Below are 71,765 nucleotides of genomic sequence, written 5' to 3' on the forward strand. Positions count from 1 at the left end.
GCCAAAAGGCAGAAGAAGAAGGAGGCGGCATTTGGATTTATACCCCACTTTTCTCAATCATAAGAAGTTTAAAGCAGCTTATGGTCACCTTCCCTTCCCCTCAACAAACACTTTGTGAGGTAGGTGGGGCTGAGAGACTTCTGAGAGAACTGTGACTGGCTCAAGGTCACCCAACAGGCTTCATATACAGGAGTGGAGAAACAAACCCAGTTCACCAGATTAGAGTTTGCTGTTCATGTGGAGAGTGGGGAATCAAACCCAGTCCTCCAGCTTATCATCCACCATGCTTAACCACTACACCAAACTGGTTCCCAATATCCAAGCAGCAATCTTACCCCACAAACTTTCAGCAGAGAAAAATCAGTATTAGGGAGGATCTCAGTACATTTGTTCCCACAACAATCTATTCTCCAAATTGGAAAGATTACAATCTGTGTATTTTGTGTCAAGGGCTTTTCCCTCTCTGCACAGTGGCCAGGCATCTTGATCTACCTGGTGTTGCCAGGGGATGACTTCTCAGTGGGAGGAAGTTATATTCACGCGATGAAATTTAGGGGTCTCCCCTTTTAGTAATTAAGACATGGATGAATTAATGTCAGGCCCAGATTTTTAAAAAATATTTGCAATCAATAAAGCACAGCGTTATGATAGGAAACATCTCTTGAGAGAACACTGTAGGGACATTAATTACAACAAAAAACTCCTAGCATGATCATAAACAAACTACTTGTCCCTGGATAGTTGATAGAGTATGACATGGCAGATGTAAGGCTTCTTCTAAAATTTATACCCATCCTGCTTGTATAAGGTGACCAGATGGTCACCTTTGTGAACTGGAACGGGCGGGTAGGTGCGCGCGCGCAGGAGTGACAGGGTGGGAAACGGGAGCACCCCCAGAAGGCCGTGCGCTCCTGCGATAACGTCTTGTGAGGAAGGCTGTCGCACTGCAACTAGCGCCCCAGAGGCAGCAGTCACGGCAACCTTTCCAAGCTCAGGACACTTGAAGAAAAAACCTGCGGGACGCGGGACAAATTGTTTTAAGGCGGGACTGTCCCGCCAAAAGCGGGACGTCTGGTCAGCCTATGCTTGTAGCAACTACTGCCTATATGCTATGGGAAGTAGAAGGCAACAATTGGCACTAAAAGCTCAACTACATTTTCCATTTAGCAAGTACTGCCCATGTTATTTTCAGTTTTTGTTAGGTACACAGCCCATCTCTTCAGAGGCATGTGACTGTGACAACATACACAGATACCACGTGGTACACACAGAATATTATTAATGCAATTGTTGATTTATTTGATTTACATCTCACCTTGCCGCAATGCCTTTCAGTGGGACAACACTGGGCCCTATTTTATGATCAAACCATAAAACCTCACCTTGGCTGGTAAACCCTTCCTTCCGTCCAACCACCTGAATAAAACTCCCTCCCTCTTGCAAAAACGTTGCATTAAAAATTAGTTTAAAAACTGATATGCAGTTATACCAGGAATCCCCAGTGTGGTGGCCACGACTGCAATGGTACCTGCAAATACTTTTCCTAGTGCCCATCAAGGGTTTTTAGACTGGAGATGGGGACAGAAGGGGGCACCTGCCCAGGCAGTAGGGTTGGATCTAGTGGGGCCAAAGGGGTGCCTGTCCCGGGCAGCACGCAGAGGGAGGCAGCAGCAGTAGATTATATAAAGAAAAAAATGTATATAAAATATAGGGGTGTCAAGAGATAGACATCCTCATAAGAATCAATCTAAATAGAACAAAGTTTACACAAGCGTTTGGAAAAATCATAAAACTTAATAAACATCCTGACAAATGTGAGGAGGAGAGCCTCAATGGACTTCAAAGCCTGGGAGATCCCTTTGCAGAACAAAAAGATCTTGGACCAAATCGCAAGGGGTCGGGGGAGTCCATTTCTATAAGACAAGCAAAGTGAACAAAGGAGGCGACTCTCTCATGCACACACAACATATGCTGAAGCCATGGAATCGCCTGTGATTTTATTTATGCTTATCTTCTTGTATGTGAATATTATGAGTTAGATTTTGTTTTGTTTACTGCACCAACTTACTTGAATACTGCTTGTCCCTGAACCTTTTATCTTATACTGAAATACAGTTTAAAGCTTTTACAAGTGTGATTTTGTTGTTTGCATGAATCAAAGGCTCATTCCGCATGGGCCAAAAACAGAGGTGTGAAAACAGTGTGAAAATGGTGTAAAAGGGTTTAAAACTGTGGCTCATTCCGCACATGCAGAATAATGCACTTTCAAACTGCTTTCAGTGCTCTTTGAAGCTGTGCGGAATGGCAAAATCCCACTTGCAAACAGTTGTGAAAGTGGTTTGAAAACGCATCATTTTGCGTGTGCGGAAGGGGCCTGAGTTAATGGGTTTATACCATTTTCACACCATTTTCACACCACTGGTTTTGGCCCATGCGGAATCAGCCAAACACAGACATGGTCACAGCTACCTTAAAAGGAAGATTGAGTTGCAGGGTCCAGATACAGGACTGGGGAATTAAAATCACCCAGGCTGGTGAGGTACTACCAGCAAGGTTCTGACAGGGGATTGGGGGGAAGGGGAGGATGCCAATTTGCACTTTTGCCCCCCTTCAAGAAAAATGTAGATTGGGTCCTGTGCAGGGCTTCTGATTTGCTGTGTAGATGTTTTGAAAACTTGCTTCAGCAGCAGCTACCACCACAGCACAAGGATCTTCACTTCATGATTGAAAGTTGCATGCATGCAAGAACATTTTAACCAATATATTCATTTTAAATTAAACAGAGCTTCTCCTGGAAGTGCTGAAGTTACTATTAGAATTATGTGTGATCTTACCCTCTGACATCTACACTGTGTGACTGAAAGTAAGCTAAAGCAGCCTTTTGCAGCTGGCTCCACCTCCTGGGACAGCCATTTTGTGGCAGCCATATTGGCAGCAGTAAGAGGGGTCTTTATAGAACGGGGGCTGGATTCCTGGCCCAGTCTTGAATAGTCATTTCAGAGTTGGACAGGAATTTGGGAGATTCCCTCACAGGACAGTTGCAAAGCCACCTGGAGGAGGAGAAGATCATGTATCCTGCCCTGAGCTCTTTGAAAGGGAATGAAGATGTGAAAAAGTCCTCTCTGTCCCTCATATTAGGTTTCTGAAGGGGCGCAGGGGCATTAAGCCTACTTGTGACCACAATCCAATCTGTGTCTCCTTCTCCACCCTTGTAGATTTGTTGGATTAAGAATGGAGGGAAAATATCAGCATTCCATTCACAGTCTCAGATAAGATGCAAAAAACAATACAATCTCCAATGAAGGTTTTTATTACAAAATGGCAGGTGCCGGTGTATGTGCAAACAGCTGTTACAGCTTTATCAATTTAGTTAGTGTAACTTTTGAAGAGGGGATTAGAATAAAAATGAATGTATAATGGTCCACTGTTCACTAACATTATTGATTAAGCTTCGTTTTAACTGATATCTTTTCCCACCCTTACTTTTGATCATCTATTTTCCATTCTTTGCCCAAGGAATACTGGTATAGCAGGATCTGGAATCCCCAGGTTCAATTCCCCACTCTGCCATGAAAGCTTGGTGGCTACCTTGGGGCCAGTCTCTCTCAGCATTACCTACTTTACAGTCTTGCTGTTAGGATAAATGGAAGAAGGGAGAATGTTGTAAGCTGCTTTGGATCCCTACTGGGCACAAAAATGGAGTATAAAGATTTAAATTGTATTTTTTTAAAAAAATTGCCACCTGAGGTGAGGAGAATGAGCTCAAGGGTGCAGAAAGACAACACAGACAACCACCCTGTGTGGAATAAAATTTGGCCACAGCCTGTTTATTGGTATGCTGGCTGAAAGAAGCAGAGGCGCAGCATAGGGGATACATCCAGCACTGGGCAGCTGTCAACACGTCTGCTGTCCCCCAGTTATAACCTTCCCCCACCAGGGGTCTGCAACCTGTGGCTCTCCAGATTTTCATGGACTACAAATCCCATCAGCCCCTGCCAGAATGGCCAATGGGCCATGATGGCAGGGGCTGATGGGAATTGTAGTCCATGAACATCTGGAGAGCCATACGTTGCGGACCCCTTCCCCAGCCCAATGATTGGGGGGAAAACCAACACTCAGAGCAGCAAGATAGCAGGAGCCATCTGGGCGCTGGCCTCTGGATGAACTCCCCTTGCTGCCAGGGCCCCAAGCTCCCACAGCCCCTGCCTGGGCATGCGATACATGTGCTCACTACCACCCCCCAGCCTCTTATGGAGGCCTCCACCAAAAGGGGAGGCCCGGCACGCTGGCCCTTCCGTCCCTGAATGGATCAGTCCCCCTGTGCAACCCGCCAGGTAGCAATGGTGGCCAAGGTGACCAACAAGCAGTAGATGGACAGGGCACAACAGCAATAGTCATCCCAGAAGCTGTATTTAACAGGTGGACTGCCTCTACAAATGGAGTATGCTGGCTGAAGGAAGTTGCACTGGTGGAAGAAAGTCTCTTAGTTGCGCTGGTGAATTTGAACATAATAGGTATTGAAGGGCAAGTGTGGTGTTAAGGGCATCTGGTGGTTAAGAGCATCTGGTGAACGAGGTTTGATTCCCCCTCCTCGACATGAACGGCAGACTCTCCCTGTTCCTACACATGAAGCCTGCTGGGTGACCTTGGGCTAGGCACACTTCCCTGAGAACTCTCTCAGCCCCCCCCCCCCCCATCTCACAAGGTGTCTCTTGCAGGGAGAGGAAGAGAAGAAATGTGTAAGCCGCCTGGAGACTCCTTAGGGTTGAGAAAGTGGGGTATAAATACAAACTCTTCTCGCCAGACTGAGCGGCCAAAGGTCATTATGTCCCACGTAGGTCTCTGCGCTCGGCAGAGGCCAATTTACTGGAGATCCCCGCCCCCTCTATGATGCGGCTGGCCTCCACCTGGCCCCTGCCTGGTGGAATGCTCTCCCTCCAACTGTCCGGGCCCTGCGGGACCTACATGAGTTCTGCAGGGCCTGTAAGACTGAGTTATTCCGCCGGGCCTTTGGGGAGGCCGGCTGCTGATAGGTGCCCATTAACAACTAAGATCCGCTGTTCCCCTCTCAGGGGAGTTGAGGAGTTAATGGCCGAAAGCCATCTGTTTTAACTGGTTATGAATTAGGAGCGCTGCTTTTAACTGATATGAATTTTTAGTATTTTATTCTGTTATCCGCTTTTTATTGTGATGTAAACCGCCCTGAGCCCTTTGGGGGAGGGCGGTATAAAAGTGGAACTAATAAATAAAATAAATAAAATAAATTATGTCTGTACCCCAAGAAGCCGCCCAGCGATGCTCCGGAGCACCTCCCGAGTGCGGCACGAAGGCCCCACTGGCTCGTTGGCCGCCTCCAGTCTCTGGTGCACCTGAGCGGCTCCTGCCCTTGCGAACCCCCCTCTCAATGGCCAACAACGCGAAGCCGGCCCGCGAGAGAAGCAGCGCCGCCACCCGCCCGAGGGAGAGAGAGAGGCGTGCCTTCCCCAGACCCGCCTCCTTCCGCAGCGCCGGCCGCTATATCTCTCGCCTGGGCTACAAGCCCCAAAACCGGCGTGGCTCCGTCTGACCCGCAGGGGCGCGCCCGGGGACGTGGTGGAGAGGCCAGAAAGGGCAAGTCCGAGCGCGCCAACTCGCGCCCCGCCCGAGGCGCCGGAGGACGCGCGCCTAACGCGTCCCACGCAGGAGCCTTTCCCCGCTGCAGAGCCGGCGGTGAGAGGTGCCCTGTGGCCCAGACCGTCTGGGGGACTCTTGCGTCGCCTGGGGCCATTGGTGTGCCGCGCCAAGACGCGCCGGCGTCGGATTCCGGAGTGGCGGCGGCGGTGGCTCTTGCAGGGCTTCTGTGGCGCTGCCAAAGCCCCGGCGGCGGAGCCATGGGGGTGCCGGTGGGGGGCGAGGGCGGCCCTCTGTGCGCGCTCTGGAAGCGGCTGAGCTGCCTCGTGGCCGGAGAGGGCTGCAGGCGGAGGCGGCGCGGCTTGGACGAGATGCACCTGCTGCAGCAGAAAAGGTAAGCGCGTCTCTCCGGCCGCTTCGCCCTGGGACGCGCGGCGGGCCGGCCGGGAAGCCGGGCGAAGGTTTTCCGCTTGGGCTCCGCCTCGCCACCACCCCGGCGTCAGGCCCGGGATCCCCAAGCGGATCTGCAACCTTTCCATCAATCCCGGTTGAAACGGTCGCTTTTCTCCCAGCGCCCGTCGAGAGGAGGCATTTTAGGTGTCGGGAGCGGAGATTGTTTCTTAGCGGGGGTGGGACGCTTCCAGGACCTGCCCGTGAGCTGTGCAATCCTGGGACAGTTACTCCGGTCCAAACGCGCTGAATTCAGCAGACATACTTTCACACGTGCTGGATAATGCCCTTTCAATCCGTTTTCCGTGCACTTTTCAGGTGGGTTTTACTGTAGGAAAAGGCAAAGTCCATCTGCAAACAGGTGTTTAAGTACATCTGCAAACAATCGTTAAAGTGGATTGAAAGTGCATTATTCAGCGTGTTTGAAAATGACTATAGACAGGAGTCAGCCTGCATAAGTTTGTTAGATGGTGACTACGATGAACATAAGCCTTTTGGCTCCTTAAAGGAGAACCTGAGCTTATTGGTGCACAGATGAACCCTTTGACAGATCTGGACAAGTGGGCTGCAATGCACAAAATAAAATGCTTGCTAATCTTGAAAGTTCTGCAGGATTCTCTTTTTGCACTTGTTGAAACCTGCTAATGCTGATGTATGTGGACTTAACTCTTCCCCTTTCCTTTATTTTTAAATCAAAGGGATTTGTGCCTTTGACCTGTGCTTTCGCTAGTTTCATTCTCTATACTACTTAGAAATGTATGGAACTAGCAAGTTGGGCATGAATAGTGATGCTTTTCAGTTGTAAACACATGTGGTTTGAAACACTTTATCCTCTTCTGAATGGCATTCTGTTTCCAGGAGGGCTCCCGAGGATGCCAACTTTATACAGAACTTTATTCCAAAATTACATTTGTCATGACCCATTATCATGTTCAAATTCTTTTCTTAACCAGCCGGGGATAATCAAACATTTATTTGAGTGAGGCAGGAAATCCAACACACACACACACACACACCACCTCCAAACCCTGCAATGTAAGGTGCTCCCTGTCAAAACTGGCGTGGAACACACAAATGCACATTTCGCCCTGAGTCTGTCATCCATCATCTTCAGAAAGCAATCCGGTATTCCCCGCTCCATCTGTATGCTTTACAAAATACGATGTAAAGGCAAAGCCAGGCTGGTTTTTCCAAAACATTTTTTGCAAAAGATAACTCAAGAACAAAACAAATTGCTGACAAATGGATGCTTTTTAACAGTGTTTCAAATTACTGTCTCACCTTTCTCAGTCAGCCATGGGCAGAAGGACAGCAACAAACCGTGATTTCTCTCTGCCATCCAAAATCCATTTTGCTGTGTTCCTGTTGACCATAGTGATGCAGAATGGGACTGCTGAGCTTGGCCAAAGCTGCACACAGGAAGACATTCAGAATTTAGCTTGGAGTAATGCTGGGCACTCTGTCAGGATGCCCAAAGATTGTCTATGAAGGGTGATGACTGTTCAAGATGCAGTTTGGATTTGAGAATGTTTTGGCTTGTATCACAGTGATATTTTAGGAAGGTTGGTCACTGATTTAAAGAAATGCTTGGGGAAGAAAGTTTAGCTAAGTGATCAGATGTGTTTAATCAGCTGGGTGGATACATTCATAAACTTGCCTTTGATGTTGGAGTTAGTGTCAGACTGGAATCCAAGTTCAGATTCCCACTCTGTCATAAAACTTGAGTGACGGAGTTGAGTGACGGTGAGCCAGTCACTCTCTCTCTCAGCCTAATCTACCTTACAGGGTTCTTGTGAAGATAAACTGGGAAGGGGAGACTGATATACACAGCTTGGAGCCCTTCAGAGGAAGGGAGGAATATACTAAATATGATAAGTATACTAAATATGATCAGTATAGTGTTTCTGACAGGAGTATACTAAATATAAGTATAGTGTTTCTGAAAGGAAAAGGACATTATTTATGTCTAGATGATGCCCCGAAATATTTCAGCAGACTGTAGTTCAGCATAGAACATTTTCAGAGATGCTCATGAAAATGGTTTGCACAGACTAAAAGGGACTTTGCCAAGAGGCAGAACTGGGCATCTTCCTTAGAGATGGCAGGTTTTGAACATCTCTGAGAGCAGGAGGGAGAGAGATCAGAACTGCTGTTTGAATGTTTCTCCTTTGAGCTCATCCTATCTACAGGAGTTGCCAAAGAATGTCATTGAGCCTCACTTTTGTGCAATGTGTGAATGTTGACAATGTAGGAAAGAGCTGTTTTAAAATCAAATATTCCATGTAACCAGCTTTGGTTTTATGCACTTAAAATAAACCCCGCAGTCCATGCAATACCTTTTAGAAGGATGGCCTACAATGACACACAAAAAAATGCTTTTCCAATAAAAAAGCAGATAGGGAAAAAAGGATATTCCAGGCTGTGATTTTAAAAGCCTTCTGTCACTGAATGTCAGGGCAAGGAAGTAAACAGCTCTGAGCAAGAGAGGGGGGTGGAATTGGAATTGCAACGCCCCCTAGACTTCCTTGGATCCCAAATGATGCCAAATGAAATTGGATCCAAATGATGCCAAATGAGGCAGACAACGGTTCCCACAGCTTAACTTCAGTAACTGTACAAATCATGCTGTGGTGGCAACTATAGTCAAACAATGGCTTTAAAAATCGGCGCCATCAATCAGAAGGCTTTCTGGACAAAAGCTGTACCTGACCCTGCCTGCTTCCTAAAAATACTTTGGCCCCTTCTGCACATGCAGAATAATGCACTTTCAATCCACTTTCAGTGCACTTTGCAGCTGGATTTTACTGTGTGGAATAGCAAAATCCACTTTCAAACAATTGTGAAAGTGGATTGAAAGTGCATTATTCTGCATGTGCGGAAGGGGCCTAAGTGGGTGCAAGAAAAAGCATCAGTGGGTGCTGTGGAGTTTTGGCATCTTGTTGGGGACCCCTGCCTTAGGTTAAACTTGCAAGAATATGAGTTAGATAGAATGGATCGCTTACTACAGGGACGTTACTTCTGAACGTTTTCTACCCCAGGAAAACAATTCCTTGTATATAGGAAACTGAAGTTTGGGGAGAGAGGTTCTTTCCTAGCCTTTTGCTTGCCGGGCTAGCTTATTGTTTGCAGGGAAGATTTAGCAAGGTTTTCCACCTGTAGTCTGCAGCATGTTCTACTGCCTACATTGTCGTCTCTCATTCTGTTGCATTAGCAGACTAAGGCTAAGGCACGAGACTCTTAAAGAACAGTCCACTGTACAAAGTGGAATCCAAATTCTGAGTTTGGGATAACTTGTCTAGCTCAAAGCCAAGAGCTGTGCAGTTAATTCTGCACTCTAAACAATAAAATCATTACACTCTTAAAGTTTTATGGCTGGTTGCGTATCTTGTTAATGGCAAGTACTTACATAAGTTTACTAAGACTTATTGCTGGGGTGCCTCTCTGAATTCCCCCACATTTGAAGTGGTTACATAGTAACTAAAGTAACAAATCTTTGTGATTCCTGTATATGCAAAGTAAAAATATTTGATACTTTAGAAGTGGAACAGCTGTGGTCTGTGGGGGATGGTTTTCAGAGAAACAGGGAAATCTTTTCACTTCTACACCAAAGGATTCAGTTTGTCCACTATTGAGCATGGTTGGAAGAGTTTTTTAAAAATGTGATAATTAGATTCAGCATTAAAGTTTATGAGGCCTGGTATTTATTTATTTTTTTATTTATTTGGAGTATTTTATTTATTTGGAGCATTTATTTCCTGTCCCCACTCCTGCCCTTCACCACAGTCTCAGGGTGGGTTACAATAAAAACCATGTAGAATCTAACAAAAACCATAAAAAACCCACACACATTACTGGTATGAGTTTGTATTGGGACATCCCCTATATGCAAAATCTTGTGGGACAAAAGAACTCTGCTTAGTGGACCTGGGCTCATTCCGCACATGCAGAATAATGCACTTTCAAACTGCTTTCAGTGCTCTTTGAAGCTGTGTGGAATAGCAAAATCCACTTGCAAACAGTTGTGAAAGTGGTTTGAAAATGCATTATTTTGCGTTTGCTGAAGGGGCCTTGGATATACAGCAAGAAACTATCTCTGCACCTCAGGGGAAAATCAGATGATATGCCGTAAGAACACTGATCTGCCAACAGTTTGTGTGTCTTATCCCATTTTCTTCCTCACCCCATCCAATTTAATACAATACATAACAATGTGATTCTCCTGTGTCTTGGCAAGCCCCTATATTGCTCGTGGCAGCCAATGATATGTTATGTGCAGTTCAGTGTACAATACAGTGATGCCATATATGGCATAGAATTAGACATCAGGGAGAAGAAGGGGAAAGAGCTCCAAGTTTTTGTAATTACCCCCTCAGTTTTCTGCCTGTAAAATGGGAATAATAGCCTGTGTGATTTGTGGAGAACAAGATATATGGCATAAGCCGGCATGGCATAATAAACAGTGTTAGGCTACAATCTTTAAGGACAGGCTCAGATCCCCAGTCTGCTACAGGAGCTCACCAAGTGACTTTGAGTCAGTTGCATACTCTCAACTAAACCTGCCCTATGGGGCAGTTGGTTTAAGGATAAAATGTTAGCTGATTTGGGGCCTTCTTGGGGAAGAAAGCAGGGCATAAGTATTGAAATAAATGTCACATCCAAAATGTGAAACAGACATTGGAGTAGTACTCATGGTGTTTTAAAGCCTTGTTAGCGTCCCTTCTTACTCCAGAGATACCAGAATGATATAAATGGCTGTTTTTCCATACCATATTCTTTGCAACTGTGTGAGTGAGGTTAGAATGAGAGTGGTCTTGCTCTAGGTCATCCACAGTGCTGTCCTAACCAGAGTTACACCCTTCTAAGTCCCTTGTTTTCAATCGACTTAGGTTGTAACTGCTAATGAAGGCTTTGGCGAGATGCAACTAGACAATATGGCCTCCCCAGAGTTACCACAACCATTTTACTTCAGGCAAAATGTCCTGCTTTAAAAATGTTTTTGGGCCTTAATACTGGTTAGGACCATGGTGCGGTGGGATCAAAAGTCCCTCTAAGTGTTTCATGGTGCTGTGAGGAACTTAAAAAATGCTACATGGAACTGAGCCCCCCGGGAGAGCTTCCTTTGCTGGGGGGCTCCTTATTTATGCAACACCATCGTGGCAGCATACCCACATACTCTACAAGGAATGTTAGGTGGGAGGATGGACTTGCTCCTCACTCCTTGCCCGATGGTCTCAAGTAGGATTGTACCTCTGTGGTGTTTTAAAAGCAGGACAGTTCTTGAGGCGAAATGGCTGAGTGTCCTTGGGGATGCTCTATTGTACAGTTACTGAGCTTCATATTGGAGCAGGAATTAAATCTGGATCTCTTTTGTCCACTGTGCTATGAGGTGATTTCAATTTTTTTTCACTTCAATCTACTTTCTTCTTTTTTAAAATGTAATATCTTCTGTGGCCCATCACTGTGCACTTGCAAAACAAGAGTGAAATGGCAGGACCCTTCAACAGAAATCCTTTTAACATTTATCCTATCTTAAATACACAAGTAGGATTACTGAATATGCATGCTTGCTCATGAAGCTAAACACTTTGAGTGGTCACACCAAAGTACATCTTATCCAGTATTCTTTCCAGGAATTCCAGCATTCAGAAGATAACAGTTGGATTGGCCAGACGTTGCCAGCGGCCCACCCATTTATTGTTTTATTGCTCCACTAACTGTCACACATGGTCCCTTCCAGGACTTGGTAGCGCAGTTTTGCTTCTAAGCATTCAGAACTGGGGAGCAACCATATTGTGATCCCTGGAAACGGATCTGCAGAAATGTTCTTTCTCACAAATAGTAGTGAGTGCTGTAGTTTTAAGTTTATTGTTTTCTTTTTTTTCTTATGGAACTGAAGCAGCAGGTTGATTTATGGTGCTACTCTAAGCAGAGTTACACCTTTCTAAATTCATAGAAGATGGCAGTCTTTGAAGGGTATAACTCTACTTAGGGCCGACACTGTTAGAAGTTATTCAATTGGTACAACCAAATTAACATCAAGAATGTTATACGCCTGACGTCTTGTGGTGTATAAAGAGGCCTCTTTGTCCTTTCACCTACTGTCTCTTAGTTTGTGTGAAGCATGTGTTGTCCAGAGATGTTTTAGAGAACTTTATTTCTACAATAAGGCAGAGTCCCATGGTATCAGAGACGCTGTGCAGTTGCCAAAGATGGCTGCCACCAAGTTTTCTTGATTGGTTGTTTAATTTATCTAAATTCTAAAACATTGGTCAGCTGATCTTTTGCGGCCTAGATGGATAAAAATAGAAGTGGGACAAAATTATAATTCTACAAAGAGCAAAATTTAAGGCATCCACAAAACAGTAATCCCGAGGAACCAAATGTTTTTCTAAAGTGATTTGTTTTACACACCCTCCAATATAGCAAGAGAGATATAGGTCATCTTTCGCAGTCTCTGCAATATATAACCTGATGATGTATTATGAAACTGCTTATTTATGTGTTCTTGAAAAGAATGTGATTACAGCAAATAGTACGTAAGAGCTATTATGCATTTCAGCAAAGTTGACACAGGGATGCCATTTTCAGTGACATCCCTTTGTTTCTGGTAAGGTATAGTTCTCCCCTAAACGAAGCATTTCAGAGGCAGTGTTACCCCTACTCCCAGAACGGTTTGCATCATTTTACTTGACACAGTGGTGGCTTACTTTTATGGGGGGGTTTTCTGAAGAAGTTCACAGGGAAGTTAGTTTTGAGGCATAACTAGTCGACTTCAGTCTGGATATAAAAACCAGTGGTTTCTTGATTCTAGCTGGGGACTGTCCCTAGGTTTAGAGAGGAGGGATTTTTGTATGCAGGCTAAGTGTTTAAATAGGCCATCTATTGGGAATCTGTGTCAGTTTCTGTAATTAGTAACTCATCAGTACAATTACTTTTATTTCAGGTTTTATGGCTGTGCTGACCATTGACCTGTTCACTTTCACAGGTACTGTTCAAAAGCCTGAAAGACAATAACCTCTGGTGCCACCCAAAATGCTTCATAAATGGGGAATTCATAGGTGCTAAGAGCTGTGATAAAGGTCTGCCTCTGGGTCAAAGGATACTTATGGCTGACCAGGCTGCCAGCTGTGGTAGAAAATGTGACTCGCAGAGTCAGACGAAGGGCCTTTCCCCACTTACCTTCTGCTGCACGCTACTCGGGCCAAGTAGCGCTGGGTCCCGCGGTACTCCCCACTACAGGGGCGGCGACAACGCAGCCGCCCCGACGCTGCCGCTCTCGCGCCCCCTCAGCGCGCGTCATTCCTGGCGCTCCTCAAAACGGCGCCTTTTGATGACCCCGCGCAGAGTGTGGGGTCGTGGGGAAGCCCGGGCACGGGCCAGAAATGACATGTGCAGTGAGTAGCACACAGTGAAGGTGGTAGAAGGAAAAGTGGGGAAAGGCCCATGGTTAATATTTGGATTTTTACTGATTGATTCCGACCACCCATCCCAAACCAATAAAATTCTTTTGATTGATCTGTGTTTTGGAAAATGTTTACCACTTCAAATTCCAGTCAAGGGATTTTGTTCTTGAGTGTTTCTCTTTGCAAAATATCACTGCATATAGAAAATTAGCACATGTTTGTAGAAGCGAAAGGAGAGCAAGGTTCTGATACTGCTTTCCATGTACCTCCTGTTTTAGATTTCTGTGCACACAGGGTTTGTTTTAAGCATATGTTCAAACCTGTAGAGCTATGCTAGCAGTTTACGAAGACACCTTCCGGCAAAAACTATGAAACGTGACTCTTCTACTACCTGATCCTGTGCTTGTTTACTCAGAAACACAACCACACGGATTCTTATTTGGGGAAGGGAAGCTATGCATGTCTTAAAAAACCCAAAATATGTATCCTGTCTGCCCCATCCTCTTTCTGCTGCTTCACCAATACTAGCCTGAAAATAATTATCTTGTCCCTGATGAAAATTAGCTCTTTTAAAAAATAAATCCTTGTTCTACGATAAGTCTTTAAGATTCTAGCCTAAGAATTGCATTTGCTGTCATAGATGAGAATTCTCATCCCTCTAAAATAGAAAGAGTATGTATTGTCGAAGGATTTCACTGCTGGAATCACTGGGGTGCTGTGTGGTTTCCAGGCTGTATGGCCGTGTTCTAGCATCATTCTCTCCTGACGTTTCGCCTGCATCTGTGGCTGGCATCTTCAGAGAAGAGTATGGTTTACTCTAAGTAGAAAGAGTATGGTTTACTCTAAGTAGCCATTTGCAATAAGTGCTTTCCAAAAGACCTGTTATCTGGGCTCATGCCAAAGGTTTTCGGCTACAGTCTCCACTTTAACTTCATTAATCTCAGGATCTCTAGAAATCCTAGGATTAGAAGCCATAATCATGACCAGCGGTGGGGGTGGGGGCTGTTTATCACAGGGCCCTCTCTCCAGCTCAAATGTCTGAACTTTTTTCCCTGTTCTGTGCCATTCCTCTGGGAGGAAACAAATGAGAGACGGTCACAAAGACAGAAAACTTGGGAGAAAGAAGTTAATAATCACGCAGCGGAGATCGATTAGAAGCAGAAGCCTGATGGTTCTTTAGCAAATTGTCACAAGTCATTTCCTTCTCCAGAAAGCTCTGCCCTCTAAAGTCTCAGGGCTTGAGCCATAGGGCATCTGGCAACCTTACTTTTGGTGGTTCCAAGTCAATTCAAGGTGTTTTGTCCAAGTAAAGTATGACCATTCCCCCTGGCTGAGTCTTGAACCTACAGGTTGGATTGGATCCTCCCAGGGATGCCAACCCGGTAACTGAATTGTCAGTCACATCTCGTGCTGCTGTTGTTTACAAATGAACTGAGAACCCCTGTGCAGTATTGACTGCTGTCATAATTGTACCATATTGTGTGGTTGCTTCAGTGTGGGTTAACTAACTGGCCCTACATTTTCTTTTCCACATCACACACAATGGACTGAGAAGTGTATAGGTTTCCATTGAGACATGAACTATCCACCTGAATCAGTCCCTAAGGCCCTTTCCGCACGGGCTATAAATAGCGCCCTGGGGACGGCAAAAATGCCGTCCCCAGGGAGCTGTTCGCATGGGGGGCGCCGCTGCATCACAGCCGCGCCATCCTCGCGCCTCCCCAGCGGCGCGAAGCCGCTGTTTCCCGACCTCGCTTCCCCAGCGAGGTTTTTGGGAAACAGCAGCTAGAAGCCATGCGAACAGCAGTGGCTGGAAGGCGCCATTCCCCCTCCCCTTTCCCAAACGCCTCACCGTGGCCTCCGGCCTCCGGCGCGTCGCACAGGTCAGGAGACACGTCCCCCCCTGCCCTGCAACTTCCGAGCTGTCGTGCAGAAGAGGGGGGCGTGTCCCCTGGCCTGTGCAACGCGCCGGAGGCCGGAGGACACGGTGAGGCATTTGGGGGACGGCACAGCCTGTGCGGATGCTGCGCTGTTCTCTCCGTCGCAACCAGGACTGTTCATGCGAACGGTCCCTGGGGGGTTGGGTCTGCATTATGTACGCCGACCCAACCCCCATCGTGGCTGTGCGGAAACGGCCTAAGTGAGCGGGTGGGCTGTAGATGTGAGATAGTGACTTTAGGCGTGCATATTATGGTTCATTGGTTGTTTTTTTCTTTTTGAATTGGTTTGTCCAGCTTCTGGCATTTAAACAGCAGTGGTTTTAATAGCTCTGGGAAGAGTGTTAGATTGCATAATAAAATCAGGGTTTATAGTTATTTATATGGCACTTCCAAATGGTTCCTCTGGTTGGGTGCCAGGAAATTTCTGCCAAGTGAGCGACTGATGTTGTTATTCATGCGGAGTACTTTTTAAACATGCTTGCAGCGATGAATATTCTTCTGTTCATATGGGGCTCCTATTTGGACCTCACCCCGCGGCTGTTTTAGACCCTCAAAAGCAAGGGTTTAAATTAAATAACAAATTAATATTTTTTTTCTGTAGTTAGGCTGTTAAGTAGTAAAAGGACTAGATTTCGTAATAGTATTTCTGTCTTGAGTAACTGTGAGGATTAACAGATTATCTGTGTTGTGTTTTAAGATCTTTCTGGCATGCTCAAACCAGAGGCTGCATTCAGGTGTCAAAAATAACTACAATTTCATCACAGCAAAAATGAGCCAGAGAATCTTGAAACTTGTCTGTTCCTTTTCTATCCTCTCTCTATTCACATAGCATTAAACTGTGGTTAAAATTCGTGGTCAGTAGCATAAGACCAAACCAGAGTTTATTGTTTCATCCAACTCAAATGTCACAATGAGCTACAGTTTCTTACAAACCCTCAAATCTTCAATCTTGGCTCCTCGCGCTATAGTAAGAGGGAAGGGGAAGGGAGTGTCTAAATAAGATGGATGACTTCCAGGCATCTCCTCATTAACAGACAGTTTGTTTGTGATGCCTGAATACAACCATCTATATTTTCTATAATTAGGTGGACCAGAAATTTCCTGTTCCCACCTAGGATACCTGCGAGCCTGCAAGGTGTAGTGGTTAAAAGCAGCAGACTCTACTCTGGAGAATCGTGTTTGATTCCCCACTCTTCCACCTGTAGCCTGCTGAGTGACCTTAAGCCAGTCACAGTTATCTCAGAACTCTCAGCCTGTCATCCCATTGAGATGTAATTACATTGTAAATCAGCACCATCACGCCCTGGGAGAGGGGATTCTCAGTTTTATCCCTCACATGATTTTTCTCACAGCGCCTCAATTTGTTCCCTGTAATAGTGAAGTAGGCTGCCTGTCAGTGGGACAGCATTATGGGGCCACCAACAGATAAGGTATGGGTTTCTGTGTACTTGTGGGGTTGTGCCAGAAAATATTTTTTGTAGGAAATGTCCTGATGAAGGCTGAGCACGTTTGTTGCCTCCCAGGAGGTATCGAATGTTGAGGGCAGTTGAGTAGCCATTAAAGATGAGCAATGGAAAGGAAAAGAGGATGAGGAGGAAAATGGGGTGAAATGTTTTCACAGATGTTACCGCTTGTCTTAATTATCTTTAACAAGAGTTTACAAACCCTGATCCACTCATTGTAATAGCCGGATACCTGTCCCTGTGTGGGTAGGCAAATATGCAGAGCTGGTGCCCTCAACAGAAAATAATAAGCATGCTTATTGCTTCTAATGCTGATTTTTGTCTAACAGACCATTGGCATGGCAGTCAGCTAAGCCCGGACGTGTTTCACTGTCGTGATTTCTTTGTCCAGGAAGCAGAAGGACCATTAACTATTAACCCTCAGGATTTCCCAAATGTCCTCAGGAAACTGAATTCCTCTTTTTTGTACAGGGAGAAAGCTCTGGTTTGACAAATCCTCTTCAAACTCCCTGCCCCTTGGTATAGCCTGTGGGGTTAAAGGTTTCTGTCTTGTTGACTTTCCTTGACCCAGTTCTGCTAAAGTGCCTAAGGCTAGTTAGAGCCAGTTACCTGTTACCGGCAATCTCAGGGCTTCCAGAACTGGATAGAATGGGCTTCCTGGGGAAATGTGCGTGTGTGTGTGTGGGGGGGGGGGGGGGACTGGTCAAAGCCATGGAATGATATAGTCCCCCAAACCCTGAATCAGAAGACAGAGGCAGAAAAATCCTTGTATGGTAGCAGAGCTGTTTCAGTGCCATTTTCATGCTTGACTTTTTCAGAACTAAAGAATGTGAAAGTTGCTATTTGTATTTCATAATTCATATTGCTAGTGTGCTGTAGGGATTAGAGGGTCAGGGATTTGGGAAACCCAGGTTCGAGTCGCCACGCTGCAGTGGAAACTTGCTGGGTGACCTGGGCCAGTCTCTCAGCCTAACCCACCTCACAGGGGTGTTGTGAGGATAAAATGAAGAAGGGGAGAACATGCTGTAAGCTGCTTTGGGTCCCCCATTGGGAGAAAGCAGGATATTAATACCTAAAGAAATAAAGTGAATGAGAGAGGAGGGTATTTGTAACAGTGAGTGGCTATTCCCCTTTTAGTGTACGACACACCTTACAAACATCTTGTTGTGCATCTTCCTTAGAACACTGCTTTGTTGCCAGAATAAGAGGGAGACAGAGAGAATGCTGTGAGCCACTTTGGGTATCCCCAGGGAGGGTGTTTTTGTTTTGCTTTTGCCATCAAGGCAAAAGATGGAGGTGGTTTGCGAGTGGGGATTTGACCTTGGATAACTTATGAGGTGTGACCGCCAGTCTGCTGGTAATAGTACTTGAAATGAAAAGGTCTTCATGCCTATAGCTCATCTTATTTGCTTTCAGACGCAATGTAGGATCTTGTGGCATCTTTTCAGAGGGGAACCCTGTTCAGTTTATAGCAGTTTACAACTTTCTTACTTGTCCCTGTACTGCCTCCTAGTGGTCTCCTGAAAACATTGCAACCACAGATAGTTCAAGTGGGATTGGTGGGATTTCTTCTTTGCTCTTCTTTTGCAAGTATCTGGGATCATTCTTGTCATGACTTTCCTTTGTCTGACACTGAAAGATTATTTGCTGTTGGCACAACCAAGTGGAAGCTGACAGGCTGAGTCCTTGCTGGAGCATCACTATGTGAATTCTTGTGTTTTCCTGCATGCAGGATCTGGGAGTCTCCACTTCTGTTGGCTGCTAAAGAAAATAACGTTCAGGTCATCAGGAAACTAGCCATGGATGGGTCCTGTGATGTCTATCAAAGAGGTACTTCCATTTTCCTACTAATGAAAGGTTTCTGCATTATCCCTACAAATATTTCTCACCTAACCTTGAATTGGCACAAATAGTATAAAGATATAGCGGGTGCCTTTGCTCCCCTCGGCTTCTATTTTTCCCAGTGGAGTTGGTGCAAGAGCTCGTGTTTTTACGATTTTCAATGGCACTTTCTAGCTATCCCTCTTTCTGGGGATTCCCATATTTCGTAATAAAGACCAAGCTCAAGGGGACAGGTATTTGTCCCATTCACATATTGAATCAAATCAAATTCCTCTTTAATGACATATTATTAAATACAATAAAAGTAATATACAGTTACTAATGCAGTTCTGCAGGACCTGTAAGACAGAGCTGTTCCACCAAGCTTATAGTTGAGGCAGCTATGGTTAACATTCTAGACCTTCTCCCATTAATTAATCAATCTCCCATTAATGTTACCAACAATAACTAAGATCCCCTCGGTGTGGTCTTGTTGTTGTAAAGGGACCAGAATATAAACAACATCTTTGTAATTGGTATGTTTTTAACTAGATGTTTATTTATTTTAGTTTATTGTATGCATTGTGGATGTTGTACGCCACCCATGAGGGGAGGGGCAGCATAATTAGTCTAATAAATAAATAATAATATATTAAAAATAGAATTAGGAATCACAGTCAATATCATAAAAAGAACACTTACAATAATATCAGGATGGTTTTTCTAATTAAAAATCTCCATCAGCAATTTTGCCACCAAGACAGTAATTTCCATTTACTCATGAAACAGGGATTGGCGGTGTTAATTTTTTCAGTGTAAGAATCATAGAGTTGGAAGGGGCCATTTAGTACAATCCCCTGCTCAATGCAGGATTAGTCTATCGCAGGAGTGTCCATGGACTGTGATTCCCATCAACCCCTTCCAGTCCATGAACATCTGGAGGGCCAGAGTTGGACACCCCTGGTCTACTCTACAGCACCTCAGACAAGTGTTGGTCCAGCCCCTGCTTAAAGACTGCCATTGAGGGTGTGGGTAAAGGGAGAAAAAAACCTTGCTCAGGTTTAAGCCGGATCACCGGCTCCGGGTCTCTCTTCTTCCAGGCTGGTTCCAGTCCCAGAAGGGATCCACTTTGAGAGAAAAGGGCTAGAAGCCATGAGCACAGGGGCAAGATGCAAGGTTTTAACTCCCACCTCTGCCTTGGTGTTGTAAAACTTAGACCTGCTGACCTTCAACTTTATAGGAGCACGGGGAAATCACGAGAATAAACAATCCGGCCTGTCCTTGCTGCCTCAAATAAGGCTCTTACGTGCAGCATTATCCTTAGGTGACCCTTGTGCTTTCCTTTAACCACTCAGGAATCATGGGTGAGACGGCTCTTCACGTAGCCGCCCTCTATGATAATACGGAAGCTGCAGAGGCTCTTATGGAGGTGGCTCCAGACATCGTCAACGAGAGGATGACTTCTGAACTCTATGAAGGTGATTGCTGTTAAATGTAAAGCTTGCCACACTTCCCTAAGGTCCCTTCCGCACTTGCAGAATAATGCACTTTCAATCCACTTTCAATGCACTTTGCAGCTTTGCGGAATTGCAAGATCCATTTGCAAAGAATTGTTTCAACAAGTGGATTGGATGTTCGTTATTCTGCATGTGCAGAAGGGGCCTAAGAGAGGTTCCAGAGGCTAGTGCAAACCTCCTTTTGGAGGAGAGCACTGGAAAGTAGTGATGTTTTTCTACTTCATTTACAAATGTGCAGATGGAGCAAAGGTCCAAGGGGGCTTTCCTGCAGGGCAGCTGATCCAGCATCTGATGCCCAGAAGGAGAGATCCAGGGTTGCCAACCCTGACCTGACAAATCGTGGAAGATTTGGTGGGATGGTGGTGCTTGGGGAGGGTACAGTTTTAGGGAATGCGACATCACATCTTCTTTGGCATTCCGGGGACTTCCCCTTTCAAAACCAATTTTCAACAACCTACTAGTTTTCCATCTTCCTTATTTTTTTTTAACTTACACAATTCAGTCATAATAGCTCAATCAAATCATTTGTTTTCCTGGTGGTAATCTTACTTTCTCTCCCAATGTTTAACATAAATTATTTCCCCTGGGCAGCTATTTATTCTGTTCATTGATGGCACTGGCTGTTTCTCTGGTGTATCACAGGAAGTGAAGCTTGAATTTATCTCAATAATTTCTTAAAAACCTTCCTGATATTCTTGTCTATTTGTGTAAGAGTAATCATAAATAATGCCCTGATGTTGCTGGGAAGTTCCGAGCATTAAAATGTGTGGTCTTACTCTTTTTTTCTTTTGTCATTTACTACGGTTTTTGTAACAGTAGAATGACTGGGAAGATTTTCATCCTTCTGTCTTCAGTGAGGGCTGTTTACCATTACAAAAGATGCAGATAGAATTGTCCTTTGGTTACAAAATTTGGATACCTTTTCTTTTCCCTATCAAGAGATGGTGGAAAGATTGTGTTTTCAACTGCCCCCTTTAATGTGTAAGCCTCCATTTTCCTATTTGAATACTCCCCAAAAGACAACTGATGGGACTGTCCTTTTGTGGGAAAGGTTATATTAAAAACTGTTTTCTCATAACCACCACCAGCTGTTTCTCAGTCCTGTTTCAGCTCATTTTTCTATATAGGTTGCCAAGCTCCTGGTGGTAGCTAGAGATGTCCCATTCTTACAGCTGAACTTCAGATGGCAAAGATCTGCCCCACTGACTTTGGAAGGTGGACTTTATGGCGTTATGTGTCATTGAAGTCCCTTCTCTCCCCAAATCCCATCCTCCTTCAACTCCACCACCAACATCTCCAGATATTTCCCAGCTTGGAGCTTGCAATCCTAAAAGCACAGTTGCCTGTCCTGTCAGAAAACAAGAGTACATTTGGTCTCCCTTCTTTGCAAAGGGAAAGGCTGCCGGTTGCGTGAGACCAAATTTGGTCAATAGGCAGAGGTAAGTCCATTGACCATTGGACTTAGACGAGTGTGATTTTGCTTAGGTTTGTGCTGCAGGTTTGCATCAGGTTAGAATATTTCCCCCCTGCCTTTAATGAAACATTTTTAGATTTTTCAACACATGATCCTTTCCTTTCCTCGTCATGGACAGCAGATGTCATTAGTAAACGCCTACTAACTTTAACCTTCCAGAATGCAGCACTCACAAAAATTGGGTATAGAGAATTACTCTGCAAACATGCCTCAGAACGCAAGTCCACATGGATATGTTGTGTTTGTGTGTTTCCAGGACAAACAGCTCTGCACATTGCAGCCGTCAATCAGAATGTCAACCTGGTGAAATCTCTGCTCAGGAAAGGGGCTAACATCTCCACTCCCCGGGCTACAGGGCTCTTCTTCAGACGCAGCCCCCAAAGTCTCTTCTATTTTGGTATGATTGCATCTGCAATTTCAACTGAGGGGGGTTGCTTTTTGAGTATCAGGAGCAGTCAGCATGGCACCAAGTTTAGGAAATGCTGTCGTATGTGGAGCAATAACTGTCTAAGGATGTGCAAGAATATAAAATTGTTTCCCCGATACTTCCATTAAAATAAATAGAACACGAGTAAGAGTAACACAACATTCATTTTAGTCATGATATACTTTTTTCACGCCCCTCAGCTTTGCGTAGGCGAAGCTTTGCCCTGTTACAGCTCTGACCATGCAAGATGCATGGTCACCAAGAAGGACACCATGAAGATCCTGCTGTTGGTGTTCCCAACATCATCACCAGATGAGACATGTTTCTGTTCAAAAACAAATTACCTTGGCAATTCAGTGCCTATGTAACAAACAGTCCAATTACTTCAGTGCCTCTATCCTTCACATTTACATTTGTTGTCTTTATAAATAATTGGTTATGGGTTCGAACATCTGACAACGAACTCTTAGCCAATTATTGTGCAGGATGCACAGGGAACCAAAGCCCTGTGCATCCTGCATTCCTATTGGCCATTGCTACCTGCTGAGCAGGTGCTCTGCGGCCTGGCAAAGGCTCCCAACTGTGCAGGGCCACCCCGGCCGTGCCCTCTCCCATCCCCAAGCTCTGTGGACTACAAAAGGCCCTAAAAAAGCACCCCAGCCCCCCCAACCTCGCTGGGCCGCGGAGCTTCCTTCCTTCCTTGCCCCGCCCCTCAACCTCGCTGGGCTGTGGTGAGCACAGCAAGAGCTTCCCGCCACATCCCCGACCCCCCTCAACCTTGTTGGGCACCAAGAGCCATGTTCTGTGACCCATGGCAGCTGGCATTTGAGCAGTCTGAGGGGCTTGTGATTGAAGCAAAAAAAGCAGAATTCCAGTGGTATCTTAAAAGATTTATCAACATTTATTCCACTTATGAGCTTTTGTATGTCAGAGCTCGCTTCCTTAATTACATTTGCCTTGTTATGTCACGGAATGTTACAGAAGATGGGGAAAGGAAGGACTTGAGCAAAGAGAGGCTGCTGTCATAGATCAAACATGATTCTCTAAAACCTGAAGCTGAACCTCTTTATTTCTATCATATCTGAGGAAGTCACTGTTGATGACTGATACACAGAAGCTCGTAGTGGACTAAACATTGCGTCTTAAAGGGGACTTCTATTTTGCTATGCTATAAGATGACTAACACAGCTACCCTGCTGGAATCTTGATTGAAAAGCAAGGATTGTGTGACACAGAGATAGTTTCCCCTTTTCCTTGGCAAGGGTTCAGAATTCTGGTTCTGTGGATTACCTTTTTCAAAAAATGATAGATGTGACTAAATGTTTGCTAGCTTACCTCAAATTGCTAAGCTTCAGAGGACACCCCCCACCAAAATTTTAAAAATCAAATATCAAGTGGCCTAGGTATATTATTTTGCTTGTATACACATTAACCTTCATGATAGTGTAATTTAAATAATATTTTTTCAGTGGTCAGGCCCGGTTTTAATCCTGCGCTGCTGTTTGTCTTCTTCCTCAGGGGAGCACGTTTTGTCTTTTGCAGCCTGTGTGGGAAATGAGGAGATTGTTCGGTTACTGATTGAAAATGGAGCTGATATCAGGGCTCAGGATTCTCTAGGTAAGAGTTTGGTAGGCAGCAGGTGGATCCTTTTGGGGCCAAACAGGACTTCTCTTTAATTATGTGAGGCGGCTATTCTAAGCAGCCTTTTCTGCAGTAGGAAGGCAATATGGCAACAGTGGCATTTTTGAGGTGAAATAGATATATAAAAGCTTTTTTATCTACGATCCTAGCTATAAGCCAGAAGAAAATTCTTTTTACACCATCCCCTGTCTGTTAATCATCCAATTAAAGAAAGTTTAGCATGACAAAGTGGTTGGGCTATTAAACTGAGATACATTCGCATGTTGCTGACCTATCAATATAAGTGCGTTATTGAAAGAAGTGAGAACTAACTTGCAATTTAATAAACAAAAGCTACCCCTCCTTGTTAGAAAGGAAGGCTCTCTTCCCTATTTTTTTTGTTAATCTTGTCATAAAATAACGTACCAGAAACAAATCAGACTCTAAAATAAGGCTCATATTTTCAGTCTCACTAATTAAAAATTATCCCCCTTTCTAAAAAGTTCAGTGATTTCATCAACAGAAACCTCAGGCAGTTAATAGAAAATTAAGTCTAGCAGGGCTAGTCTAGATATAGCCTCCAAAGGCTATTTTGGTCTTAGAAGGCTATAAATCTTTTAGGATTGCTCTGTAAATAAAACTTCAGTATATTAAACAAACTCGGTGTGTCCATGTAAAGCACCATCTAATTGCAGCCAACTCATAGCAAGAACCCCATTGGGTTTTCAAGGCAAGAGACAGAGGTGGTTTGCTTTTCCTTCTCTGCAGCATCCCTAGACTTTCTTGGTGGTCTCCTCTCCAAGTACTAAGCAGGGCCAACCCTACTTAGCAGCCAAGATTTGACCAGATCGTGCTAGCCCAGACCATCCAAGTAAAGGCAAACAAACTCAATAGGAACTATTAAATTGGCACCATTTCATTCTTCATTTCACTATGTTGATTTCTGTGTTGGATTCATCCACAGGTAACACGATACTTCACATTATGGTTCTTCAACCCAACCGGACTTTTGCCTGCCAAATGTACAACCTGCTACTCTCCTTTGATAAGCGAGTGGGAGGTTTGGCACCCTTGGACTCAATCCCAAACAACAAAGGCCTTACTCCGTTTAAACTGGCTGGTGTTGAGGGCAACTCTGTGGTGAGTGTATGACTCAGTTGAGGAGGAGAAAACTTGTCCGCAGGAAACTTCAGCAAATGGGGGTCAGCACAAGAGATTCTCTGAAGCAGCAGAAAATGGCAGGCGGCAGAGAAACAAAAGTGAGAGTTAAAATCAGATGGGAAAAATAATATGTTTCCTGATCTCCTTTTAGCAAGTAGGAAACATTTTGAAAGTTTTTTTAAAAAGATTGCTAGTTTAGCATGTCTAAATAAAACATTTTGAGGCTGAAAGAAAGGGTTTTCAAAATGTTTTTGGGAAAAACCTGTGCAGAAATCCTGCTTGAAATGTTTCCTTTACCTTCCTCAAGATGTTTTAATAGTGTTGTGTGGAAAAAGCCATTATTACTTGGGATACAAAGATCTACTGCAGGCCCATACAGTAAGGCCGTTTCCGCATGGGCAATGAATGGCAGCCTGGAGACGGTAAAAACGCCGTCTCCAGGCCACCATTCGCACAGGGGGCGCAGCTGCATCGCCGCCCGCCCGTCGTGGAGCCGGCGTTTCCCCAGAGCGCTTGGAAGCGCTCTTTTTGGGGAAACGCCGCCTCGAAGCCGCTGCCGAGCGAACGGCAGCGGCTTCGCGACGCCTCCCCCACCCGGCACTTACCTTGTCCCCGGGCCTCCGGCGTGTCGCCGAGGCCTGGGGACACGCCCCCCTGCCCTGCGCCGCTGGAGCAGGCACGCAGGGCCAGGGGGCGTGTCCCCAGGCCTCGGCGACGCGCCGGAGGCCCGGGGACATGCCGGGTCGGCCGGGCGCCGGCGCTCCGCGGCGCCGGCTGCCCGGCTGTTTCCAGGACCATCCATGCGGACGGTCCCAGCGTCGTCGGGTCGGCGTCGTAAACGCCGACCCGGCCGCTTCCGCCTTCGTGCAGAAACGGCCTAAGACTTCTGCCTTTTTTACTTTGAATAGTGAATCCTTGTGCCAGATTGTGGAGCGTTTGGGAATGTCCCCTCAGTTTCCAGTTCTGGTTGGCCATGTGGTGTGGTGGGCGGAGCAGGGTGGGGTTTGAGAAACCCAAGAAGAAGAAGAGTTGGTTTTTATACCCAGCTTTTCTCTACCTCAAGGAGTTTCAAAGCTTGTGATCACAGTAAACCCCTTGTTAGGTTGATGGGACTGAGAGAGTTCTAAGAGAACTGTGACTGATCCAAAGTCACCCAGCCGCTCTTAACTACTACACCACAATGCCTCCCAAAGCCCTTGCATACAAGGAATGACTTGTGTAGGTCTTTGGATCTACCCATTATCAAAACCCTGAAATAGAGTTCAGATAAAACTCCCTTGATCACTGCAGTACTCTGCAAGTTGCTTAGTCAATAGCTGAGAAAAGTGTGGACCCATTGATTTTTTTTATAGTTGTACAATATCCTTTTTAAAAATATGTATTTTAAAAACAGCCCATTGCTTTGAACAATATAGTAACCTTCATTAAATAATGAAATGAAGTCAGCAGATATTATTCTGCTCCCATTCAGGTGAAAAAGAGAATGCAAATACAGAGGCAAACATTGTTTGGAGAGGGCACATATGCAGGCAGAGGAGTTGTGTTTCTGTAATTAAAGTTCTATATTATAGGTTTGACATTTTCCTTTGGGAATGTTTTTTCTTTGAAAAAGCAAACCTGCATTGTTGGCTCTGGAAGCAAGTGGGACCTCTTGTGCGGAGTCAGAATGGAGGTATAGACTTTTCAAAACTAGTACATTTGAGCGGTGCACAGACTCCTTGAAACATTTGTAATCCACCTGGTACAGATTTTTATGTATTAGTGATGAATGGGAGCCTTAGTATTTTGGTTTTTCCATGCCCAGTTTTGTCAACATGTATGAAAAGAAGTTTGGAATGACTTCTTGTACCCAGTTCCCCACTTCCGGCATGAGTCAGCCTTTGGAAACATTTTGGAGTTTTGAAATTTTCACCAAGGTTCTGACATAGAACCAACTGGTAAATTATGCTAGTAAATTCTGGAACGGAATCTTGTGGAGAGTTTGATATGACCAGTTTCTCCTCTTTTTCTTCTTCAGATGTTCCAACACCTTTTGCAGAAGCGGAAGCACACCTTATGGTCTTTTGGGCCCGTTACCACCATTCTCTATGATCTCACAGAAATTGATTCCTGGGGTGAAGACCAGCCTTTTCTAGAGCTTGTTGTATCAACGAAGAGAAGAGAGGTACTGTGGAATTCTGATCGTTCTTTCTGGTCTGTATGGAAAAATGACTGTTGGTACTATTGAAAGATGAATCTGACCGTTGTTCTTAGTTGTGGATGTGATACATAAGGTTTTCGGGTTTCTTGGCCAGCAGGAAGAAGCAAAAAGGTGGCGAGATTCCATAATGAAATGTGCATCATGAAGATTTTAGTCTTATGGAATACAGTGAAAGAATGTAAAGAGCTAAATAGAAGGTTGCTAATTCATAGTGTAATGCTTATGAGCTGTGGACTGTAATCTGGAGAACCAGGCTCAATTCCCCACTCCTCCACAGGAAGCCTGCTGAGTGACCTTGGGCCAGTCACAGTTCTCTCAGAACTCTCTCAGCCCCACCTGTCTCACAGGGTGTCTGTTGTGGGGAGAGGGAGGGGCTGTGATCATAAGTCGCTTTGAGACTCCTTAAGGATAGTGGAGAAAAAAACAATTCTTCTAATGCTTCAGATGGTGGTACAGCCAATTCATCTAAGCAGATTTTTACCTTTTCTGTTTTTCTCCGTGAAAATATCATATTTCTGACTTTTGAGCGTTGAAAAGTTTAGTCAATTTGTGTTAGAGATTTTTTTTTCCAGAATGTAAACGTAGTTTTAGAAAAGCCAAATCACTGTTCTTGGCATGCACTCACAATTCTTTGTTCAAAACAAAATAAAATGGCATGTGTGCCCAAGTGTATTTTGGCCTTTTAGCATATTTCCTGAGACACAGTAGAAGAAGAAAAAGAAGAGTTTGGATTTATATCCCCCCTTTCTCTCCTGTAGGAGACTCAAAGGGGCTTACAATCTCCTTGCCCTTCCCCCCTCACAACAAACACCCTGTGTAGGTAGGTGGGGCTGAGAGAGCTCTGAGAAGCTGTGACTAGCCCAAGGTCACCCAGCTGGCGTGTATGGGAGTGTACAGGCTAATCTGAATTCCCCAGATAAGCCTCCTCAGCTCAAGCGGCACAGCTGGGAATCAAACCCGGTTCCTCCAGATTAGATACATGAGCTCTTAACCTCCTACGCCACTGCTGCTCCAACAGTAGCCGTGTTGGTTGTGATATGATGGGTCTTTTCAACTTCTGGTGACCACATAGAGTTTCCAAGGCAAGAGACGAGCTGAGGTGGTTTGCCATTGCCCACTTCTGCATAGCGACTCCGGACTTCTTTGGTGATTTCCCACCCAAGTGCTAACAAGGCTGATCTGGCTTCACTTCTGACATCGGACAAGATCAAGCTATCCTGGACCATCTTTTTCTGGGCAGGTCACCATAGCAAAGTCCAAAACTTCCTTCAAATGAAAAGCATCCTTCTGAAAGGCATCAGGTCACTTTAAGGTTCAGGTCTTTGAGATTCAAGTCATTCCAGACTCCAAGTGCTGCACAAAAAAACGTTTGGTCATTATAGGAGAAACCTCCACATGGCAGCCCTCACCCTGTGGCAAACTGGTCATATTCACTCTCTGGCTTGCAATACTAATTGGGAAGGGCAGGGCACTATATTTACTTTGCAGTGCACTGCTTGGCAAAGTTCCCAAAAGCCAAATCCAATACCTAGAGAGATAGGTCCTTGGAATGTAGAAATTCTGTTTTGCTTGCATAGCCAACAGTTATTGAATAGGCCTTGTAACTGAAATGAATCAATAAAATACTTTATGATGAAGGAAGTTCCCCGCAGCAGGTCCCAGCTTCAGTCCCTGCCTTCAGATCTTAAATTTGGCCTCTAATGTTTGGAAATAGTATTGCAAGATTGCAAACCCAGGAAGAATATCCAGTGATTCTAAATTTCTGACTACTGAATTATGTAAAATTGTTTCTGGGGAATAATAAAATTGGAAGCAGTTTTTCAAAGTCCTTGCAAAGTCTCCGTCAGAATAGTCTTTGCAAATTGTACTTTTTTCTGTCTGCAAGGAGCCATATAATTTTCATGGTTAAATTACGAGGTAGTGATCTTCTCATCCCTTGTAAAGAGACCGAACTCTTTCACCTTCACGTCATGAATGGCACAATATCTTTCAATCTCCTGGCAAGACAAACAGGTTGCTAGTCAACACCCTTGTTGACTCCGCTATCTTTTGCTTATGTTCCTTGACAGCCATCACCTTAAACTCCATCACTTCTTTATTACATGGGAAATTCTGCACCTGAAATACTGCCCTCCACTCCGTAGATGGCTTTTCAGTAGGCGTTGTTTGCATTTATGGTTTTAACATATGATGCCTGACATCGTAGCCTATTTCTCTCAACCTCTTTGAACCATCATAAACATTAGAAATGCGTCCAGCTCTGCTTTTGAATTTATAGCTGCTTTTTTCCCCCACTGGTCATGGTTGGAGGCACATTTCCACAAGAAATGGCTCCATCCAAATACTACTGCTGGGTTGCACACTCCATCTTCTTTTCCTTTGTGGGGAGAGGGGTAGGCAAATTGTAGTCATTGTCAAATGTATCTGTCTCTCTTTTTTAAACCTTTTGCTTTAGAGTCTATTATATTTTCCAGTACCAAATTAAAATTTTTAGAAACGTAGGCAATGAAAAAGAGAACAGTTGAAAGAGTAAACAAAAATTAAAGGGTACAGGAAGAGAAAGAAATTAAAACACTTTTCAATGCAGAATTTGTGTTTGAAAGCAAGAATTTGAAAGCAAGTCCTAGATTTGAAAAGACCTAAAAGTACTGATTTCTAGCATGGTTCCCCTTATTTCCTGGAACCCAGTTTCTTCTTCCTCAAAGCAGAGAACCAATCTGAACGTTCCTCTGCCTCATTGAAGCAAAAGGGGCTTCAGAAGAATCCAGGAGGCATCACCTTTGAGTCTCTAGGTGCATGCGTATACATTCAGATTCAGGGCTTCCCTTGTCCTCACCCCCCGATATCTCTTCATTGGAAGTCTATAGTTCAGCTGCAATCGGTGCTGCTGTTCATGCTTCCTGGGGGCTACTTCCTCCATTTTTTTAAAAAAAACCCAGGTGATCAGCGCTCCTGAGAAGGGGTGGCTGAGGATGCCACTCTTCAAGTGGCGCCTAGAGTATGCCCTAGCTGACCCACCACAGATATGTCTCTGCCTCTGAGAATCATTCATTTTGAAACAGCTGCCTCCATCATAGGAACATAGCTTGGAACCTCCAAGCATTTTGAGACAACCTCCCAATAGCAACCATTTGTGCCTGTTCTGTGGCAGCCATTTTGTGTGGTACCTACAACCCTTTCCTAAAGTTCTAAAAGTGACCACAGGCTGAACAAGATCAGGGATCCCTGATGTAAAGAATAATGAAATCTGCTGGCAGTATGTTCAGAACAGATGAAAGACAATACTGTTTCACGCTAGGCAATAATTAACACTATGTGCTAAACTGCCACAGAGCAGATTATACCAGAAATTCAGATTCTGAACAGAGAAACTGATAATTTCTTGGATGATAGGACTACCTATGGCTAACAGCCACAATATCTAAATGGGATCTCTATTCTTATAGTCACTATATCTCTAAATGTCAATTGCATGATGGGATGATGACACTAATGGGGGCCCTTGGCCTGTGGACCATTTTGGCCTCTGGTTGACCACTGATGTTCAATGGATATTAATGTTGAGGAACTTAAGATAGCATGGCTGTGATTCTATTCAAGGGTAGAGGGAGAAACCCCACTGTTTGCTGCAGTCTTGGTGTCCTGTAGTTAATTATTTCAGTGGGATTTAAGGAATGACAGATTAAAGTGGTAAAATTTATTTTCTGGTCCCAATTTAGGACTATGAGAATGTTCACAGTATGACTGGAATGTTCACAGTAAATTCATTTTAGTTTAATTCAGAGATTGCACCAAAGTATAGTTTGTACTATCACTGTTGGTGCTTTATTGGCATTATATTTCAAACCACGGTTGGAGTTTCCAAATGTAGACAGTGTGGCTTAGATTTGCTTGTTTACTTTCATTTTCCACCCTGTCAGCTTCCCAAGTTTCTTTTCATCTCCACGATTCAGTAATTGTATGATGGCTATAACTCTAGTCGGTTTTCAATTTGGGCATTTCAGATTATAGTTGGCAGAGCTGATGATATGTGAATCCACTTCAAACTATTAGAAGGTCAATTGCAAATTAAGGTTTGTTGATTTAGACATCAAGTCAAACCAGAACACTAATCTTCTTCATTCTGGTTTGGCAGGATGCCTAAATCAAACCAAATGGTTCAAGTTTATTATTCTGTCCTAGTTTCCTGTAGTTAAACAGTGGCCAAGAATAAGATAAACTAGGTAATGATCTACAATAATTGATCTTTGACAGCAGTGTGTCAAAATTATCCAATAGCAGCTCCAGTAATAATATGAGAACTAGAATATGTGACCCCGCCCCAGATTTACCCCAGAAATTTAATTCTGTCACCAACTGTGCTAGGGAGAGAAAAATCTTAAATGGATTCCGCACAGCATATTTATAATGAGTAGCAGTCGTCATAAATGAATTTGTTTTGCAATAATAAAAAAGGAAAACAAGTTCATTCATAATGATTGCAATTGGAATGAGCCGTAGAGAAATAAATCTTTCCCTTTGTTAACTACCTGTTCTCTGTTAGGATTCAGTTAGCAATCACAGTTCAAACCTTTTGAAAAGAACAGCTAGTTCCAGCCTTTCCAAACTTCTGACAAGTGGTGACATACCTTTTCTGAATTAAAGTGAGATACTCTCTGAGAATAAGTACGAATCACAGTTCTGGGCATGCCTTTGTATTAGATGGGGGCTGGATCAGAGTGGTAAACTATGTACGGATTCCTCTGTAGGCAGGTTCCTGCTCATCTCAGCAGAAAGTGTTTCAACCAAAGTAGTGTCTGGAAGAAATAATAAGATACTTTAAACACAGTTCTTGCAGACACTGGGAAAGGGAAAAAATCAAGAGAGATTGTTGATCTTCTGGGTATTTCTTCGCTGTGTGTTAAAGCGGAGACTACAAGTTATCCAGCCTTAATTCTGAAGAGGGTTTTTGGGCTACATGGGACCGGTTTAGTCATGCACTAGAACAATAGGTACAGAACTGGGTGGAAAGAAAATGTTCCACATCTCTGAATCCTGCTGAGGCCATATTGAAGGAGCATTTGGCAGAAAGTTCTGCACAAAAATTGCAAAGCAAAGAGGACATATGGAGAACAGGTTATGCACTTAAGCATCATTTCAGCTGGTTGTACTATTGGTTTCATGGCACAGGTAGAGGGGTACTGTGTGAAAATTCTGGCAGGCAGTTTCAAATTCAAGGAACAGTAAGGCAGAAATGCTGGTGTGCACCCTAAATGTGCCCTGTGGACTGCCTTTGGGTTGCACTTGCAAGCACGTGTTTATGGGAGATTTATGACTCCTTGAATGCATGCTTTTGAAAGCACATATTTTTAAAGATCTGAATGCTTTCCCTCCTAAGAATTTCAGCCTTGTGGGCATCTACTTTGATTTATATATGTTCATTTTACCCTCCCTTGAAAAGCCATGGAGAACATCTGGCAAAAATATGGCATTTCTTGGTCTCAGTTCTGAATAGGTTAACTCTGTCCGTCTCTCTGTTGCAGGCCCGTCAAATCTTAGACATGACCCCGGTGAAGGAGCTCGTGAGCCTGAAATGGAATACCTATGGCCGCCCGTACTTCTGTTTCCTGGGTTTATTTTACATCCTCTACATGATCTGCTTTACCATGTGCTGCTCTTACAGACCTCTGAAAGAGCGCCCAGACAACCAAACAGATGATCGGGACAGCACCATCTTGGTCCAGAAAACACTAGAGGTGTGTTGAGTTACAGGCTTCACCTGCAGTAAGAGGTCTCTTGGTGAACATACAAGTGCCGCAGATTGAGCAGGGAATGAAGTGGTAGAGCCCTCTTCAAGCTGCAGTCGAGGATCACGTGCATCTTCGCTTGATCAGCTCCTTGCACAGGGAGAAAAATTCTTTCCTTGGCCTTGATGCCTAAGTTTTCTATGTACAGGGAATTCCTCCCACCCCCCACCCCCCAAAAATAGAGAAGCATTCAGTGATAAGACTGTCCATCTGACAGTGCTGCCAGGCACAGTCTATTTGCAAAAAAAGAAGGACAGTGTAATAGTTCTTAACAAGAAATCCAACAGATGCATCACCTTAGCTAATAAAACACAAATTCTCCAGTGTTAACAGCATATTTTAAAATAGAGCAACAGAAATAGAAGCTGATCTTTGTCTATAAAACAATTAATATTACAATACAGATTCTATGTGCAACCCAAAAAATAACCTAGAAGTTCTTACGAATTACTTTCAGTGAGTGATCAAAAATGCTGTACTTCAAAGTGTAAGCGGTGCTCTGGAACAGGGAAAACATCTGGAAAACATCTCTTAAATGTACTGCAGGCATCTTCACTGTGGCAGCAATCCTGCTCATTATCTTCTAGAGCAGGGGTCTGCAACCTGTGGCTCTCCAGATGTCCATGGACTACAATTGGCCATTCTGGCAGGGGCTGATGGGATTTGCAGTCCATGGACATCTGGAGAGCCACAGGTTGCAGACCCCTGCTCTAGAAGATAATGAGCAGGATTGCTGCCACAGTGAAGATGCCTGCAGTACATTTAAGAGATGTTTTCCAGTAGTCTGGATAATTATTTGCCTTGGAATAAACCTTCACAGGCTTCTTGCTCTTTTTCTATGGCATATAATGTTAATAACAATCGATAAAAAGCATAATATAAAATACATTTCTGATTATTGACTGAAAGTCATTCATAAGAACCTCTAAGATTTTTGGGGGGTTGCATATAGAATCTGTACTGTGGTATTAGTTGTTTTATAGCCAAAGATCAGCTTCTATTTCTGTTGCTCTATTTCAAAATATTATGCTATAAACATTGGAGAATTTGTTTGCGTTTTATTAGATAAGAAGCTGCATCTGTTGGATTTCTTGATCAGAGCCGGGGGCAGTGTGACAACTAGTGGGAGAATTGAAGGGGGAATGGGCAACAACCAGGAAGAAAAAGTAAAAAAAAGAAGAAGTAAGATTGCATCTACGTGCAGGAAGTTCTTCCTATAGAGTTCCTGGCAATTCCCACAATGACCAGAAAGGACAAATGATGGCTCTTGGAAATGCTGGAACTCCATGGTCTTATCTACAGTTCACTTTATCTGCTGTTTGTGTGAACTAATTTGAGGTATTTTAATTAATTTGTTTAAAATATTTGCATGGCTGTCTTTCCCTTGACTGCCCTGGAACCCCAGGTGACTATGTCAAAAGATCTTGAGATCTCTAGGAAGTCTTGTGCCAGCTTTCCCAGGTCTATTCCCCCACCCCCTTCCTCTGTCCATCTGTTTGCTCACCAATGAGTGATTGTTTTTCCTATTTTTAGGAATCGTATGTGACATGTGATGATTATCTCAGGCTTGTGGGGGAGCTGATCACTGTGATAGGAGCCCTGGCCATTTTGCTGCTTGAGGTAAGGAGTGTCAATAAAACCGAACAGACAAATCTTCTTTCATTTAAGTTGATGACACTCTGGAAGCTCCATCTGCCATTTCAGACAGTGTTGAACAAACATGCTTTTCTAAAAAAACAACAACATTAGAGTCCACGGTTAGCTTCACTGCCAGGCCTTCCTCCAGAAGTACATGGGAATTGTTTTGAGGAGAATTTTGTTTTAGAGATCCCTCTCCTAAAATTTCAGGCTAGGAACATTCTGGCTAGAAGCTGAAACAGGTTTAGAAATTGGCTGTGTCAGGTAGGCAGACCCATCATGACGGGATATAGCCAACTGCTTGTACCCTGCCACTGTTCAGGCAGGTTTGAAGCCTTCCTGTAGTCCAGTTAAGTGGCTTCAACAGAAGAGGCTCAGATCTTAAAGGCGCTTCCTATGAGTTTTCCTGTGAGAGATGATTTCCAGATCCTCTGGTGCTAGGGGAACACCTCAGACTGGGCTGAGGGGAACTACAGGATAAAAGCCATCATCAATGTAGCTTGAACTGTGGAAAGTTTATACCTCCCCCAAATCCTTAAGGTGCTACTGACGTTGGATCTAGATGTTCTAATGTAAACCAATATAACTGCCCACTGAAACAGTCATCAGTTAGGGATCATAGGATGGAGGGCATGTAATAGATGCTAAGTTACTATCATTTTTTAATTATTAAAATATGTTCCTGCCTTGTTCTGCTTTGCCTTCTGTTAGTGATATGCAACTCTCGTGTAGTACTTTCAGTTATTCTTACAACAACCCTGTAAGGAAGAGCAGTATCCACCTCCTCATATGGCAGTTGAGGATCTTACAGCGGGGTTAGGATGCATTTCTGAAGGCCCCCTAATGAGCTTATGGATGAGGGGAAATTTGAACCCAAATCTTCCCAGATCACTGCTTATATCACCTTTCATATATGTAAAGTGTATCCTGCTCACAGTTATAATCTTAGCCTCTCGTAGGTACTTAAAAATATGTTTCAAAACTTGTGCTAGCAGACAGTCTTCCCTCGGACTCCATCCCTATCATATTCCAGGGGTCCCACAAACATACCGTGTTTCCCCGAATATAAGACAGTGTCTTATATTAATTTTTGCTCCCAAAGATGTGCCATGTCTTATTTTCAGGGGATGTCTTATTTTTCCTGTGTTCTGTTCGTCGGGCATGCTTCCAAACAAAAACTTTGCTATGTCTTACTTTCGGGGGATGCCTTATATTTGGCACTTCAGCAAAACCTCTACTATGTCTTATTTTTCAGGGATGTCTTATATTAGGGGAAACAGGGTAGTTATCTAAAATTGCATTGTTTGTTTGGCCACATGCTATGAAATCAATCAGTATTGCGATTCTGCAATAATATTATTTCTCTAACGAGCACAAAATACCGTTCTAGCCAGACAGTCCTCCAGATGAGCTTGCAGGGAATTTGGCAGCTTTACAGTGACATAAGAACCTTTTCATGTCATGCATCCTGAATTATGCTTTCCTCCTAGATTCCAGATGTTCTAAGAGTTGGAGTCACAAAGTATTTTGGACAAACCATCCTGGGTGGACCTTTCCACATCATCATGTAAGTCTGTCTCTGGATTCTCAGAACCTTCTTCTTGAGCTGCTTCTTTGCAAGTCTTGTTGAAGAGCAAATTGAGGGGGGGTGGGGGGTGGCGGAGAGGCAGCATGAGCAAATTATTTGAGGAATTTCAAGGAAACACCAAAAAGCTTCATAAAGACCCGTAGAAAGAAGAAAAGTGGGGGAGCGGAGGGTCAACAAATGTGAAGAAATAGTTTATTTGAAATGATCCAAACATGTTTTAAATGTGACTATCTGTGTGGTACCGTTTGGCTTTTGTCAGAAAAGGGAAATTACTATACCCAGTTTCTTTCTCTTTGAGGGTTGATTCACACATTACAGAGTCCTTATGTTCCTCAGCATACATGATATAGGAGCTCCATGCTCAAAATTTAATTCCTGGTGCATATGGACCAGATTCCTGATTCATGTGGAGCAGATTTGGGTTAAGATGTAGCACATACAGAGAGTGGATTTAAACCTTCCACTCCCTGCACCATTTCCTGACCTAAGATGCCCCTGCGATGCTGCAGTTTGCTTCATTGGGAAATTTATGTATAGCCCAGGGGTAGAACCTCGCGGCTCTGACAGTCTAGGGTCTGATTACAGCATCAAGCCTCTGTCAGCATAGCCAATTAGGCCATGCTGGTAGGGGCTTGGATAGGGAATTGTAGTTCCTGAACATCTGAGAGCTGCAGGATCCCTACCCTTGTATAGCCAATCAGTACATGGAAGATTCCCCAGAGCCCCCTAGGACCAGTTCAGGAAATCAGAACCAGGGAGGAAGGGATGAAGCCCTCACCTGAGTGCTAGCAGTCCCAATCCGGATTGGGCCTGGAGAACTGAGTTCTGGAGGGGGGCGTGTCCCCAGGCCTCGGCGACGCGCCGGAGGCCCGGGGACAAGGTGAGTGCCGGGTGGGGGAGGCGGCGTGAAGCCGCTGCCGTTCGCTCGGCAGCGGCTTCACTGCGGCGTTTCCCCAAAAAGAGCGCTGGGAAGCACTCTGGGGAAACGCCGGCTTCAGGCCGGGAGGGCGGCGCGAGGGCGGCGCGGCTGCGTTGCAGCTGCGCCCCCCGTGCGAATGGCGGCCTGGAGACGGCGTTTTTACCGTCTCCAGGTCACCATTCATTGCCCGTGCGGAAACGGCCTAGGTTTCCTCTTCTCCAACAACCTGTCATGGCTACCTTGCAAGAAAGCTGCTTCTAACACCCTCCTTGCTATAGCTCATTTTTTCTATGCTAAAGGCAATTCTTTTGTACCAGCAGCGCTTAAAATTTTTAATGCTAAGACTGAAGCGAAGTTGCTTCATGGGATGCCTATTGGGCTACAAACAGCTGACAAAGCATTGAACTCAGTCCAATCTAATTTTTTTCCATAAAATCATGCGACTACCTTACTGCGCTCCTTTGCCTAGAATTAGGGCAGACCTTATTTGCTTATAAGATGTGGCTGAGAAGGTTTAAATTTTGGCTCCGCCTGCATTTGTACCCAAAGAACACTCATCGGTATATTTACTTCTGAGACCTAGGCCAACCCATGGTTCTCTGTAGTTGAAAGCAAGATGGAATCGCTCGGAGTATCATTAGATTCCCTCTATCTTTTAATCATACAACCTTCTAAGACAAAAACTTCTGGAGAAAGATTGGTCTGATTTGATCATATCTGCTATGAGTGCAGATGGGATGCTCACTGCATCTTTCCCAATCAGCCAGATAGATTAGAATGGAGGACCTATCTCTCCACTTTTCTATCCTTAATGGAGTTCACTAATAAATACTCCTCTTATTAGATTAGAAATTACAAACAACTGTATATTTTCTTTCTCTGTCTTCTTTATATACAGAGAGAGAGAGAGAGAGAGAAGAAGAAGAAGAAGAAGAAGAAGAAGAAGAAGAAGAAGAAGAAGAAGAAGAAAAAGAGGAGGAGGAGGAGGAGGAGGAGGAGTTTGGATTTATATCCCCCCTTTCTCTCCTGCAGGAGACTCAAAGGGGCTTGCAATCTCCTTGCCCTTTCCCCCCTCACAACAAATACCCTGTGAGATGGGTTGGGCTGAGAGAGCTCTGAAAAGCTGTGACTAGCCCAAGGTCACCCAGCTGCCGTGTGTGGGAGTGTACAGGCTAATCTGAATTCCCCAGGCCTCCACAACTCAAGCGGCAGAGCTGGGAATCAAACCCTGTTCCTCCAGATCAGAGTGCACCTGCTTTTAGCCACTGCTCTTAGACACTACGCCACTGCTGCTCTATCTTTGTATCTATCTTTGTATCTATCGTATTTGGTCACATTATGAGAAGACAAGAGTCACTGGAAAGGATAATAATGAAGGAAGCAGGAAAAGAGGGAGCTCCAATAAAGGAAGCCACAGACATCAATTTGCAAGACCTGAGCAAGGCCGTTGTGATAGGACATTTTGGAGGTGATCAATTTACAAGTTGGAATTGACTTAATGGCACACACACAAAGAAATCCCCTCTCCTCTTTTTCTACCCATCATTAATGAATGTGTAATTTTGATATATGCTGAGCTCTTGACATAACAAACTGGGAAATTTCTGGGGGGAAAATAAGATAGAATGACTCAATCTAAATCAGGCTTAAAACAGGCTGTTTAAGAGACCTTTGTCAGATAGATCCCAGGTTCTTTGTAACAGGCAGAGTGAGCATATCATGTTTGGTGATTTTGACTGCCCATGAGCTCAACTTTGGATCTCCTTGATTCTCCAGTTGGCCTCAGGCAGTTGCTGAACCACCCTGAGTCTGCATAGTAGCTTCTGTGATCTAGTTTCACCTCTTCTTGTCTTGCATGTCTGGACAGTTAACTCTCCTTTTAGTCCACCTGGCTGGCCACAGAGAGGCCACTGTTGACACCAAGTCTGTGGAAGAGAGTAAATCTCCTATTCAGGAGAGCCAGCAAGGTGTAGTGGCTAAGAGTCATGGATTCTAATCTAGAGAACTGGGTTTGATTCCCCACTCCTCCACATGAGTGGTGGACATTAACCTGGTGAGCCGTGTTTGGTTCCCCATTCCTACACATGAAGCCTGCTAGGTGACCTCAAGCCAGTCACAGCTCTTTCAGAACTCTCTCAGCCTCATCTACCTCACAAGGTGTCTGTTGAGGGAAGAGGAAAGGAAGGAGTTTGTAAGCCACTTGGACACTCCTTAATGGTAGAGAAAAGTGGGGTATAAATTCAAACACTTTTTTTCCTTCACAACTGAGGGCAGCCATTGGTTGAGATGGCAAATTTTCAAGCATCCCTGATTCCCCACCCACGGATTCCAATATGTATAAAAATTTGGAAAGCTGAAGTTTAATCATTATCTGGCATGGAGAATGCACCTTGGCCAGTTCTCCTGGGCTCATTCCGCACACGCAGAATAATGCACTTTCAAGCTGCTTTCAGGGCTCTTTGAAGCTGTGCGGAATGGCAAAAACAGTTGTGAAAGCAGCTTGAAAGTGCATTATTTTGCGTGTGCGGAATGAGCCCTGGTTTGTTGAATACATGAATCTTCATCATACTGACTCAGAACATTTCTCCTGTGATGGCTGGAGCCAGGGATGCTTTTAAATCAAGTGTAGTTATATCACCAGGTATGTTTCTTCCTGGACAGGACGGAGCTGGCCGTGGTTATTGTTTTCATCTCTTTGGACTGCCCAGTAATTTCCAGGCCCTATTCAAAGCTTTGGCTGTGATTTTTAATCGCCAAACATTCTGACACCTGCAGTGTCTCAGGTATCGACTTCTCTCCTAAAGCGCCACCTGAGCACTGAAATCAGTTTGGAACTCCTGCTCCATGAGGCCCCGCTTTCTGAAATATGAGTGGCTACAACAGAGAGGGCCTCTTGGATGGTAGCACCCTGGAATGCCTTCTAAATTCTCCCTGGCCCCAGGTCATCTGTTCCCTTACTGTGTGCTGAAGATAGTCAGCTGTTCAGAGATGTTTTAGTAGCAGTGTGGCTCTGCTATTGGCAAACTGCTTTCTGACAAGCATTAGTAATGGTTGTATTGTATCCAGAACAATAGATTTTCTTTTGTATTCCTTGTGTCTTTATGGTTGTTTTTGAACTGAGTGCTATTTTTCGGGGGTCAGAGGTGGTGTGTGTGTGGTGCAGTTTTACATATTTATTTCACCTCAAACCTATTTTAAACTATCCTGGGTATCTGTATGGCCGTGAAAAAAACAGAATCAAAACATTAAATAAGCAATGCTGAATTGTGGTGTTTGGATTGTGGTGTGATGTTTGAACTAATAAACCTGAGTTACCACTGTCTCTTCGGCTCATTCCGCACATGCAAAATAATGCACTTTCAAACTGCTTTCAGTGCTCTTTGAAGCTGTGCGGAATGGCAAAATCCACTTGCAAACAGTTGTGAAAGTGGTTTGAAAACGCATTATTTTGCGTGTGCGGAAGGGGCCCTTGCCTCTGGATACTACTGCACTGGGGAGATGTAACAAAGAAATGGTTGCTTAGAAGGCTGAACTCTATGCCGTTATATCCTGTGAAGATACCTCATTTTCCCCAAACCCTGCCCTTCCACTGGTTCGACTCTTGAATCTCCAGGCATTTCCAAACCTGGAGTTGGCAACAGGTGAGGTAAACTTGTGATGCTGGCTACCAAGTTGATAGAAGAGGGAGAAGGAAAATTACTCACAGCTATGGGTTGTTTGTTCCATGTTTGAAAACTCAGTTGGTATGTGGTCTAAACTAGACTATTAACTCTAGTCCAATCTGAAAGTTTGGACCAGCGGCCTGCTTAGTTAGTTCACTTAAAACCTGTTTGTCTTCCAGGGATCTCTGAATGGCATCCATCTGGTTTCTGACCTTGTCTTCATGCAAGCAACTGACAGAGCCACGCCTGCTTAGCTTTATTTAGGACTGCATTATTATCTTCTCAGGCAGAGGAGTGTAGAGATGTACTGAACTTCTAGATTAATGCTAATTGAACAAGTAGCCTCATTCTGAGTAAACCTGCCTGTAGTTCTGGCATAGTCAAATATTTTCAGATTTTTAGCTCTTACCACTGGGCCCATCTAGAATGTTTTGCAGTTTGGAAGATGGAAACATCATACAGCAACAACAGTATAGGTTCTCAGTTGAGCTGGAAACTGAAAACTGTTTGGGTGCCCTAGGCAAAATCAGTCTGGTGATTAGAGTGCCAGACTCAGTTCTTGGAGATCTGGATTCCAATCCCCCCTCTGCCATGGAAGTTTGGTGGCTGACCTTGGGCCATTCACTGTCTAACCTGCCCCACAGGTTGGTCGTTGCTGTGAGGATAAAAGTGGAGGAAGGAAAAATGATGCGCCATTGAGAAGAAAAAAGGGGAGAAGAAATAGCTAAATAAATAAAAGTAGCAGAGAGAAGCAACTTCTGGCTGTTGTGGGCTTTCTGGGCTATGTGGCCATAGTCTGGTAGTTTTAGCTTCTAATATTTTGCCCACATCTATGGCTGGCATATTCAGAGGCATGTCATGGAAAGATGCGTTTCTCTCCATGGCACAATGTTTCTCAATAGATGACAGAACAGAATATACTACTTGCAGATTTTGCCTAGTATCTGTCTACCTGCACAGGAAGGAAATTTCATTTTGCTGAAATACCTCTGTCAGTGGAAACTACCACTGTACCCAACCCTTTGACTCGCCACTCTTGGTGAAAATACAGAGAGAACAATCTTCATGGTAGGATGTATGATTTTGCATTGCATAACCTTTAACGTACCAGGTCAGCAAACAATTTCTTATTATATAAAATGAAACATGTACACTCGTAGTATCTAAGGGAAAATAAAATATTTATTTTGAATAAAATAATTGTGCTATTATTTTGTGACACAAAATATAATAAACTGGCTTTCTGAATGGAAGACAAGCTCGAGGGTGCTTCAAACATGAGTTGAGGTTAATGAGTTAACAGAATTTTAAATACAAAATACAGGAATAACGCAGAGCATTATGGGTTTTTTTTTAATGCAGTCATTATTAGATGTAGGATTCTTCTAGCCTTCATGCTGTGATGGTTGCCACTTTGAGGGGTGGCTGAAATGATTTCATTGAAATAATTCGACGACACTCCTAAATGGAGCCAAATCAAAAAGGGCAAGGAAGTTCCATCACCGAAAACATACCCTTAAAAAAAAAACCCTCTAAGGATCTCCTGTGCAAGTTGCTACAACAAACTAGCTAATTTTCCCAAACAAAGCTCCTTATTACATCTCTGTGCTGTAGAATGAGAGGGTGAGGGAGGCAGTATGTTATACCTCTATAACAAGTACAAGAAACATAACAGCCTCATTACCAACAAAAGCAAAGGATCTTTATGGCAGAGAGATGAAGCTGTGAGTTCATATTCCACATAAATAGTCAGAGCAAGCCTGTTCTGCAAGTTATAACACAAAGGTTTGTATAATCACTATAAAAGAAATGGCCCCATAAAGAAAACATCAAGCAGAGAGCCCACTATTTTTATATGTAAGAATTCATATAAAAATCCACTTAAGATCTACATGGTTCAAAATGCAATATCGAATTCAGGAAGAGATTGCATTTAGTCTATCTGTTGCAGATAACCATACAGTCTGAATAAGGGAAAATATTCAACATAGCTGTGATATTACTTCTTAAGAGCGGGAAACTGTTGGGATTTTCCTGACTTAATTGTGTGGCAAAATGAAGAGAAGGTTCTAAAATAGTTCAGTATTTTTTTTGGCAGTAAAGCAAGCGCTTTAAAAAAATTGCAAGTACATTTTTTTTAATCCCCCAGCAAAACTGTTTTAACTCTCAGTTTGTTAATTCAAACAAAGTGTGTGTGTGTGTGTGTGTGTTCTACAAAACTAGAATGCGGTTTTAATTTAATCTCAAGTCTTATTCATAATTACCAAAATGTGGGGCACATAATTGCACCATAATTACATCATAATGTTACAGGGCCAACAACACCAAATGTTCTGTTCCCCAAGCGAACTAATTAACAGGTGCCTTGCACTTAGACAGAACAGAATGTAAGACCCATAGACAAATGAGCAACAGTTTTTTAAAAAGCTTAATTTTATTGAGAATGTGGGACTTTAACTCCTCCCATGAAGTCTGACTAATAAGGAATACTTGCGTTGTTGAAAACAATTGGAGACTGAAACCACTTGAAGAGCATGCAGGCACCAATTCTTCCTTGATAGTTTTTAAGAAAGTCTGTTCTGCTTGTGCCTCTTTCAAATCCTCCCTGGTGTCCTCTATCGGGACTCTGTTTTCCTGCAATCTGTTGGAACTTAATTGCCTGAAGTACTAAGGGTCTCTGACATCTTATATGTCTGGTATATTGCTGTCTTCAGACTTCTGCTGGCACCTGAGACTAAACAAACTGCACAAAGGGACTGCTAATTAATAAAGATGCTGTAGTGCTCTTGCTTTTAGAGGGCTTCTTAAAGGGACAGGATCCCTCCCAAGGAATACTATACAAAAACAGTTAAGCTCTTTCTACCTAAGGGCATAACTGAGACCTAGGGGCATGACACCAAATTCACAAAACAAAAACCAAATTTAAAGCAAATCTGGACTCACTTTACCTTTCACTCTAAACATTATTTATTAACTGTAAGTGAAAGAGATGGAATGATGTGATCTAAGTCAGATCGTTTCTACATGACAGAATCTGGTTTACAGGCATTCCTGACTCCAAGAAATCCTGGTATTTATAGTTTGCAGCAGAGCGGTTATCAGCAGAGAATTCTCTATTCTAGCCAAACTGCAATTCTCAAGATTCCCTGACACGGCTCAAAACAAACTTACTGAGGCTATGCCAGGGGCATTCCCAGGCTGAAAGCCTGGTAGAAGCCAACTAAAGTTGGCTCTGCCTCTGCATTTTAGGTTGGTGAAACTCTGCAGGGGGCAGGCTCTTCCAGGTTGGGCGCTGTAGAGTACTGCGGCACCTGCTCACGTCCCTGTTTGCTGTCCTTGCTGAATCCAAGAGCCAATTGGCTCTACCCCTCCCCCCCCTTGGATTGGGCTGTCCAACTGGCATAAAATCAATTGAAATCTTAAGTCTACTTAAATTTATACATTCGTAAAAAAAAAATTATTATTCCTTCCCAATAGAAATATCCCTAATATAGGTTATAATAGTATAATAGACAGTATTTTCCAAAGGTTGTGTTACAAGCACACGCCATGGAAAGTTGCATTCCTTTGGACCGCAGGCCCGGTTTATACCAGCAGCTGGTCTATTCTAAATCACAGAGGCTCTCAATGGCCCGAGGCAGAAGTCTTTCCCATCACCTCCTACCTGACCCTTTTGACTGGAGGTGTCGGGAATTGAATCTGGGACCTTCTGCAATCTAAGCCCATGAGCCCCATTGCCTAGTTAAGAGTGGCTCACTGAACCCCTCCCACATCACCAAGATTATATATGAAAGTTCCCCTCATGGTTAGGCTGCACTATGTGGTCCTGTCCCAAAGAAGGTTGCTAACTTCAGGTTGGGAAACTCCTAGAGATTTGGGGGTGGAGTCTAGGAAGGGCAGGATTAGAGGAGGGGAGAGATCTCAGCATGGTATACTGCTTTAAAGACCACTTGCCAAAGCAGCCATTTTCTCCAGGAGCTCTGAAGATCAGTTATAATTCCAGGAGATCTCCAGGATCCATCTGGAGAAATTATTTGTTCACTTCCTACTTTGGTAACGTGGAAGTCAACAGAGTGGTTTTCTGGTAGGCACCAAAATGGCCTATGCACTGGGTCTCGGTTCTTCATGCCACTTGTATCAGAATTAGGAAAGGGCTTTGGAGAAGTCCCCAGGGCTCCATAAAAACTCAAGCCAATCACTGAGAGGATTTGCAAGCAGATGCAGACACTGTATTCAGCTGGCCTCAACAGTACTGGCACTGGAAAAAAAGGACATACACAAAATCCCTTTTTCTAACATGAAATGAAATCACCACTCACAATTTAAAAACCATGACTCCAAGTCACAGCTTGTAATGAATGTGCAAAATTAACAATTCCCACCTCCACACTTATAGTGCAAACCTCACCAAGACTGATTCCAGAAACATTCAGTTTGTCAAAGTGAATTGATTAACAGTAACTCCCTGTACTCTGGAACAACAGTTTCCAAAGCTTTTATCTCCAGGGAATGGGTCTCACTGCAGTCATCCATCGCACAAAACCCCAGCAAGAATTTTAGGGTATGTTTAGAAAGTATATTATGTTTAAATAGGCTGCTAAAGACCCGACAGCTGGTCCTATTATGCCCCAACATGAGCTGAGAATATTCCTAGAATATAGCCAAGCTATAGTGCTCATGACCTATATTCTGAGAAAGATCAGAAGCAGTAGACAAAGCTGCCTTTTGGGGAAACCCACCCACCATTACCAATCTTCTTCTTGAGGAACCCTTAATAAACTTACAAGGAGCTGGAAGATTCCTGGAAATGCAGCTTGAATACCATTGAAGGAAAATATGGACAAAAACTCTAATTCACATTATAGAACCGGTTTCTGCAAGCATCACTCTTCTGCAATATACAACAAGACCCCCCTTTTGGAGCCAAAATGTATACAAAGTCCATGACAGCAGCTATCATGTTCTTGCCAAAGAATTAAGCCAATAACTTTCCACTGAGTTTCAATGTTGGGAAAGCGGCAATGTTAAAATGGTTGTTTCCTTTGAATAATGCATGACCTGTCATTTTTTTTCTTATGCAAAGAAGTTCAAAGTGACAGTAAAGGTCAAGGGAGCTGTAGAAGCACAGTCCTTACTTCACATGCTATTGTTGAGATAAGTTCTGATCTCCAGGTACAGGAAAAGCCATCACTGGACCAGACTCAGAGGAAGGGATGTGCAAAAAGAAATTCCTGAAAAACACTGCCAGTTGGAGCTTTCCTGGATGTTATGTAGATGTTCTTGAATGATAACTTTATCTTCCATTTTGCTTTAAGCAACCTATGGTAGACATCTAGGTAGACAACCTACGGTAGATATCTAGGAAGACAACCTATGGTAGACATCTATATGAAACCATCCCAAAGAACAGTGCTGGTCTTCTTGAGCACTGTATTTTAGGTTCTCTCAACATTCCTCACATGTTTTGACTCATAAAGGAGCCTGCAAATCTGACGGCTGACATAGGAATCAGAAAGGGTTCATATGATGTGCAAAACAGGCTATCCAGGGGGGCAAAGAGAAATGCCAGCAGCTGGCTGTTAAGCCAATGAGTTAAAAAATATATTTTGTTCGCCAAAACAAGGGAAAACAAACAAAACACCCTGAGCTCAGTTCAGCTGAGAAAAGGCGGCTTTGGTCCAATCACCTGAAAAAGTAATAAGCTTTATAACAGAGCCCTATACAATTTCTAACTAAGCTAAAGAACCTCATTTACATCTAGGGCTTAAAGTGCATTGCCTTTCAATCCTTTCCTCCCCAAAAACATAACCCACTTTCTCCGCTGAGGTTTGTTCTCCACAAAAGTCTTTGGAATGCTGTCTGTTGACAAGCTGCTTAGCTTCTCATCTTTTGCTAGTTCCCTGAGTTTAAAGTTCTTTTTTTGTTTACATTTTAGACCTAAAATGTCCATGGCATCGGCTCTTCAGAGAGAGGTCTTTGTGGAATGTTGCCCAACAATAGTCTGTGGCAGGAACTATTGAGGAGGCAATCACTGAACTGCTAAGAGACATCTCTTTGATGTCAGCAAACTTCACTGGTCTCCTGACAACAGCTTGTCCTGGAGAGAAGATGCACCACAAAAAACAAAAAGCAAAACCTCAGCATTTTTCAGCTTGGCTGTTCCAGAAGATCAGGGGCAACCACATTTGAGAAGGAACTCCCACCCAGGGATGAGACTAGCCCACAAAGAGAGTGGCTGCCACGAAAGGTGGCACTACTCCCACACGATCCCAACAGCTGCTGACAGAATCATATATCAGAACAAAGTTCCCATGGTGCAGCGAGTCAAACATGGTAGACTTCTTCTTCCAGGGCATGGTTGACTTCCCCATGGAGATGGCTGAAGGTGCTGTTCCGCAGGATCTGCCAGCCACGGTGGGAGCTACTTTGAGAGGTACTACGTGAGACGGAAGGAGAGTGTTCCTTTCTGAAATGGAACCCTTCATCCAGTTCCAGCTTTACTGACTGCTTATCGAGGTCATTGTTCTTAAAAGCCTTGGCATAGCGAACCATCTTCTGCTTGTTAGCATCCAGGCGCTCTTCTACCCTGCAGGGTTCAGAAAGAATTAGTCCCGTGCCCTTTTCTCCCTCCTCCCAACTTGTACAGCTAACTTAGTCTTGTTGTGAAGGATCCCACTGTGGCCTGGCCTGGCCAAACTGTTGAGTGCTTACACAGGGAACAGATTCAGGTTCTAACCCCCCCCCCCCCCAAGCAGATAGACTTTCTTCTTCGATGAGAGCTAAAACTCTTAGCCCCACGTTTTGCAGCCAAAATTAAAAAGCTTTGGCTATCTGCTACTAGAGAGCACACAGGAAAGTCGTGGTGTGAGGATAGGGCCCAGCTAGGACTTCCAACCTCCAAGTGAATCCACCATATCAAAACAAAAGAGAGATGCAACAGAAAATATAGACATAAACCACCTTGTACCTGTCAGCTAACAGTAAACTAATACTGAATAACTCAACAAAAACCTTAACTGGACACGAGAGGTGCCTACTAAATTCTCACTTACTCCACATAAACGCTGTGTACATAATAACCATAAAGCACAATCCTCAGACAATTCCCATGCTGTAACAATTTCATTAATCCTAGATGCAACTCGCATCATAGCAATCTAATAGAGGCCTGCTGGATTGTTTGCTTTACGCGCCTTATCATACTGAGATAAGAGTTTCTATTAGATTGTCGAAGTCCCTTGTCTAAGGACTGTGTTTTATGATTATTACGTACACATGGTTTATGTGGAGTAATTGAGAGTTTGGTAGGCACTTTGAGTATCCAGTTAAGATTTTTATTGAGTTATTCAGTATTGGTTTACTGTTAGCTGACAGGTGTAAGGTGGTATATGTCTGTAATCTCCAAGTGAAGCCTGGGCCCCTTCCACACACACACAATAATGCGTTTTCAAACCACTTTCACAACTGTTTGCAAGTGGATTTTGCTATTTTGCACAGCTTCAAAGAGAACTGAAAGCAGTTTGAAAGTGCATTATTCTGAATGTGCGGAATGAGCCCTGGAGATCTCCCACTTTTACAAATGATCAGACAAAATAGAGCAGTTCCTCTGGAGAAAATTGATGCTTTGGAGTGTAGACTCTATGGAATAATACCTTGCTGAAGTTCCTCCACTTCCTAAACCCCGCCCTCCCCAGGCTCCACCCCCCAAAGTGCCAGGAATTTCATAACCCAGAGTTGGCAACCCTAGGTCTAGTGTTGCAATCTACCAGAATTTGCATAATTTCAAGATTTAAAATTCTCTTCAGCCACAAGCAAGAATGAGGAGTGCGAAACACTGATCTCTGGAAAAGGGGAGAAATTATTAGGCCTCAGGACTGGACAGTGAGCGAAAAAGGGTGTCACAACTGCCAACTTTTAAACTGGTCCCTTGTTACAAATACCCAGTAAAGTGATTTACTTCTGCTCCATGAAAAGCTTCAACTGTCCATATTCACACATTACACCTGTGTTAAAAGGACAGGATACTTTTTCCATTCAGCTGCCAACCCTGCTCTCAACAGTTTGCGCTTAGATCTGGTCCCCACGGCAGCCATTTTGTTATGGCACCCACAACCCATTCTTAGAATACTAAAAGCAGCCACTAGTTCAACAAGGCTGGAGATTCACCCTATTCTTTAAAAAAGGGTCTCACCTGAGGTACCATCTGTCTCCTAGGCCATAGTCTAGTCCACAGATACCAGTGCGAGGCCAGAGGCATCGTGGGAGCTTCTGCTCAAGCATGACTGTAGTAGCAACAACCTGTATTGAAAAAAACAAGGGATTGGAAAAATCCTCTGGATAAATCACACCAACAGACTGGACAGGTTCACATTTATACACCAAACAGAAAGATGTTTGTTTTGAATTTCTATTTAATTGAACTGGATTGATTGTCACCGACATGTACATTCAAATAAAATTATTATATTAGTGTTCTCCAAGGAACATGATGACTACCTCACTTTATCTGCACAACCACACTGTGAAGTGGATTAGACAAAGTGATAGTGATTTGGACAATGGTTAGCCAGTGAATTTCAATGCTGACTACAGAATTAAAGTCTAACCCAGCCACTGCATCAAAATGAGAACGATTAATTTATTTATTTGAGTTGGCATCATTTTATGGATTAAGGAATTCATGTTCCTTTGTAACTTGCTGCCATTGGAACTGTTGGGGTGGGAAGCAGGAGGAGCAGGAGGGGGAAGAAGCAGGAAAGATCCACTATCTTTGAACAAGCACATCCCTAGATCTAACCCTGACTGAACCAAGTCATTGGGTAAATACTTGACTCCATCATTTTAAACCCAAAACCAAGAATTTATATACAATAGAAGTTCCACACAGTAAATAATCTGTAAAATTCAAAATGGCTGGGCACTGGGACTTCATCTGAGGAAATGTATGAACAGTGTGAATTGCTTGAAGCCCTTGTTCTAGGAACTGAGTCTGCCTGAGGTAAAAAAGATGGGAAGAAGGATTATAATTCTCACTGAAGGTGGTAAATCGGTCTGATACCACTGCGCAGTTCCTTGGCTGAGAGCCACAATTACTAAGCAGATTTGAAACTGGTGCAAATCTGCAGTCTCCTGAGGGAAACCAGATGGCTTGGGTCACAGCTTCTGACTACCACCACCTGAAATTTGTTCTCATTCTTATACCACAAGCATCTCCCACACACCTGTCCCATGTCTTTCTCACCTGTGCCCGCCAAAGGTCATCCCGATCACTGGCTACACGCCAGTGGGTATCGCCCATCATGGCAATCAGCAGGTTGAGCATGAGCAAAGCGGCGATTATGGCAAATGCAAAGTAGACCACGCTGTACATGAAGGGCAGGTCCACCTCATAGTTGGCAGGTCCGTCAATGATGGTGAGGAACAGCTCAAAGGTAGAGAAGAGTGACATGGGGTAACTGTAGAAATGGCCCAAGGCATTGGGGTTCTCTGTCTGGAAGATGATGTAAAAGGCTGGGGTGGAATGACAGAAACAGGATGGGTCAGCAGCAGAGAATGGCAAGAGCTAAGGGGGCCCTACTGGAAACAACACTCAAGGGCTGCTACTTCCATCTCTTGGGGCACTCCTTTCCTCTAAGTCTCACTTCCCTACCCCAGAGACTACTAGCCCCCTTGCCTCCCAACTTCATGCCAGCAGTTCCAAGGCCCTGCTGTCCCTGGGTGACATTTTTTTCCTCTGAACTTCCTTTCTCAATTTCAAGATCATTTTCCTTCTCTTAAATTTCCTGCCTCCCCCCCCCCCCACATGTCCTCCCATTTCTGAGCTTAATCTGACCCATTTCTTTAGTCACCCAACCAGGAAACCAAGTCCATTAAGTTTTCCCAGATTTTGACCTTGCTTTCCCTTTCAGGGTCCAATATTGCCTATAAAACGGTGCGTACTGTTGGGTTTGCTGGTGCCCATTTGCTTCTTTCCCAATGCAAAGATCCAGTCCTGGATGCTCTCCATCTTATTGCAGGATGTGTTTCAAAAGACCATGGTAGGCACCCATCTGGAGACAGGCACCTCCATCATGGGAAGGTTGATTGGTTTACAGCCTCCCTCTATTTTATGACTGGCCCCAGCACCCCATAGCAGCCATTTTGTCACTGCTCACCTTCCCTCATGGCAGCCAATATGTGGTAGGACCCATTCTCCCATAAGAGCCCACAGGTTCAACAAGATTGCAAACCCCAGCTCTAGACTAACATCTAATGATTTTGTGCCATATCCTTCCCACCATGATGCCAAAAATTCAGAGAGAAGTACTTGAGATAACCATAAAAGCACATTAATTAGTTTCTCCCTCACCTGATGCAAAGCCAAGTATGACGACTGCCATAAGCCCACAGAAGCGGATAAGATCTCCAAATATCATCTAGACAGAAGACAGACCAGAGAAGTCATCACATCCCATTTTCCAGCAAGCAGATTATTACTCATTCTATACCCTCTGGACATTTAATGTTAGCAAAAGGTCAGCTAGACAGATTTGCAGAGCTGTAACCACTTTTGAACTGCCAATTCCAAGACAGTCTTGTTATCTTCCGGGGGGTTCTGGTTCAGTGGTAGAACATCTGCTTGGCTTGCAGAGGGCCCCAGGTTCAATCCCCACCACCTTCAGCTGAAAGGATTGTGACAGTAGGTGATGTGAAAGACCTCTGCCTGAGACCCCGAAAGGCCACTGTCAGTGTGTGGAGACAAGACCGGCCTTGATGGACCAGTGGTCTGATGCAGAAGAAAGCAGCTTTGTATGTTCAAGTCTGTGTTGAAGATCAAGGTTTAACTGATGACTGAAAGGGAACCTCCATCTCCTTGAGCCAAAATGGGCGATGCAACACTATCTTCAGCGTGGTCTCCTTCCTAAAGCTAGTAAACTGTGATCAAACTATGCATTTCACTGAAACTCAAAAGGACTTCTGTAATGTTACCTTGTCAACTTAGTAATTAAAAAAAAGGGGGGTGTCTTTTTTTTAAAAAAAGGGACCACCATAGAGAGGACGAACTTGTTTCTTCGTTGTGTTAGAAGTTACAATTGCCAAGTGAAGATGATTGCGAGCGGGAATGGAGTAGACAAAAGAAAGAACCGCTACAAACAATGCCAAACTTATTTATGAGTTGAGCTGCTGGAAAATGCTATGACAAGCTTCAGATAGCTTTTGAAATGTTCTAGACAAATGTATGGAGAAGAGATCTACCAAAGACCAACAGCCTTTGAAGTTAAATGGAACCTCAATGTTCAGAGACAATGTGCCTCTAGATTCTAAATGCTGGGGACAAATGGCAGGGAGAGGCCATCTTTATTGCTTGTTCCCTGCCTTTGGGCTTCCAACCCTAGTCAGAGATGGACAGAAAATGTAGGATTAAATGAACACTTGGTCTGATTCTGTCAAGAACTTGTGATGTTGTAGGTTTTCCCAGGTGGCATGGCCATGGTGTGACAGTTTTTGCTCCTAACGTTTTGCTGCAGGCGAGCTGTTGGGAGCAAAAACTACCAACCCATGGCCACACTGCTGTGAAAAACTACAACAGCCAATTGATTACAACTGAAAAAGCCTTTGGCAATACATTTCTTAGGGAACTTCTGGAGAAATGGCACTTCACTTCAGTTGAACCACTGGGTGTTCCTAACCATTCTTGCTGAAAGGAACTGCTTTGCTGGCTTATAGAACAGGTTTTTTTTCTCAGCTCTCGTCTCCTCAGTTATTGTGGATCTAAAATTCGACACGTGGACACCTGTAATTTCAATGTGATCACAAGGCATTCCTTACCTTCTGTATCATGATGGTGAAGGGCCCCAGCATCTGAAACCCCCGTGCAAAATACATGACGTTGCACCAACCCAGCACCAGTGCAAAGGACATGGGGACCACCTCTCCATCAGTGTTTGTGAGACGCATCACCATAGTAACCAGGATCATGCACGCATACGTGATGCTGTTAATGGAAAGGGCACACAATCAGCACTGGCCATAACCTCTTTTATTTACGGTTCTGCTGCTGACATTCGGGCATCCACAGCTGACTGTCTCTGTGGAAGAGTCCCTCTTGGAAGAATTAGGCAATGAGAACAGGCCCCAAAGATGACTGCATGGGTTCAGAAGACCTCCCCCCCACCACCTTTGAGCATGTCAGATGAAGCAGAAAGATCCTTGAGAGCCGGGGGGATGAGATGAACGGGGAGTCAATGAGGAAAGAGGAACCTTGCTTTGGAAAGTGCCTCCCCTGTTCTCTGCCCAGGCAGTCTATCTAGGGTAGACCAAAACAATTCCTGCCACCTATGTGTCTACTTGGGAGTAAGATGACAGGAAAATGATGTGTCTGATGAGTCATATATAAATGAGAGGAAAAGGGAAGCTGAGGCAGTTTTGGGACTCCCAAAGTTCAGAGAGAGAACCACACTGAAAAGTTCACATGTCCTCCACAAGTCTGTCACGGGTCCTACTGCCAGATGTGTCCTGGAAGTTCCTCACTCAGAACTCAGTTCTCAGGCCCAATCCGGATTGGGACTGTAGCACTCAGGCAGAGGGGTTTCATCCTTCCTCCCTGGTTCTGATTTCCTGAACTGGTCCTAGGGGGCTCTGGGGGAATCTTCCATGTACTGATGGGCTATACCAGGGGTAGGGAACCTGCAGCTCTCCAGATGTTCAGGAACTACAATTCCCATCAGCCCCTACCAGCATGGCCAATTGGCCATGCTGGTAGGGGCTGATGGGAATTGTAGTTCCTGAACATCTGGAGAGCCGCAGGTTCCCTACCCCTGATCTAGTCCATCTCTCTGCTACTTGCAGTGGCCCAACAGGTGCCTTTGGGAGCTCACATGCAGGATGTGAAAGCAATGGCCTTCTGCTGCTGCTGCTGCTCCTGAGCACCTGGTCTGTTAAGGCATTTGCAATCTCAGATCAAAGAGGATCAAGACTTCTCCTCCATAAATCTATCCAAGCCCCTTTTAAAGCTATCCAGGTTAGTGGCCATCACCACCTCCTGTGGCAGCATATTCCAAACACCAATCACACATTGCGTGAAGAAGTGTTTCCTTTTATTAGTCCTAATTCTTCCCCCCAGCATTTTCAATGTATGCTGCCTGGTTCTACTATTGTGAGAAAGAGAGAAAAAATTCTCTCTGTCAACATTTTCTACCCCATGCATAATTTTATAGACTTCAATCATATTCCCCCCTCAGACGTCTCCTCTCCAAACTAAAGAGTCCCAAACGCTGCAGCCTCTCCTCATAAGGAAGGTGCTCCAGTCCCTCAATCATCCTCGTTGCCCTTCTCTGCCCTTTTTCTCTCTTTTTTTGATGATTTTTGATAATTAGGCCTTTTTTTTTTGCAATACACCTCAAAATGATTCATTAAATGAATGAGTACATTAAATGAATACAAAATCCCCCAAATGAGTTTTTTTGCCTTGGAAAGAGCCACCTTTAAATCTGTCCTGAGAAGACCATATGGAGGGATTTTGCAGTGATCTGTATGAAGAAAGAGGACCAAATACTAAAGTGGCAACAAAGGTACAAGAATGATCCAGAAGAGTTTTACCAAAGACGCATATATTGAATTTGGTCATCTGCTCTTAAACAAACTGATGTAGATGGCCTCATTTTCCTGGAATTTTCAGCCACATTCTTTTTTACAACATACTAAATAAACAAGGTGACATACGATAAATTAACCAAAAAACCTGTCAGAGCCAGTTCAGGCTGTCATTAAATGAAACAAAACTCCTTTCTCTGCAAGGTCACTGAGTGTAAACCCTGCCTCTTGTGCACTGGCATCATAGAAGGCACTGAGGAGAAGATGTGATTGACATGGCCTTTCCTCCACTTTGGGGATGCAGGCAGTGATAACTACTGGAAACTCATGGTCAGGTACTTGAGAGCCATTGGCTGCTGAGCTGTCACACACCTCTGCACTCTTTTACCTGGGACAGTAGGAGATTGGAGACTCTTTGCAAGGTCCAGAATGCATACGCATACTCAGCTCAAGATGACTGAAAAACTGAATGCAAGCAAGCCACGCCAGGGACACATTTGGTAGCTTTCTTCAGAAAGTGTTGTAGTGACATTCACAAGCTGGGCAAATCAGTTAGATGTCTATGATCTTTACCAATACAATTGTGTCATATCAGATAATCCATATTGGGGTAAGAAGAAACAGCAAACTCTGGATCATCCCAGGAAGCTGCCATACCTGCCCAGAGCAACAGTAGGAGAGGGAAGCCCAGTTCTGACCCAGATCTGAGCCATCTTCTGTGTGTAACAACCGAGCACAGACACTGTCTTGGTTCCACACCTGAAGTGTAGAATTACAAGAACGAGGGGCTGGAAATAGGATGGTCATGGGATCCCCCAGCGCCATTCAAAAAGCCAGCAGGAGTCTCACCAGTGTTAAAATGAGGCCAAGCCCCCAAGTTGTCACCAAGACATCAGCAACACTTCTAGCACTTACCCAAAATGATGTCATCACATCGATGACAACATGGAAATGCTCTGATATTCAGACAAAAACTCTACAGCAAAAAGAGCTTCTACCATAAAGTTGTTGCTCAAATACCAGAGCATCCCAATGTCATTGGTGACATAATGATGTCACTTCTGTTGAGCTCCAGAAGTGACATTGGTACATGGATGACAATATGTGGACTAGGCCTTAGTTTGTTGCTGATAAGTTCCCCCATCTGCCTCCTCTGCTGGTAGCCAGGTGACCTGGCAATCCTAACTGGAGACCTGACACTCTTTTCAAAGAGCTGTGGTTTTACCATATAGTTTCTAGCAATCCCTAGAAGTACCCTGCATCATATCTGGCTCTTTCTTTGAAGTGATATGGCAACACAGACAATGTTACACCCTGCCATATCCCTTCCTCCCATCGTCCCACTGGCTGCCAGACTCCCTAATCACAGCAGGCACTACCCATCATTTATAAAATTATATGGCTCCTCCCATAATCCACCAGTACCGGTATAAGTAGCCTAGCCTTTTTAGGTCCTATTGAACACGCAGCCTCAAAGCCACCTGTGCAAGCACATAGCCAGAATTTTTTTATTGGAGAGGGGGAAATGAGTGTATCGGGGGAGATCCATCACTATTTACCATATTTATAGACCCAATTTCTATGTGAGACTCAAGGTGGATTACATGGTGTAAAGCAATGCAATCAAATAGCATGAGAGATCTCTTAAGCAATGCAATAAGACTTGGGTTAAGAATTCAAAAAGTGCAAAAAAAGTATCAGGCATGCTATGTCAGGCAATGAAGAAAATGAAATAGCACACACTGTGGCATAGATTGCAGTCCTGTTCTCTATTAGCTTTATGAAAATGCTCTTTCAAACAATTATTTTACACGGTTTGCAGAATTAAAGAAGTCTGGGAGCGTTTCTTGCAGTTATTGACACCTGAAACTGTAAATATAACCTTCTTTTCTCACCCAAACCTGCTGCAAAATAAACCAAAAGCTCAGTCACTTAAAACAGAGTTTTCAAACCAAGAATGCCTATCATACCATCTGTAGCTAACTGTTCAGCATTCTTGTTTTGTTTTGGGATAAACAAGCTGAACTTGTGATTTTGTGTACCTTACAACCCAATCCAGAGGCCCAGGGAGGCAGGGACGGCACTGCTGCTGAGACACCCTGCCACCTTCAGAGGGCTCTTGGCAGTGCGGGAAGGAAAAAGGGCTACCGTAAGTCAGAGCCCAGGGTTGCAGCACATCCAGAGGGAAAGACAGGGAGTAAGCCAACTAAGGCGTCGCAGCAGTACTGTGTGCTGGCCACTGAAATGTAGGGTAAACGGCGCTTTTGAAACTAGCTCAGGGAGCGAGTTTTTCCAAAAGCGTCGTCTTCCCGTCGGCATGATGAGAACTGCACTGGCATGAGGGTGCCACTTTTGGCCACTCCGGCACTTACCTTTCCTTCCTGAGCAGCTCTTGATGGCTGGAAAGACACGCCCACACTGCCCTCCGATCTCTGGGCAGCGTCGTCGTCAGGACTGCCCGCACGGGAGTGTGCGAGCTGTCCCGATGCCCCACCAGCTTTAAGCCGGTGGGAAGCTGCTGCTCTGGCCATGCAGAAATGGCCTAACATTGAACCAGAGGTGTAGTGAGGGAAAGTGGAGCCTGGGGCAAAATCTGTGTTTTTTTGCGCCCCCCCCCCCTGCCAGCTCCATTTTACCTAGATTTTGCAAGCTGGCAAAAGTAGAGCTGGGCAGCTGTACCCACAGCCCAGGCCGGCACCCTCCTTTCCCAACACACCCTCCGCCTTTGCGCCCCATCGGCCTGGTGGAGAAAGCTCTGTGTGCACCCAGGGGTGCCGGACCTCCAAGCCCCCACCTCAGGACCAGCTCCCCAACTCCCTTGCTGCCTCCTCCTTCAGCCAGGGAGCCACCCATATCCTCACCCCCACCCAAGGCTACCCCAGCTGTGATGCGCTCCTCCTTAGAGTGGTAAAGCTGCGGAAGGGCCAGAGCAGCCAATCAGGGCTGAGGGGGACCTGAACTGAACTGACCCAGCAGAGAAGGGGAGGGGACGCAGCAGAGTCGGCCCTGCCTGGCTTCCCGCCATGCAAGAGGGCCCCTCAGCGAGCCCTTTTGTGCACAGTGGAGCGCACAGCTGCCCAGGCTCTGGGTCTAGCGGGTGTGCCAAGAGGCGGCGCCACTGGTTGTCAAGAGCCAGCGATGGTGGGCTGGAGTTGGGGGAGGCCACTCAATGTTAAGGAGCCCATGTGTCTCAGGGCTAGGGTATATGGGGTGGGGGGTGATTTTCCACCCCCATGTGACCAAATGGCAATTGCCGGGGGACATATGACCCCATATAGCCCCATGGGCTGTATGACCCTGCATTGGACCCATCCCTGGCCATGCCTCCAGAATACTCCTGCTACACTGTGGCTGCCTGCTGGCAGATTTACCCATCCACCAGGATAAGTGCCCCAGGGAAGGAATTTCCAAGAGCTGCACTGCCTCCACAACTCCCTTCACACACACACACACACACCCGCAATCCCCCCCAATTGGGTTGTAAGTCTGGAGAACAAATTAATTCAGTTCTCTAAAAACTCTTAATCTCTCCTGTAGGTCTATGCTTGAAATTTAATTGTTGTCGAGTTATAGTTAGGAACCTGTCCATTTTCTTACTGGATTAAGTTGTTAATCTGATGCCAAATGAGACACCCAGGTTGTTTTTGCATGCCGAAATTGGCCTCTGTTGGCACGGGGAATGCCCCGATGCAATCGGGAGTTCCCCACAGCCCTTGGTGCTGCAGCGTGGCCGCCACATTTCTACCCCAGAGCCACTCCTAGGCAATGGCTTTGCTCCGTGAATTTCCAGAACCACAACGGTTGAGGTCCTTTTGAAATGCCCCTTTGTTGCTCCGGAGGCTTCCACCAGCATGCAAAAGCCAGTATTCCCGCCTCGCCGCTCTGGCCCGCCCCACCAATGGACAGGCACTGAGAAGCGGTGCTCTTCCCCCCTCCCCACTTGCAGGGGGGGAAAAGGAGGGAGAAACCTTGGTTTTTATAAAGGAGGGAGAAACGTTGGACAGAAAAGTGGCGTGTGCAGGCACCGTGAACTGGAGAGCAGTGATTTGCTTGCACATGCAAGGATTCCAGATTTACATTTTAGACTGGCGGGGGGCTGGAGGACAGAAATCCCGTTGCACACGCAAGGATTTTAGACGGGGGCGGGGGCAGGGTGTCGATTCTCAACGTCTGATTTGTCAACTAAATAGTGAAAGTGAGTGGGGGGGAATAGGGTGAGATTCAGCCAATCCAAACGCAGGAAATGGAGGCTGCCCACACATGCGTGAAAGAGAATCCAGAAAAGCTTGCGGTGCTTAAGCAGTGCTTATGGCAAAGGCCTGGGCTTGTGGGAAACCATTCGGGGCGTCCCTCACCAGCCTTGACCTGAGCGAAGGTCAGAGCAGGGCAGAAGTGGGGAACTACAAGCAGGGTGAGAAGCCCTGCAGCAGGTATGCTCCCCAGCTAAGCCACGAAGCATTAGAAAGTGCAAAAACAGCCCCAGTATTCAGGTCACAATTATTTTTTAAAAATACAGATTAAACACAAAACTAAATCATTCGCTCACGGCTTCTAATGGGGCCACTCAACAAAAGCATAAGATCAACTGTCCACAAGGATGCGTTTTCATTGGAATGGCCTTTCTGAGAATGTCAGGGAAGCTCGTACACTTTTGTCATTCTGCAAACTATGCAAAGCAGAATGGTTCAAGAGGGTATTTGTATAAAGATAATAGAGCTACACGATAATGGAATGATTCAGAAAAGAGCTTTTATAAAAACCACAGAACTGGTATAGTCTGTGCTGGCCAGGTTGTGTAAAAAATCGTTACTTGGGTTTTGTGTGGGTGCGGTTTCCAACCACTAGCATGAATGTCTGTCTTTTTGCAATGTCCATACTCTAACTGTGTACAATCTTCCTTCTTGATGAAGTTACTGGTAATAGCCTGACATGAACAGTGTACTGGTTAAAAATTAACTGAAGTTGCAGCAGATTTCTATGAATTTATAAGGATGTTTTGGTGAAAGATGGGAAAATAACTAGAAACTGTATTTCCATGTCTCTTGCTTTCCAAAAACAATAAAGAATCTGTTATGAAGTGCCTTAAACTGTGCCAGATAACTAATCTGTTTCAGAATATTTATAAAGCCAAAGGCTGAACATGGAACCATCTATACATAATGTATGCGTTCTACCAATGTTCTTTTGGAAATGTATATACTGCTGCTTCTCCAGAGAATCTTCTTGAAGCAACTCAGAAAATAAAACATGATAAAATCATAATTTTAACAGGTTTTTATGCTGATTCAGCCATATATTAAAAACTCCGCCACAACATACAACACACGGCAATCTCTCAAAGGAACAATAAAGCTAAAAGTAGTCAAAACAATTTTAAAATCATAACATCCTTAGTTAAAAGTTGAACTAAAAAGAAATGCATTGGCTTGGCCAGAGAGTAGGGCAGGCACCAAGTGAACCTCAAATGGAAAGGCAGTCCATAAGTCTCCCTAATAGTCTCTCATTACATGAGATGTTTGATGCTGACAGTGGGTCAGATTCCACAGAAGATTACCGTGTGTGTAACATTGAAACGCCTTCCCCTGAAATGCTTTTTTTCTGCACTATGTGCAGGGAAGGGGAAAGCCAAAATGGTTCTTTTTCAAACATCTGCAAGATGTTTTATTTGTGCTGTGCAACATGCGCCATAGTCTGCTTGCAGTGCTGATTAAATCACCTTTGTGTTAATGGAGATTAGCTAGCCCCATTGTTCAACCAGGCACACCATAGAGTCAAGCACCTGCCTGCCCAGGCATGACACACAAGATAGTATCTTGCTCTGATGCCTGTCTTTGTCTTCCATGTCTTCATGGCACCTTTTAGTGGGAGGAGCAGCCTGACTACTAACACCACTGGCTTGAATCCTACCACTGTTTTCCACCAACAGAGGTACCTTCTGTCAGTAGAGCAGGAGACTCAATTTTCACCATTTTCTGACCACCACAGTTGATTTGTTTGTCCTGATTCCCACAAGCACAATTTCAGGGGACTCAGCAGGAGGGAGGAGGCAAGAAAGTTTGATTCCACAAGTTTTTCCCCATTCACCATCGTTGGAAGCCAGCTGACAAGCAGAACTTGCTATTTATTCAACCAATTATTTTTTTTCCAGGAAAAATGGGATTTCAGGGTCTCTGGGGCTTGAACCATAAGTTGTGAGTGTTACGGGTTTACCCCATCGCTCCTACATCTGACAGGAAGTGTAAAATCCCTTGAAAATGAGGCACCTACCTTTTCTTATGAATGGAACTGAACGTAACTTATTTTTTCAAATAAGTTTAATTGTATCTACAAAAAGATGGGAAGTTTAAAAAACAAAAATAAACATGAACAAACATAAAATTATAGCAATAATAATAATAAAGTAAGAAAATTAAAAATAGAAAAGGAAAAGGAAATATTATAGTTTTAGAAAAGGGAGGGAGGGGAAGGCTACTTCAGGAAGCTCTTGGCTCACTTGGGCTCATTCCACACTTACAGAATAATGCACTTTCAAACTGCTTTCAATGCTCTTTGAAGCTGTGCAGAATAGCAAAATCCACTTGCAAACAGTTGTGAAAGTGGTTTGAAAACGCATTATTTTGCATGTGCGGAAGGGGCCACAGGCTTGCTGATCCTAGGTTTTCTCAGAACTAGTGGGACTATGTTATTTAACATCTATATGCGACCACTTGCTCAGTTGGTGCGGAGCTTTGGGCTGATCTGTCATCAATATGCTGATGACACTCAGCTCATTCTGTTGATGGAGGGGGGAGCGGTTGCCGCCCCTGCGGCTCTCCAGCATTGTTTGGAGGCGGTAGCTGGTTGGTTGCAGCAGAGCAGGCTGCGACTGAATCCATCGAAGACGGAGATCCTCTGGCTAGACCGCAGGGGTGAGGTCGGGGATTTCCATCCGCCGGTGTGGGAGGGGGTCTCATTGGCGCCGACCCCCTCCGTTCGCAGTCTGGGGGTCCACCTGGATTCGTCTCTCTCAATGGAGACCCAGGTGGCCCATACAACCCGGACTGCATTTTTCCATCTTCGCCAGGCCCGGCGGTTGGCTCCCTTCCTCTCCCAGGCGGATCTGGCCACTGTGATCCATGCAATAGTCACCTCCAGGCTGGACTACTGTAACTCACTGTACGCCGGCCTTCCCTTGCATTTGATTCGGAAGTTAAAACTGGTCCAACATGCGGCAGCACGCCTGCTCACAGGTGGCACCTTCAGGGGCGTACCTAGGCGAACTTGAGCCCTGGGCAAAACCTGAGTTTGATGCCCCCCCCCATGGGTGGCCACCCTCCCCCACCATGACCAAACAATGATTTTTTCCACCAGGTCGTTTCAAAGTCACCATCACATTATAGAACATCCCCCAACTCACAAATCTGAACATAGCAATGGGCCATGCCACAAAGCCGAAATAATATTTGGAAAACATTTTCAAAATGTTTTCAAAATGTTTTATTACTGCTATGAAAACATTTTATGGTGTGGTATCCAGTCCCCCCCACTGGGGGAAACAGCATCACTTTCTAAATGTTATTTAAAACTGGAGGTAGATTCTCCCTTTAAGGTGGATTTAAATCTGGGTTCCCTAGTTTAAAACAGTGTTAAAGCTGGAATCCACCCCCTGAAACAGCATCAGTTTAAATGGTGTTTAAACTGGGGACCTCAGATTCTCCCTTTAAATCCATGCACAAGGGGGTAGATTTGATAAATAAACAACAAACAACAACAAATAAACAACAACAACAACAACAACAACAACAACAACAACAACAACAACAACAACAACAACCTTTATTAGGCACCGAGAGAATAGAAGGAAGAAAGAAAGAAAACAAGCAGTGGTGGGAGGGGAGTGAATGGAAAAAGAGAATATGGGGATATTTAGGGTGTTTCTGCCGTCAGGGGTGTAATTATTATATAGCAATTCGTAATTTCAGAGTATCTTCGTGAGACCTCTACTGATTCGATACCATTCAGATTTATGAAGTTCGAAATTGTGGGGTCCAAAGTTATGGACCCTCGAAAGGCGTGTAGCCCCCATCTCCTATTAGCTCCCATTGGAAACAATGGCGGATGCGGCCCCTCCCTATGAGAGTCCATAACTTTCGCCTCCCTAAACCAACCCTCACCACCCCTGAGTGATACCATCAGGCCAGCCTCCCAAACATCCCTGAAATTTTGGTGCTGCTAGCCTAAAATCTGCGCCCCCCGCAGGCCAAAAAAAACGGAAAAACACTGAAAATACAAAATCCCTCACAAACTCCGTACTTTGTCGCCCACCACAAGGTGGCGCCCAGGGCAGCTGCCCACTTTGCCCAATGGGAGGTACGCCTCTGGGCGCCTTCAGAGAACACATCCAGCCTGTGTTGCGGCAGCTGCATTGGCTTCCGGTTGAATTCCGAATCATCTTCAAGGTGTGGGTTTTGACCTTCAAGGCTTTGCGCGGCCTGGGACCCTCGTACCTTCGGGACCGCATCACCCCATATGTCCCACCTCGGCCTCATGCGTTCTGCAGAGGCTAACCTACTGCGGATCCCTCGGCCCCTCTAAGGATGCTGCTGGCCTCCACGCTGGGTTGTGATCGCTTACGGCATCTGGTCTTTCGCCCTGGTGGAACACCCTTCCTCCAGCTGTCCGTCCTGCGGGACCTGGGTGAGTCTCAAGTAGGGCCTGCAAGACTGTGTTGTTCCACTGGGCCTTTGGAGTGTCCAGCTGCTGAACGCAGCTCCCTCACTGCTCTGTGCCTGGGACAGTTACATCAGGGTCCCCTCATATTGAGGGGCCCCACCGCCCCCTCCTCATGGGGGAAGGTTTTAAATTGGGGTTGGACGCCTCTTGTTGTTATTATGTATTATGGTTATTCGCTGTTTTTATGAGTTTTAAGCTATTTTATGGGATGGAGCTTATGTATTTATATTTGTATGACCGCTCCTGTTGATGTTTAAATAATGTTGTTCACCGCCCGGAGCCCTTCGGGGATCGGGCGGTATATAAATTTAAGAAATAAATAAAATAAATATATATATATATATATCAAGGCCATTCTGGTTCACTTGTCAGATTTAAAGTCCCCACCCCTGAGATGGCAAGAGCTGAGGAAAAACTTGCTCCTTTCAGCAAGAATGGGCAGGAGCACTCAGAGGCTCAACTGGAGTAAAGTACCTTTTCCCTGGAAGTTGGAACTGATACCTTCTGATACCAGTCCCAACCCCAGTCTCCTGTTGTTGGTAAGTGAGCAGCAGAACATACTCTTCCAGCATAGGTTGGGGGATGGCTGCTCATGATCTTGGTTTTTCCCGGCTCATTATTGGGGCCTGAAAAAGTCAATAAGGGTCAATTTGTTGCCCCCATTTCTAGACTCAATAATGACATTCCAGATTTTACCAGGATTCACCCCAGTCCACAAGATTCCTGTGCTGACCACCTGCAGAAACCTCCAAAGCAATTATTTTAAAATCAAATAAAACATTCTGTAGAATCAGCATGTAAACTATACTCCAGGCACACATACTGGTTAACCTTATAACTTATAACCATCCCCACCCCCCAAAAAAATAATAATAAACAGAAGATTCAGACCTACAGCTGTGTGGTGGTGGATCCTGGTAAATTTGACCTTTCACCATGTGTGGGATGGGACTACATCAGAAGAAAGCTCGGAAACCCCAAGCAGGAAAAGTGAAAGAAATAAGAATTTCCAGAACATGGCATCTCACTGTGGGAGCCTTTGGTTTGTGCTCCCAGCTACATTCACTGAGAAGCAAAATCTTGCTGGCAAAGATGAATCCTTAATCTCACTATCCTGACTCTGGGATCTGGGTAATATGACAGGTGCGATTGGGGAATCTTGGCAGGTACCGTGTTTCCCCAAAAATAAGACAGTGTCTTATATTAATTTTTGCTCCCAAAGATGCGCTACGTCTTATTTTCAGGGGAAGTCTTATTTTTCTGTGTTCTGTTCGTCGGGCATGCTTCCAAACAAAAACTTTGCTACGTCTTACTTTCGGGGGATGCCTTATATTTCGCACTTCAGCAAAACCTCTACTATGTCTTATTTTCAGGGGATGTTTTATATTCAGGGAAACAGGGTAGTGGCGTCGTGCCCACAGGGCGGGGGGGGGGCACGATGTCCCAGGCAGAGCTGCAGAGGTATGGCCAGGCCATGGAGGGGCATGGTGGGGGCGTTCTGGGGCATGGCAGGGGCAGGCAACATCACAGCAAGGGTGCAGGGGGCGCGAATGCCACAGGCACAGTTTCCCCTTGCTCCACCTCTGCTGGCAGGACCCCTAAACCCTTGATTACATCAAGATCAGTAGATGCAAGAAGATGCAAGAAGGTGGAAAGCCTCCTTTACTTTCCTTTTCTCACCTTACTGCTATTTTGAATGGATCTTATAATAACTATAGGAAATAAGAGTCTCTATGCACGATACAATCAATGTAAAAGTAAACAGTTGCAAGCCTCTGCAAACAAAGGGGAAACACACTTGCAGTCTGGGTTTATTTGTGAGTAATTTTAGAAATCTAGAAGAAAATAAGCTGTTCCTCTAAAAATGTGTATAATATCCTTGTCTGCAAAGTTAGCTCAGCAGATCAGTAGATCAGACAGCAAAAGGCTACACTTTTCTGCTGAAGCTTGTAAAAAAAAAAAGGAGGAAATAGATGTCAGAAGCTGCAAACTGTGAAACGGGAGCTTGATCTTGTCCTGCTCTCCTAAAAATATATATCTGCTGATCTGATAGACAAGAGAAATATTTGTTCCATTTTACACAAGAGCCTGGGTGTTTACATAGTGTCTTCCTCCTCCTTTCTTTGAATAAGTGTTAGAGAGTAAACAATAAAATAGCAGCAGTTTGCTGCTTTGGACGGAAACTGTAGTGCTAAACTGAAGCATAGCAGAAGTCTACCACCTGGTGGATAAGACAAAACTTGTTCTGGGATCATCAGTTTACACAAACTCTACCAGGATATATTTTTTTGCTAACTTGTTTTTGGATCTTAGTGAATTTGGCAATTTTGGCTTTTCCACTTTCTCCTTCTTTCCTTCTTTTTTCTGGTAGATTTCTTTCAGTTCTGTGTTGCTGGTACTCTGTTTTTAGATATCTGGACTTTACTTTTTTTTTGAAATTTGGATTTTTGGACATTTGGATCCAGACTTGAACTGGGATTTGGATTTCAACAGACTATTGGTGTTAGGTAATTGGACTGTATCAAATATTTTACCTCGGGGTTTTTTTTTCTTATTTTATTATATGGAATCTTTATTTTTAATTTTTGTTCCTAATTGCATTTTTTCCTCTTTGTTGGTGACATCTGGATTTTTCAAGGTCTGCTCCCCCCCCCGTTTTTCTTTCATTCTTACCTCTTAACAAGTAGCCAATTGAGCACTAAATCAGTAGATATTAATCTTAAATAATTTTTAACTTATTTTGTGGTTTTTGTGTACTAATAAATATTAACAAAAACTGAAAAATTAACAATTTGATTATATTTTAAACTCTTTCTATATTTACTTTACCCCTTCAGACTACACTTAACTTTACCCAAATCATTCCCACTGTAGTGCTTTCTCCACGTGCAGACTATAATATCATCAGTAAAATAAAAGAGAGACAACCAAAATCTAACCTCCATCTGGAAGACCAAGGAAAGAGATTACAAAAAGTGGAAGAAGTGGAAGTCTTGAAAGTCCAGGGAAGAAGTAATAATTTGTGGTTTTGGAAAGTCTTGTTTTTCCCCCCTGTTTTCCTGTTTATCATCTTCTTGTTCTATATAATTATTTTGAGAAAATCAATAAAAATAATTTTAAAAAGAAAGCTGAAAGAAATCCAGGAAGGGGAAAAATGTGTGTAGGCATCTTATCCACAGTGTGAATCAGCTTGCAGTGGTAGAAAGCAGCAACACAACAGTAAAACTGATTAAATATTTATACAGTGGAAAAAAATTGCACATAATCTTTCAGAGCAGAATTTTACCCAACAAGTGACAGGATATTTGTTCTCATCAGGAGGCATGCTCAAAAAAAATTTCTGGCCAATCTTAAATGTGGGAACTGAATCGTGGGAACTCAGTGAGGGGGATGGAAATTTTCAGCTAGAAATGTCAAGCCTTTCTTTCATGAAACTACAGATTCTTGCATAAACATAGAAGGTATGGGAATGTTTGCACTGTTAGGTGAAATACATGCCAATTCAGGCTTTTTTGTACTGAGGCCCTTTCCGCACGGGCCTTTTACAGCGCTCTGGGGGGGGGGGGGGGGCCCGGCAAAAAACGCTTCATCCCAAGGGAGCTGTCTGGCTACATGGGGTGCACTGGAAGCGCTTATCCCTTCCCGCACTTGCCCAATGGAAGCTCACCGTCCCTGCGAGCCGAAATCGTTGGCGCGTTGCCAAGGCCTGGGGACACACACCCCCCCCCGCCCTGCGACTCTGGAGCGTTCATGCAGGGCAGGGGGGCATGTCCCCTGGCCTTGGCGACGCGCCGGACGGTCGCAGGGACGGTAAGTCGATCGGGCGACAGCACAGCAAGGCGCCATCTTCCCGGTTGTTACCAGGACCGTTCGTGAGAAATCTCCAGGAATTTTCCAAATCACAGTTAGAAACCTTAGCATGCAGCCATGACATCTTTCCGCTTTTAATTTTTTTTTAAAAAAAACTACTTTTGGAGATGGAAAATTTGAGGAGGGACTTATACCTTTTTCATACGTCAAATTTCCTCCTAATGATTTTTTCCCCATTAGCTTCTAAAAATATGTTTGCAAGGATGTAATCTTGACATTCCACTGAATAAAGGGCGGAAGGCAGTTTAGAACAGAGAAGTAGCAGGCAACAAAAGGGTTAACTATTCTCTTCCCTCCTGTCTGCTTTTCTTCTCTACATTTCCCCTTCCTTTAGTTAGTCAAAGCAGCATTGTTTTTTTAATATTTTTACTTCGAAAGAGATCTGTTGCCCTCGCAAAAGTTGGCAAGCAAATGTGTCCTTTGCCCTAAAGGCAGTTAAATGGGCTGTGTGAGAAACTCTCAATTTTTTTCCTAGAACTTAAATCCTAAAGATTATACTCTAAAACACAATAGATAATTCAATATTGTGGCAGCTTTTAATATTTCCAAGACCTGAAGGCTTCTGGGTGCAGTGCAGGCTTCCACCAGAATCTGACACATATTTGACAGGGTCCTGTTCCAAGTCAAAGTCACGGTTTTTGATGTGAAGATTTCAGATAGCCAAATGTTAAACACTGGTGAGGGTATTAAGAATCTGCATGTTGCCGACTCCAGGTTGAGAAATTCCTTGAGATTTGGGAGTGGAGTCATGGGAGGGGTTTGGGAGTGGCAAGGGCCTCAGCATAGAATAATGCCATAGAGTTCATCAAGCCCGCAGGGAAAAACTTTTTGTAGAGGAACATTTTTTTTAATTAAGGGGGCAGTTTAGCAAAGTGGAGAGCAACCCATTATCTGTCTGTACAGAACTCCCATGCTCATACTTCTAAATAATGAAGTCACATGATCTATCACACAAAAATGTTTCAGGATTATTACAAAGATATTTACATGTAGATTATATTGAGTCCTTTTAACACACGTTTTCAAACTGTTCATCCCTGAAGTTTAACAAGATGTGGTATAAGATGTATTACACAGGTTAAATTGGATTAGACCACATAACAGAGTTTTTTTATTTTATTTATCATTATACTTCATTAACTGCTCAACCTCCGGAGGGTACAGGGCCCATAAACAAGGCTGATAAAACAATAAATATAAACATTAACATTAAAACCCTTACATTCCTATAGCAGCTTCTATATAAAATTGAATTGAAGGTACATTATTTACTTATTTTCCTACTACACCAAGACACGTTGGAACAGAAAACCTGGTAATGGATGTTCTTCTGGTCAGCAACTGTGTAACTATAGTGCTGAACCCAAGAGACCCGGTTTGAATCTCTGCTGTGTCATTCTCAGCCTTACATCGTGTAACCTAGTGGCCCTTTATGCAACTTGGACAGTACAATGCTGGAGGGGCTGGATCCCCTTCTGGGTGCAGCTCAGGCTTCCACCAGCATGAATGTCCTCTTCAGGGCATTCATGCCAGTGGAGGGACAAATCCACTGGTGTCCTGCAATGCCTGGCCAATTTTATGGCCGTCTCATTTGTCCACTGTAATTCTAATTGTTTTCTCAATCCCATTATTACTTGTTGGTTTGTTGCCTGTTCTCTTTTGCAATTCTTTTCTTTTGTAATACTTTTTGTAATTTTTTTTTCTCAATGGCCGCTTCTGCATGGAGGCGCCGACCGGCGCCGACCCGACGATGCCCGGACCGTCCGCATGGACGGTCCTAGAAAGAACCGGGAAGAGGAATTGCCGTTAAGAGCTTGTCATCACTCCAGTGGACTTACAGAACTCCTGCGGCCATCTCGACACTTCGCCGGGGCCTGGGGACACGCCTCCCCTGCGTGCCTGCTTCAGCGTCGCAGAGCAGGGGGCGTGTCCCCAGGCCACGGCGACGCGCCGGAGGGCCAGAGACCAGGTAAGTGAAGGGAGGGAGTGGGGGGGAAGGCGCCTTGGAGCCACAAGCTGCCGTTCGCCGCGTAGCAGCTCCAAGCCAACATGCCCAACAACCTCACTCCCCGAAAGCCAGGTTGGGAAATGCTGGTTTTGCGCTCTCGATCGAGGCGGCTGCGAGGGCGGCGTGGCTGCGAGCAGCTGCACGCCTGTGTGAATGGCAGCCTGGAACGGGCGTTTTTGCCAGTCCTCCCAGGTCAGCGCATATTCCACCCAAGTCTTGAAACGGCCAATCTCTTTTTTCTTTTTCTCTTTAAAATTTTTTCGTGTTGTAAGAGAATCCCTCTCATAGATGCTTTACTTGTATTCCAAATTAGATTTGGGTCTTCTGCTGATTTTTAATTAATTTCAAAAAATTATTTGAAGCTTTTCTCACAGTAGTGTTTCACTTTTTCATTTTTAACAGCCATTCCTTTAACCGCCAATTATTTTGTTTATGTCCAGTTTTTATTTGCCACTAAATTTGGTTATGGTCTGGTATTAATTTGGGTTAGAATCTTAATTGTCTGCATTTCCACGTGCAATCATTCTGATGCCAAGATCATATCAAACCTTGTAAAACCTTTATGTCTGTCTGAAAAGAAAGTGAAGTCCTTAGCCTGTCCTCCCTGTTCTCTCCATTCATCTTTTAAACCAAGTTTCTGCATTAAATTTGTAAATGATTTATGTAATTTATTTTGCTTTCTTCATTTTCTTATCAACCTCCGGTGTGACTATGACAATTTCTTATCTACCTCCGGTGTGACTATGACAATTTTCATATGTTATTTTCAATTTATTTAGCAGTTCTTCATAAAATTTCACATTGTTTTCATTGGATGCATAAATGCCTACCACAACTAGTTTAATCTCTTCAACAAATATTTCCATTACTAGATATCTTGCCCCTAAGCCCACAAAAATTAATTTTAGGCTTAAATTGTTTTTTTCAAAAATAAAGCTACTCCTCTTTTTTAATGGCTGTATACATTAAAGTTCCCATTTTATCACATTTTAAATATTTCTTCTCACTTTTTAAATATGTGTTTCTTGTATACATGTTACATCATTATTTTTCTGTCTCAAGTAATGGAATACCATTTTCCTTTTTTGTGCCGAATTTGGACTATTCACATTACAAGTTAACACTTTGCAAGTTATCTTTAAAGAAACTAAACAAGAAAAAGGAGGAAAAAGAACAACAATAATCAAGAGCAACAAAAACAAGTATATTTAAACAATCCCCAAAATAAAATTGAGTACTTACTGTTTAATATTCAGCTACCATTAAAAAAATTTTATTCCTTATTAGGAAATCTTGAGACTTTTGTAACATATTTATGTTGTATTTTCTAGAATCAAACATAAAAGATAACTCTTCCAATTGACTTCATTGAAAAATTATGTCTCATTTTTGTAAAGCTTCCACCGAAAAACGTAATCTTTTCTTTTTCTTAAGATGTGGATTGGAATTTCCTATACAATCGTAATTGTATTTCCCTCTATGGTTTATTTCGCAGCTGAGTGGCATCTGAGGATTTCGTCCCTTGTTACTTTTGTTGAGAAACATACCTGAAAGTCTCTTGGTACTTTCTTTTCCTTTGCATATCTTGAGTTTATGTGAAATAATTTGTCTTCTAACACTTTTACCTTTTCATTTGTATTTTGAAGTCCATCTTTTATTTATTGAACTTTCAGTCTTTTTGATTGGGCCCAGCTCTTTTTTCATCTAATCTATTGAAACCTTCTTTCTTTTCTTGTTGGAAATTGAGTGTCATTTTTATTAGTTGTTCTGGGCTTTAATTAGGCTCTGTTAACATTTTCTCAGGTATATTTACTTCTACTGCATTATTTCCCTTTGTATTATTTTTCCTTGTATTTGCCATTTTCCCTCAAGTTAAATATAAGTATTAATCTTTAAAGTTAAAAAAGGGCCCACAGCATTAATCGTTATAACTATTTCTAAAAGGTAATACTTCAGGCTGTGATTGGCACTTTACATGAAGGAATACTCCCTTGTAAACAAAACTTCCCCCTTGTAGAAACTAACATATTATTTATTAATGAGCTTCACTTGAGTTAGAATGTTATCACAGTCTTCCTATTAGCAGAAAGAAATATGTGACAGAATGTACTTTTAAAAGTTATTATTGAGATCAAAAGTCTTATCCATATTTATTATGTAAGGTTATAATAATGCATAATAGAGGGAACAGCTAATTGAATGTTCTGCTTGCTAACTGCCTGAGGAGATGTCTTGATCTTTTGGTTCTCGACTAATTATTTTGCTTGTATCCTCATTCAAGTCAGGAACAGAAGGTACTCTGGCCAGTGTATTATATAAACCTGATTAGTCAGATTGCTTGAATGTTACCTTTTCACCTTGCACTGGCATGAAGAGATTGGTATTGCAACAGTAATATCACTATAAAATGCAGTTTTGGCATTCTCTGGCCTTCTGGATTAGCTGTGGGTCTGTCCAATTCTACACACATACTTGGCAACAAATTTCACATAAATAAAATGACTACACTTTCATTTAGGATCACAAGTGTAGTTTTGTTGGCCACACAGCTCAGAAAACCCACAACAAGCTTTAGTCAGCCTCCACTGCTTGGCCAGGCCCCATGCTTTTACCCATCAATTCTGTTTGATTTTGTGGTTTCATTTTTTTCGTTAATGCTTTGTTTTCTGTTTATTAACTTTAAAACACACAAGTACACCAAGTTCTTTCCGCTTAAGCATTAAATGTTCAGCCCCCATTAATGGCTTTTCTATGACCAAAACCAAATCATTAGCAAATACTCTTAGGTTGTAAGTCTCTTTTTTAATTTTTATACCCGCAATTCTCTCATTTTATCTTATTTCTTAATCCAATATCTCCAAAATTAGTATAAACAAGATTGGGAAACCTTGTACTTTTCCTTGACTTCTCACATGGTTTAGTTG

The 71,765-nt window shown here is 43.9% G+C and overlaps 2 protein-coding genes across 2 annotated transcripts; one reads left to right on the forward strand and one right to left on the reverse strand.

Annotated features, from left to right (window-relative positions):
• The first annotated feature begins 5,937 nt into the window (after window positions 1-5,937).
• Window positions 5,938-36,081, forward strand: LOC125437167 (transient receptor potential cation channel subfamily V member 6-like). Its single transcript, XM_048504572.1, has 10 exons — window positions 5,938-6,004; window positions 18,599-18,696; window positions 20,043-20,165; window positions 21,935-22,075; window positions 23,624-23,722; window positions 24,690-24,865; window positions 26,904-27,050; window positions 32,609-32,821; window positions 34,406-34,492; window positions 36,001-36,081. The coding sequence occupies exons 1-10, from the start codon at window positions 5,982-5,984 to the stop codon at window positions 36,079-36,081; spliced, it is 1,188 nt and encodes a 395-aa protein (XP_048360529.1). The 5' UTR covers window positions 5,938-5,981.
• A 10,922-nt stretch (window positions 36,082-47,003) lies between these two features.
• On the reverse strand, window positions 47,004-52,647 carry LOC125437032 (transient receptor potential cation channel subfamily V member 6-like). Its single transcript, XM_048504402.1, has 5 exons — window positions 52,488-52,647; window positions 51,028-51,094; window positions 49,921-50,189; window positions 48,871-48,977; window positions 47,004-47,265 (listed from the first exon to the last, which is right to left on the reverse strand). The coding sequence occupies exons 1-5, from the start codon at window positions 52,635-52,637 to the stop codon at window positions 47,004-47,006; spliced, it is 855 nt and encodes a 284-aa protein (XP_048360359.1). The 5' UTR covers window positions 52,638-52,647.
• Window positions 52,648-71,765: the final 19,118 nt, after the last annotated feature.

The sequence above is a fragment of the Sphaerodactylus townsendi genome, linkage group LG07, assembly GCF_021028975.2.
Source record: "Sphaerodactylus townsendi isolate TG3544 linkage group LG07, MPM_Stown_v2.3, whole genome shotgun sequence".
Classification (NCBI taxonomy): domain Eukaryota; kingdom Metazoa; phylum Chordata; class Lepidosauria; order Squamata; family Sphaerodactylidae; genus Sphaerodactylus; species Sphaerodactylus townsendi.

Coding starts and splice junctions, on each gene's coding strand:
- LOC125437032 (XM_048504402.1), bottom strand. CDS start 52,637: ATGATCCTGGTTACTATGGTGATGCGTCTCACAAACACTGATGGAGAG. Junction 50,190..51,027: donor CATACTTGGCTTTGCATCAG/GTGAGGGAGAAA, acceptor ATTCCACCCCAG/CCTTTTACATCATCTTCCAG. Junction 47,266..48,870: donor GGAGACAGATGGTACCTCAG/GTGAGACCCTTT, acceptor TGAACCCTGCAG/GGTAGAAGAGCGCCTGGATG.
- LOC125437167 (XM_048504572.1), top strand. CDS start 5,982: ATGCACCTGCTGCAGCAGAAAAG. Junction 20,166..21,934: donor GACTTCTGAACTCTATGAAG/GTGATTGCTGTT, acceptor GTGTGTTTCCAG/GACAAACAGCTCTGCACATT. Junction 24,866..26,903: donor GTGTTGAGGGCAACTCTGTG/GTGAGTGTATGA, acceptor TTTCTTCTTCAG/ATGTTCCAACACCTTTTGCA.